The 72,089-nt window shown below is 40.5% G+C and overlaps 1 protein-coding gene across 4 annotated transcripts; it reads right to left on the bottom strand.

Moving 5' to 3' along the window:
- Window positions 1-32,709: 32,709 nt before the first annotated feature.
- LOC114409565 (nuclear pore complex protein NUP1-like) lies at window positions 32,710-61,530 on the bottom strand. Of its 4 annotated transcripts, none has more exons than XM_028373066.1 (8): window positions 61,001-61,530; window positions 56,321-56,376; window positions 51,372-51,538; window positions 49,868-50,081; window positions 35,253-35,558; window positions 35,086-35,163; window positions 33,944-34,591; window positions 32,710-33,429 (listed from the first exon to the last, which is right to left on the bottom strand). In XM_028373066.1, the coding sequence occupies exons 1-8, from the start codon at window positions 61,269-61,271 to the stop codon at window positions 32,983-32,985; spliced, it is 2,187 nt and encodes a 728-aa protein (XP_028228867.1). In that variant the 5' UTR covers window positions 61,272-61,530; the 3' UTR covers window positions 32,710-32,982. The 4 variants fall into 4 exon arrangements, with proteins under 4 accessions (XP_028228867.1, XP_028228868.1, XP_028228869.1 ...); XM_028373067.1 differs by having other exon boundaries at window positions 56,321-56,451; window positions 61,001-61,113; XM_028373068.1 differs by lacking the exons at window positions 56,321-56,376; window positions 61,001-61,530 and adding an exon at window positions 51,850-51,991.
- Window positions 61,531-72,089: the final 10,559 nt, after the last annotated feature.

The following is a 72,089-nucleotide window of genomic DNA, read 5'->3' as shown; positions in this document are numbered from 1 at the left end:
GCCGGGAACTTTCGGGGGCGCCTCTCCTGCTTGGGCCTCGGGCCAATCCCCGGGCCATGCGACCTCTGCCCTAAACTGGTCTGGAGTAGGGCATGAAAAAGAAGCGAAGCCCTGGCTCTGCATGCTGAGGCTCATCTGGTATAGACAATCATGGGTCTGCACATGTGCCCGGTGGTTGGCTGCCTGCTGGCGAACCAAATGCCGTAAATACTGCTCCATGTCAAATGACCCAGCCGGGCCAGCCTGATGAGGTGGTGGTGGCGCGCCCGCGGCCTATGGAGCATCCCCCTGAGCCTGTCTCTGGGTGCAGTACTTCTCAATAAAAGCCCGGGTGATGGGCGGCCGAATCACCTTGGTAGGTGCAACGGGGACTCTGAACGACTGGCAGAGTCCTGTGATTAGTGTGGGAAATTCCAGGGCCCTGTTGGACTTATCTGGGTCCAAAGGGTGCCTAGTAGGCGCCATACCTGCAAAAATATAGATGACATCAGCGATCAACTGAGCCACATGAATGCTCATCCGTGTCAGGATGGCGTACACCAGCTGACACTTCGGCAGGGGGAGGTCGGAATTATGATCAGTGGTTAGGATGTTGCTGAGCAGCAAAGTCATCCATATCTGAGTCAGGGTGGTCATGTTGATGCGCATGATCCGCACCCGTCTTCCGGCAGCAGTCCGGGCAAAATCCTACCCCGGTATACATAGCAACTGGGCGATGGCCTCCTCATCGAACCCATCAGACCGGTTCCTCCTCTGGCCATACTCGCACTCCTGGCCCTCTTCCAGCACTAACGGATATCCCAGGAGCTGGCCGATAGCATCGGCATCAAACGGGATCCACTGACCCCTTACCCAGAACCTCATGTCACGCACGCCCTCCTCTGTTGGCCAAGCATTGGCATAAAATTCGAGGACTATTTCTGGATCGAACTTGGCCATGGGGGTAACTAGTGACGCCCACCGCCGGCGACCTATCTCCTCCTGGAAATCCGTATACTCGTCGTCCCTGAGCTGGACGCGTCGCTCTCGGAGAAACGACCATCCTTTGATGGCCTCGAAGCGCTGCTGGTGTATAGCGCTCCTAAAGCGGTGACTGTCATACTCAGGAGCGGAACTAGTTCCTCCGGCCGCCTTATCCTTCCTGGACCTCTTTGAGGCAAGCTTCCTCGGGGCCATTTCCTGCGAAGGCAAACATTTGGAAAGTTAGTTTTACCAAGAAATGCTACTCTTAAAACAAAAATGGTGTACAACCTCCTCCAATAAACACAAACATCAATGCAAATTTAGAGCAAACTCATGCACATACTTCCTTACGAGCATTCACTCGCACAAGATATTCTTCTAACTAAGAAAATGTACCCATGCACAATCAAGGCACCTTCGTTACCTATATTATTTATATGTACTTCCAAGGTGTATTTGCTACCTACATCACATGCACTTCCTTGGCTAAATTTACATACATGCATACTCAAAGCATCTTGGCTACCAAAAATTGCACATGTGCACATTCTGGTATTTCTAATACCTATGCATATACAAACTTTGTGATGAATCTTGGCTATCTACACAATAAGGTGCTACATTTCATACTTTTTTCAAGTGTTTTTGCCACCTAAAGCCGCATGCAAATTCAAGTATATTTTCTTTTGCTGACTAAAATTGCATTCAAATTAAAAGGTATTTTTGTAATGTATTTTCTTTACATAACATGCAACATATATATACTTTTTTTGTGAGACATTTAGACTACCAAAAATTACATGTACATACATCCAAGTATTTGGCTACCACACCCAAAGTGTAAATTGCCAAAGGTATTTTGCTACCTATTCTAAACCTACACATTTATGATGAGCAAAATTCCTAAACATCTAGGCGTAGGGACATTATTGTAGCGTGGCTCATAGCTGATTGCCGGCCAAAAAGGGTAACTTTACCCAATATGCACCCACTCTTGTGTTCTTTTGCATAAAAACTTTGGTTCCTAGGCCTAGGATATATGTGGGGCAATTACTCTAGCCCTTTCAGAACTGAATGCATGTCCCAAAAAATAAAAAATAGGTGCAAACCAAAATGCCCCATTGGGCTGTTTCCCTACGAAAACCACGCGCTAATGCCATTGAGGCATTTCACCGAACACTTGGTGGGCGCGCGTTTAGGCATTAATAGCAAGAGAACGAGGACAATGTGGCATGTCCCATTGCTTCAAAATGCATTATAGGCCTAGGGCCATCTCATACAAACCCCCAATTCAACCCAATCAAGCAAGAAAACAAACCAAATTTGCCCCACATATTTGGGCACATTCCCACCAAAAGGAGATCAAAATACACCAATGAAAAGCTAGAAAGCTTAAGGATGGAATACTTACTTGTTGGTGATGAATAAAAGCGCAAAACGGAATCGAAGAATGCGAAAAGTAGAGATCCTAGGGCTGTAAACTCGTAAATTCCGTGGGTGTGGCTTTTGAAAGGGGGGAAAAGAAGTTTTTGAATGCAAAAACGTCCCCCCTTTCGTCACTTTTATATTTTGGTGCAGGGGTGGCTCGCCCAGGCGAGCTAACCTGCACTTTTTTTCTTTTTTTTTTTTTTTTTGAGAGGAACATTAACCATGTCCCCTCCTTCCTTATGGGTTAGCGTTTTGCCTAACTTGAACTTACTTAAGTTAGAATTAGGCGTTGATTACTTATTTTTAAAACAAACAAATAGTAAAAGAAAACTGCGAATACAAAGGATACGGGGCTGCCTTGCAGCGACGTTCTCTGCTTGTTTAGCGCAGAGAAGGGGCGACGATCAGTCGGACGTGACCCCATCCCCAGTTGCATCCGTTCCTAAGTACCTGCAAGTAATAAACAACCAGGTATGGCCAATCCTGACCGCGTCGTTGTCTTACCTTGGTTGGTTTCTGCTGTTCATGTTTTGTCCCCACCCCAGAAGGTAGCTCAAGATGATCCTGCCCCTATTTTACCACAACAATATGCATGCGTATGCGTATGCATGAATGTTTTCAAATGCAGCAAATTTTAGTGAAAGTTGGTTTAGGTTCAATTTTAATTAAGCGATTGGGGCATCCCATGAACTGAGCGGAAGGGCTCAGGTGATCACAAATTAACTCAAGGTTTGAAACCAATGCGAGGACTAAAGCCTCGAATCCACGTTCATTTCTTTGAAAGATTGTTACGAGAGATACTGTAGACGGGGAATCCCTAGGGGAAATCCAGAAAACACATAAAGATAAAGAACATGCAACGACATCCTTAATTGCCCCAGATTCTAAGCATAATATCGCTTGACGACATCAGAATTCACGGGTGAAGGTAGCTCTTCGCCATCCATGTTGGTAAGCACCAGGGCTCCTCCGGAAAAAGCCCTCTTCACAACAAAAGGCCCTTCGTAGTTTGGGGCCCATTTTCCTCGATTGTCCTTGACAGCATGGGACATTTTCTTTAGCACTAGGTCTCCCTCATGGAACTTGCGCAAGCGTACCTTCTTGTCGAATGCACTCTTCATTCTTTGCTGGTACAAGCGCCCATGACTCATGGCCGTTAAGCGCTTACCCTCAATGAGGTTGAGCTGGTCATAGCGCGTTTGGGCCCACTCTGATTCCTTTAATCCGGATTCTGCCAAGATCCTTAATGACGGGACTTCTACTTCAAACGGTAACACAGCCTCCATCCCATATACCAATGAGAACGGCGTTGCCCCAGTTGACGTTCGCACTAAAGTTCGGTAACCGTGTAACACGAATGGGAGTATTTCGTGCCAATCTCTATATGACACGGTCATCTTTTGGATAATCTTTTTGATATTCTTATTGGCCGCTTCCACGACTCCATTCATCTTTGGCCGGTAGGGTGTGGAATTGTGATGCTGGATTTTAAACTCCTCGCACATTTCCCCCATCATCTTGTTATTCAGGTTGGTGCCATTGTCCGTGATAATCTTCCTTGGCAAACCATATCGGCAGATGATCTCTTTCTTAATGAACCTGACCACCACACCCCTCGTGACATTGGTATAGGAGGCCGCCTCGACCCACTTGGTAAAATAATCTATTGCTACGAGGATGAAGCGATGACCATTCAAGGCCTTGGGCTCAATGGCCCCGATGACATCTATTCCCCACATGGAAAAAGGCCAAGGGGCGGACATGACATTCAGAGGATGTGGTGGAGCATTGACATTATCTGCGAACGCTTGACATTTGTGGCATTTCCTCACATGGACACAACAATCACTTTCGCCAGTAATAACCTGCTCTTAGGATCTTCCTGGCCATAGCATACCCGTTGGCGTGCGTTCCAAACGAGCCCTCATGGACTTCCTCGATCATGTGATTTGCCTCCTTGGCATCCACACACCGCAGGAGTGTCATGTTGTGATTTCTCTTATACAGTATGCTTCCGCTCATGAAGAAACTGGCTGCCAACCTTCTCAATGTCCTCTTATCATTGTCGGCAATCTCTGGCGGGTATTCTTTGCTTACGACATATCGCTTGATGTCGAAATACCAAGGCTTTCCGTCCCGTTCCTCTTCTACTTGGCAACAATGCGCGGGTTTGCCACGACACCAAAATTCAATGTAGGGTAGATCCCCGTGCGGTGTTAGTTGGAACATAGACGCCAGAGTAGCAAGCGCATCCGCCATTTGATTTTCCTCGCGGGGAACATGATGGAAGGAGATCTCATCAAAGGTCTTAGCCAATTCCTTGATATAGGCTTTGTAGGGTATCAGCTTGGGATCTCTAGTTTCCCATTCCCCTCTCAGCTGATAGATTACCAACGCTGAGTCGCCGTACACCTTGAGTAGTTTGACATTGGAGTCAATTGCTGCCTGGACGGCTAGGGCACATGCTTCATATTCGGCCATGTTGTTGGTGCAGTCGAATCCTAGCCTGGCTGTGAAAGGTACACATTGATTGTCCGGAGAGACCAATACTGCCCCAACGCCATGGCCTAGAATGTTTGACGCTCCGTCAAACCATACGGTCCATTTGTCCCGATCTTCGTCCAACTTTTCCTCAAACAAGGCCATGATGTCCTCATCCGGGAATTCAGGATGCATGGGCTGATAGTCGTTAAGAGGTTGTTGAGCCAAATAATCTGCTAAGGCGCTTCCTTTTATCGCCTTTTGGGTGACGTAGACTATATCAAATTCGGATAGCAGGACTTGCCACCGGGCGATTCGTCCCGTGAGAGCTGGCTTTTCAAAGATGTACTTAACCGGGTTCATCTTGGATATCAACCAGGTAGTATGGCTCAGCATGTACTGCCTTAGGCGATGGGATGCCCATACTAAAGCACAACACGTTCTTTCGAGCAATGAGTAATTCATTTCACAGGTCGTGAACTTCTTACTTAGGTAGTAAACAGCGCGCTCTTTCTTTCCGGATTCGTCATGTTGCCCCAGCATACACCCCATCGACTCGTCTAAGATTGTCATGTACAAGATGAGAGGCCTTCCAGGTACTGGTGGCATAAGCACGGGAGGATTCATAAGGCACTTCTTGATCCTTCCAAAAGCTTCCTGGCAATCCTCATTCCAGCGATCAGTTTGGTTTTTGCGTAAGAGTTTGAACAACGGCTCATAAATGGCGGTGAGCTGCGATATGAATCTGGCAATATAATTCAAGCGTCCTAGGAAGCCCCGGACTTGCCTCTCAGTACGGGGTTCTGGCATCTCAAGGATGGCCTTCACCTTTTCAGGGTCTCCCTCTATTCCTTTCTGGCTCACGATGAAACCAAGCAATTTCCCTGATTTGACCCCAAAGGTACACTTGGCGGGGTTCAACCTTAATTAATATTTCTTAAGCCTTTCGAACAACTTCCGCAGGTTGACAAGGTGTTCTTCCTCGGATTTAGATTTAGCAATTATGTCGTCCACGTAGACCTCGATCTCTTGATGCATCATATCATGGAACAAAGCTACCATGGCCCATTGATAAGTTGCCCCGGCATTCTTGAGTCCAAAGGACATCACCTTGTAACAGAACGTCCCCCACAGGGTGACGAAGGTAGTCTTTTCCATATCCTCCGGCGCCATCTTTATCTGATTGTAACCGGAGAAACCGTCCATGAAGGAAAATAAAGCGAAATTGGTCGTGTTATCCACGAGGATATCGATGTGTGGCAAAGGAAAATTGTCCTTGGGACTGGCCCGATTCAGGTCCCGATAATCCACACACATTCGTACTTTCCCATCTTTCTTAGGGACCGGTACAATGTTGGCAACCCATTCTGGATACCGAGCGATGGCCAGAAAACCAGCGTCAAATTGCTTCTTCACTTCTTCTTTTATCTTCAAGGATGTTTCGGGTTTCATCCTTCTCAGTTTCTGCTTTACCGGGGAACACTCGGGATTTAGAGGTAATCGGTGTTGTACAATGTCAGAACACAAACCGGGCATATCTTGGTATGACCAAGCAAAGATGTCTTGGTAGTCCCTTAGCAGGATTATTAATTTTTCACGGATAGGTGCGGTAATACCTGTGCCTATCTTTACTTCCCTAGTTCTGTTTCTTCTTGATGAGGCCCCATTTCTTGGTCCTCATGGGCGACCATCCTTTCTAATTCTGGGGGAAGTCCCACATCCTCCTTCCCTTCATCTTCCGTTTGATTCGTTTCTTGCTCGAAGTTGATAAGCGGGTCCCAGGTATTAGTACCTTCGGGGGACTCGTCATCGGATCTGCCGTTTCAGAAATAAAGAAGTAAACATGCAAATGAATGAGAATGGGTAGAGACGTAGGAACAGATGAAGAAAGATCCTTGTATTCAAAAACAAAAGACACAAAGCCTTAACAAAAGGAAAAACTCTAAAGCCTAGGCCCAACTATAGAGCTTTTAAAACCGTAAAGGTTTACATTATGCTCGTTGCATAAATGCCGGGGCATTCCTCCACTCGCCAATTTCCCAGCTGGAAATAAGGAGGGCATGGTCGTACCAAATCCAATGTACTCGGAACATCATCTTCGTATATCGCGACCACTTGACCTTCGTCTCCCAGACCCGCGCTTATAAAGCTTCTACTTATGTGGCAGGGCGGGCTTCCTTCACTTTCTTGTCTCAACCGCGAGCTTTGACCACCGCTCTTCCTTCCCGCGATGCTTCTCTTTATGTCTGCCTGAGTGGGCTTATAGCCTAAACCATACTTCCCACGATTTCCTTTGGCATTTATCAGGCTAGTTATGCCGCCGTTGTCTTTGCCTAAACCCATTTCGGGTTCGTAACCGTTCCCCAACATAACTCGGGCCATCATTACTGCTGCATCGGATAGGCAAGGCTGCCCAGAGAAGGTGTCCACGGAGGAAATGCTTACCACCTCAAAAGACTGGAAAGCGGTTTCTAATGACTCCTCTGCGGCTTCCACATAAGGCATAGAGGATGGGCAGCTCACCAAGATATCTTCCTCGCCTGATACGATGACCAGATGCCCTTCCACTACGAATTTCAACTTTTGGTGGAGTGTTGAGGGAACAACTCCTACTGAGTGGATCCACGGGCGCCCCAACAGACAGCTGTAGGGAGGGTTAATATCCATTATTTGGAAAGTAACTTGACAGGTGTGAGGGCCTATCTGTACTGGGAGATCGATCTCTCCCCTAACTTCTCGGCGGGTGTCGTCGAAGGCACGAACCACCATTGAACTCGGTTTTAAGTGGGAGGCATTGAATGGTAATTTCTCCAAAGTGCTCTTAGGCATCACGTTTAAACTGGAACCATTATTGATGAGCACTTTGGCTATGATATGGTCCATACACTTGACTGATACGTGCAAAGCTTTATTATGCCCTCTCCCCTCGGCGGGGATTTCTTCTTCGGCGAAGGCGAGATAGTTGTTGGCAGTGATATTATTGACCAGCCCTCCGAAACCTTCTACCGAGATGTCTTGGGCCACGTGGGCCTCGTTCAGAACTTTTACTAGCAGAGCCCGATGAGGCTCGGAACTCATGAGTAACTCCAACAGCGAGACCCTGGCCGGAGTTTTGTTGAGCTGTTCGATAACCTTGAATTCGCTCTGCTGAATTATACGGAGGAACTCGCTGGCTTCCTCTAGCGACACCTCCTTTTTTCCATCCTTTTTCCCCGGAAGGCCTTTTGCCGGAATATCTTTATTCGTAGCGTGGGGTGCTTCGCCATCTTGTTCCTCCACCACTTTTCCTTTTCCCTTGACGTTCGCGGGTTGGACTGGTAGGTCCGGAGGCGCGAACACACGACTGCTACGGGTCACACCACTCAGTCCCATGATATTTGTTACTTTAGCCGACAACGAGCTGACGTCGGTGGCTTCTTCTTCCTTCTCCCTCGGAGGTGTATATCTCCATGGGACTGCGTGACTATTTTGGTATGGGAAAGGAACAGGTTTAGCTGCTAAGGGGTGTCCGGGATTTTGCGAAGCTGTGCCCTTGGTGAAGTATATCACCAAGGGTTTGGGCCTCGCAACACCGCTCCCATCCGTGGACTGCATGCATATATGCTGCTCTTCTCTTCCTTCACTGCCAACTTCCAGTCGACCTTGATCTATCATTTGCTGTAACAATTCCTCTACTCCCAAACACGTTTCCATGTCATGCAGCTCGCCGGAATGCAGTAAACAGGAATCCTCCTTACGCCCACTATGAGGAATCACACCTCCCTTTTGTAGGGCCTCAAAGATAAACCTCCTAGGGGTTGCCACATCCTTTAAAGGTTTAGATCTGCGCGGCCTATCGGACTCAACGGCGTTAACCGCTCCCCCTCCATGATTGGCGAGTGGGTTGGTTCTCACATTGGGCCGATCCTCTTGGAAAGTCAGCCATCCAGCATCTATCAAATGTTGGACCTTGTATTTAAGGGCCAAGCATTTTTCAATGGAATGCCCCGGAACACCCCCATGGTACTTGCAAGTTGCATTAGGGTCATACCACTTTGGGAAAGGGGGTTGGAGGACCTTTCCGGGAGTTACCATGGCCAAATGGTTGGCGATGAGGGACGGCAAGAGGTCTTCGTATGTCATTGGGAGTGGGGTGAATTCTTGAAATGGCATCGGAGGGAAGTTCCTTGTTGCGTTGGAATTACCGGCCGGGCGAGTTGTGTTCGGAGTTGGAACTTGGGGAGCTTCCCTCTGGGTGGGTGCCTTAGGCTGCACAGGTGCCGAACTAGAGGCGTTCCCGGTATGAGCCGAGAAGCTCGGGTGATGTTGCGCGTACTGATGGGTACCATGAGGTGTCTGCGGGGGTTTGACCCACGCGGGTGTTGAAGAGACGGCATGGGCATCTCCTTCCTTCCTTTTTGCCCCCGTTGTCCCGATTCTTTTGGCATTCGCACTTGTGGAGGAAACTTAATCGAACTTTCCTCTTTTCAACCCTACCTCGATTCTTTCCCCGGCGAACACTAGGTCCACGAAGCTGGACGGCATGTAACCTACTAGCTTCTCATAGTAGAACACTGGCAGAGTGTCTACCATCATGGTGATCATCTCTCTCTCAACCATGGGAGGAGCTACTTGTGCCGCCAGGTCTCTCCACCGCTGTGCGTATTCTTTAAAGGTTTCACCCTCTTTCTTGAACATATTCTGCAGCTGAGTGCGATCGGGAGCCATATCGGAATTATACTGGTATTGCCTTAGGAAGGCAGTAATCAGATCCTTCCAAGTACGGATACGGGAAGCTTCCAAATTAGTGTACCAAACTACCGCGGCTCCGGCCAAGCTATCTTGAAAAAAGTGTATTAATAGCTTTTCATCCTTAGAGTGTGCGCCCATCTTGCGACAGTACATCTTGAGATGGTTTTTGGGACAAGTCGTCCCTTTATACTTGTCGAAGTCCGGCACTTTGAACTTCGGGGGAATAACAACATCGGGTACCAAGCAAAGATCCATCATGTCTGCGAACGAATAGTCCCCAAATCCTTCCACGGCTCTCAATCTATCCTCGAGGAGATCGAGCTTCCTCCTTTCTTCAGTTGCCGGGGGCGGTCCTTCCGTGGACCAAACTATTGGTTGTGTCACGATGTTGGGTTGAGGCAACGTGCTGGGTGCCGGCCCTTTGGGGATCGGGGGATAGAACTCGACATCCCTTCGAGCATAGTCTTGAGGGTCTTTGTAGACCTCGTCGGGCTGTTGAGGAGGCTCTCTTTCAAGGACGGGAGAAGCAATATGACCCGCATCGTCTTGCAAGACGGGTGGTGAGTAGTTGGGCGGCAATCCATAAGGGTAAGCCGCTCGGTTGTATCCCAGGTGAGGGTTGCCATCGTGCCCCAGTGTGTCCCTTCCCCGTCCTACTATGTTTGAGGGAGGATGGTGCGCAGTTGCCAAGAGAGTTGGGTCTGCTTCGGCAGCCGAACTGACAGCGGCGGCGGTGGCCGCGTTTTTCTCCATGAGCTGCCTCATTCCTAACATGGCCTCCATCATGGAGGCCATCTGTTCTTTCAGAGCCGACATGTCGGCTTTCATCTGTTCCTGTGTCTCCTCTTGATCACCCATCGTTCTAGATTTGGATCTGGTGCGATAGGGATGCCTTGTGGCGCGTTTAGTTATGGTGTTTTTCCCTAAAAAACCAAACGTGAGGAGTGGGTAAAGAAAGAAAGAATGCATGCTAGAGATAAAATGCAGGGGTGATTTGATTCGCACAAGCTTTTTGGAGTAGAAACATGGGATCAACCCATTTTATTTCAAAAAGTTGTATCTAGTCAAGGTCTGAGAGACCATACAAGTTTCCTAGCGATTTCTAATTATGTGGGCCATTAAGTCTATCATATGCTGACAATAGCCGAGAAGCCCATGAATTTCTTCGGGGGCGGAGTAGGTGTCCGCCATCGCCTTGGCCTTGGCTAACAATCGGGGAAGTTCCTGACTCTCGTTCAAGGTAAGAGCAAACCGATCCATCCACATGGTTGCCTCTTGGTGTAAAGAGTCGATCACCCTTCCTCTAGCCTCTTTTTCCGCGTATACTTGGGCATACTCGTCCGTGATCCTATGCTCATGGGTCGTGGCTAGACCTAACTCTTCTTGGTACTTGGCGATGATAGCTAGCATGTTGGTCTCCGTCTCGCATAAACGTTGAGACAAGCTTCTTTTGGACCTTGAACAAGCAACTAACTCCTCTTTCAAAACCATGCTACGTGCTCGCGACTGGTTCCTCTCTTCCCTTCGCAGCTTGAGTTCATTGATGCTACCCCACAGAGCTCCGTGAAATTTGTTCCGGCCATACTCTTCCTTGCGAGCCCTCTTGGTCTCTTGTTCAAGGGCTCGTGCGGTAGTTGCATTCTCTTCCCGTAATCCGGCACACTCCTTCCGGATGTGTGTAGCGGCCAACTTGAACTTCTCCTTGGCAAGTTTCGCCTTTCCTAACTCGCTTTTGAGAGCTTGGACTTCTTCGTCCTCTTCCGGTGCTTCAAAACTCTCTTCGCTGACGACTTTTAACTTGGCGAGCCAATCTAAACCTCGTATATGAACTTTCAGCCATTCATGGTAACCACCAATGATGCCATTACGAATGCCCCTAAGTTCTTGATCTTTCCTTAACGGGGTTTCCCATGCCTTATGGATTTTTGTATAGCCTTGAAATTTTGTGCGCCGAAATCCCTCACAAGGAAAGGAGACATGCTTTCTTCCATCGGTGCTCCCCTCATGGGGTACCCTAGTTGTCTTATAGCGAGCGCGGGATTGTAGTTAATACAACCCCTCGTTCCTATCAGCGGAATGTTTGGGTACCCTCCACATGAGAAAAGGACTCCCTCCTTTCCTTCCTTCCATCGGGGGAACCAATTGATTGTTCTACCTCCTATCCCGGCCAAAAGCTGGTCCCAATCTATTCTCCTCTTTTCAGTACACGAGCGATGGCTCTGGAGCGGACATGGATGCCTTGTGTCTTGCTGGAACAAGTGTGAAACCAACCAAACACAGAGGGCGGGCAAGCAACAGATGATCCGTGCGCTACTCTTTTCGCACCTTCGGTTAAATGTGTCAAATAAATCTGCCAAGACAACCACCACCGGACTTTCCTTGCTATGGTGGTATGCAAGGAAAGCGTCGATTGCTGCTAGGTCCACCAAACCATCTACGTTTGGAAAGAGGACAACCCCAAAAATTAGCAAAGCTAACACATCCATAAACGGGACCCAGTCTCCTTGATTGGCCATACCCCTCGCCTTGTCTTCTAGGTACCTCCGTGGTAGGCCCGCTATGCCGTTCCGAGTCTGTTTTATGCGGTCCAAACCTCTTGCTGAATCCTTGACCACAGTTGCAATTCTGCTCAAAGAGGGGAGACACCCGGAGGAAAGGTATGGTTTTCTTCCCCCGAGAGGACATCCTAGAATTTCCTCAAATTCTTCAATGGTTGGTACCAATTGGAAGTCTCCGAACGTGAAGCATCTCAAAGGCTGGTCGTAGTATTGGGTGAGTGATGCAATGGCTTCTATGGATATCTCTGCTATGGTTAACTCTAAGATCTTTCCGTAAATCTTGCGGAAGGCTTGCATTTTGAGAGGTTCCATCAACCGCCCTAATTCCTTGATGCTGGTGGTATCTAGGCCTTTAACCTTGACTTGGTAAAACCTCTTGCCGGTTTGATTTGTCCCCATGCTTACTAAAGTGAGACAAAAAGCTAGTGCGAATCAAAACTCCGATATCTCATGGGTGGAATGGATGAATGCATGAAGGAATGCATATGACACAGCTGTAACTTAAGAATGCGGGTGCCCGGGACATTGTCTCCTTTTTAGACACAACGTCTAGGGGTAGCAAAGTGCCCCAACGTATGTATTTAAAACGGTGACCCGGACCCTCCATTGATTTGTCTATAGAGGGGATCAAGACAGAACCCCTATGCGATGCATATGCAAAAGGCTCAATAGCATGACAATATTCACTGAACATAAGCAAAAGGGTATATGATATTTATGCATGGCAGTGTGAAAAATGGCACGCAGCGTGTTTGCTCCGTGCCCCTATTTAAGGGACCTATAAGGGAGAGAACTAACTAGGCATTTAGCAATAACCCCCAAGGTAGTCATATCTCTCTTGATAGTTTCTAGAGATATTATCCCCTTCGAAGAACATACGGCAGCAGTAGGGACTACTAGCAACAATATGTTTTCAAAGAGGAAAACTCTAGATGAGGGTTCACTGTAATCAAGCAAGTCGGAGACCTAGCATGATCACAGATCCACCTCCACTCCTTATGCTCCCATGAACCCGGGTATAGGGCCCTTTTTCAACTCACAGTGTGTGCAAATAGTGTTGGTGTTTGTGTGCATCAAATGAATAAATATTTACCTCATGCATACATCTTAAAACACACTAAAAGCAACAAAGATTTTATATACACAAGAACATAATGAAGGGAAACCAACAAAGGAGTAAGTCATGGTAAAGTGTTGCACAAGATTAAATGGCCTAACTCTCTAAAAACTGTCCCCGGTGGAGTCGCCAACTGTCGCAACCTACCCTTCGGCGGGAGGGCGACGCGAGACTCGCGGGATGCGTGTTCCACGAAAGGAATACGCGCGGAGTCGCCACCAACGTTTATTTGAGGAAAACGTCGGAAAAACTGGAAAAGACGCGATCTACGAACTTTTAAGTGAAAGGTTCAGGAGTTGTATTTACGCACGGGGAAGGTATTAGCACCCCACACGTCCGTCCCAAGGGACGGCAGCCTTTAATCTAATGTGCAAACATGACTTTGATTTTTTATGTTCCCTTTTTATGTCTTTATATCCTTTATACCTTTTTTATATTTTTTCTCTTTTTGTGGTCGACAAGGGTGTTTCCCTTTGCTCCTACGTATTCCTCAATTGCGATGAGTAAATCAGACCTACGTAGTTCTTTTTTATCAAGTGATTCTTTTTTACTTAAAAGGTGATCATTTTAAGGCGTTGGACCTTGAAAATGATCCATTTTACTTAGTGAGAAATTGAAATGACAAACTTCAAAAACCTATTTTTATGGACGAGCTTGACTAGGCGAGTTGATTTTAGCCTTAGTTTCACTTTAGTTATTAGTCAATTCGATTAAGAATGAGAAATCCCAAAGAGAAAACGTCCAATTGATTTTTCGCTTTATTTTACTAAAAGGTATTTTTTTTATTATTATATTATTATTTTACCTCTTTTTGATTTCCAACGAGGTTACGGCATGACCGAACGGTCGGAATTCATTTTAACCGAAGTTAACGGATAATACAATTCAAACGATCGGTGGAAATTTATTTTATTTTTAGTTTAAGCGAGAAATGACTTAAATAAAATGGCTTAAGCACGTCAAAAGGGGGTATAAAAAGTAAATGAAACGAGGATAAAAATACACGAAACACAATGTGGACCACCACGGGTACATAGAATGAATCGAAAAGCTTGGTTTGAGGTACTTACTCGTTGAAGATCGAAGAACGATGAAGAACGAATGAAGAACGTCGAAGAACGGTCGAAACCTTCGCGAAATTCCTTACGGAAACGTTACGGAAGCGTTTCGGAAGCACCTCGGCTTAGATTTTCTTCACGGAAACAATTTTTCCAAGCAAATTCGAAAGAGAGAGAAGTGCCTAAGGGGCTGAACCCTTTTTCACTTCACTTCTCCCCCTATTTATAGAAAATTGGGGGAGAAGCTTGCCACCCAGCTCGCCCAGGCGAGCAGGGTTGCTTCCTCCAGAAGCAACAGCCTTCTGGAGGAAACTTCTGGAGGGCCCAAGTGGGCCTGGTTGCTATTTGCACCCCCATTTTTACTAAGTACACCCCCCTGCCTTTTTTTTGGTGATTCTTTTTTCGTAAAGTTACGGAAACTTACGAATTTCGTAACGATATTTGTTTTCTTTCCGTAATGTTACGGAACCTTGTGGATTACATAATCATCCCCTTTTTGACTTACGGAATGTTACGGAACCTCACTAATTGTGCAACGATGCTTCCATTTGATTTCCGGTGTGTCACGGAACCTTACGGATTGTGCATCAATATTTTCTTTTGTTTTCCGGCACGTCCCGGAATTTCACAAATTGTCTAATGATGGGTGCCAAGCACCTTACAAGGACCAAACAAAAGTCGCATGTCATCAAGCAAAGGTCCCCGGACGAAATTAAGGTATGACAATGGGCATCGGCTGAAACCATTCCTCACAAATCCCTCCTTAGTGGATGTAGTGGTGGAGGAGACCTCCTTACTTCACCCTACTTCTCTTCCGTCATGACTTAGGGAGTTTTCTTTTTCTATCTCCTTCTTTACTTTTATTGCACTTGTCCAAATTTATTGATTGTTTTGATTGCTCTTGATCTTATGATTGTGCTACATTGAGGACAATGTGTTGTTTAAGTGTGAGGGGGGAGATTGTTCTTTATTTGAGGTTTTCTAGGTTTATTTTGTTATTTTGGTTTTATAAATTTGTTATTTTGGTTTTATGTTTTGTGTACAACATTGCATGTTTCTCTTTGAATTATAGGTTATGTACAGGTAATGGGTAATTGTTTTTGAAATAGGAGTTTCTTGGCATTTTGTGAATTGAAATCCTTGTTTTTCTCTACATGTCAAGTTAGTTTTGAAAGTGATAGATTTACCCTTGGTGAGAATTTGAGCCATCATCATCTATTTTATTCAGTGTGTTTTGCCCCATTTGTTGCTTGCACATTAGCCTTGGCTTGACTCTTGTTGATACTTCTTGCTTCACATGCATGTTGGGAGACGATTTAGGCATTTTGTTCTTATAAGCCTCTAGCCAAATGAGCCTACCTTGAATTAATTCCTTTGGTAAGCTCATTACATGCCTTAAGTGAAAAACCATGATCTCACCCTACCCTTAAGGAATTTTAGAGCTTTGGAATTTTTTTGGGAATAAGTGTGGGGGGGTATGTTTCATTGGATGATATGTTTTTGTTGGCCATGCTTGATGATGTATTTTGGCCATGCTTGATGTATATACATATATTGCCTAATTGTTGCTTTATTTTCAAATGCTTTCAAATGCTACTGTTCACGTTCAAAAAAAATGAAAAAAAAAACAAAAAAAAAGAATGAAGTTGAATAAATGAGGTCTTGGTTTGAAGACTTAGATTGGTTTGAGGACTTGTTTGATTTTGTTTTGGGTTTACTTTTCAAGCTTAATTTTTAATTTTGGTTTTGGGGTTTACTACTCTTTCTTAGTTCCCACTTATTCCCCATTGCTCCTCTATTCCTTTGGGTTTTAGCTACTTATCGCATACTTTCCTCTACCTTATCCTTGGACCCATTACAACCTTAAAAAACCTTTTGATCCTCATGTGCATGTGTTTGTGGTGTGGTTGTCAATTTTAGAGTCTTGCCAAGTCTATGTGGAGTTTGTTTTCATGGGTTCTCTGAGAGTAAACAGTAGCCTAGACACTTGAGAGATAGAGTGCATATCTTATGAGGCTTTATCACTTTTCATTCTTGAGCTGATTGACTATCTTGCCATGTTTGAGATGCTAGGATGATTTTCATGGCTGTCTTGATTCTTTAACCCTCTACGTGTTGGATGTTGCTCGTTCCTTTCATTCCTTGAGATTCATTGAGAAATATGTAATTGTTTTTGTGTTTTTTTGTTTCTCTTTAATGTCTCTGGATTTGTTCCTTGCTTTGCTTTTTAATTTTGCCTAGGAGTGCAAAAGGCTAAGTGTGGGGGGATTTGATGTGTCATTATTTTCTCCTATTTCTTAACCCTTTTTGTCACCATTTCAATTATTGATTAGCCTTAATTGTCAAATTAATTAAGCAGTTTTATCATTTGGGCCTACTTGACTAATTTTGTGTTTTTAATTTAATTTCAGGAGAATTATAAGCAATTGGGCTTGAATCTGGAATTGGGATTGGACTTGAAGAGAGCAAACAATTTTATTTTATCAAATCTTATCTTATCCAGATTTTATTTCATCTAGATTATATTTCGTCCAGATTTTATTACATTCAATCTTATCTTATCGTGTCCAGATTTTATTTTACTTCGTTTATGAGCTTGGACTTAAAACAGATTTGTAAGCTTTGGGGTCAAGGACCTATATAACAACACCAGGGTTTTAGTTTAGGGAGAGTTTTTTAGAGAGGAGAATAATTTTAGGGTTTTGCAATTCCAGTTTTTACTGTTCATGCACACTGTTCACGTAGCAATAAAATTCATTTTCTGCAATTTCGTTTTCTGCTTCAATCTGCAATTTTGTTTTATGCTTCCAATTGAAATTTCATTTTCTACTGATTAATGGAAGGCTAAGTCTCCAACATTGTTTTCTCTTGAGGATCAAGCACAGCTCTCTTTGAGGTTTTTTTATCACTATTGAATTCTGATCAGTTTTTCCTCTTCACCAATTGCTCTGTATTTGTTGCTATTAATCCATGCATGCTTAGTGCTTGATTATTTGTCTCTACACTTAATTTACGTTCATGATTAATTGGTGTATGTGTTGCTTAATCGCATAATGACAGCCTTATGTTAATTTTCGCTTAGTAATTTAATTTAGGGTTGGATTAAGTGGTTGAACTGGTTAGGGATAAATCCTCGTAACCTAGGATAAGAGACTTGCTTGTGAATCAAGGGGAAACAACATGTTTTAATTCTGTTATTTCTTTAATTCGAATTTGCTTGCGGTTTAATTTACAAAACAAACAACCCCCCCCCCCAATTCGTTATTGTTTTATTACTATCTGTTATGAATGTTTGGTTGACCATTGCTCGTTGGGAGATGACTTAGGATCACTTCCTAGATACTACATTTTTAATGTTTATTTGATTCGAGTATAGCCTCGATCACTGTGCATGTTTGATATGCCTGTTTGAGGCCCAGAAAAAGGAAGAAAACGAGCTGCATTTTCTGTGTTTTTTCTGGAAAACGCGATGAACTCGCTAAGCGAGCATGCTACGCTAAGCGAGTTCATCAATATTCATTGAATATATATGCGTTTTTCTGAAGAACTCGTTGAGCACGCCTACCGCGCTAAGCGAGTTTATCTTTTGAGGATGAATATTCATTCTCTTGATGAAGTACCAGTGGCTAAGCGTGGCTAATTCGCTAAGCCCAGGTAACTTAGTCAATAATTTTGTTGATAGACGTGCGGTAAGCCGAGCTTCTATAGGCCAAGCGAAATTTGTTGCGGCATTTTCTAAGCTGAGCGACCCTGTTCGCTAAGCTCCCATAACTTAGTGAAACTTTTGCTCTGTTTAATGCCGCTAAGCAAAGCTTATGAGTAGCTAAGTGCATATCCTTGCGGCTGATTTTAGGCTTAGCGGGCTCTTGCCAGCTAAGCCAATTTTGCAGAAGCTGAATTTCTGCAACTTTCGCTAAGCGGCCCACATGTCTCGCTAAGCGACCAGTGTCTTTTTCAGTTTTGATTTTTAATAAATTGTATCCTGATTAACTGTTTGATACCTTTATCTGCAGATGGCTTCTAGAAAAAGAAAGAGTATTGGTACAAGGCCCACATCACTGTATGATACAAAGAGATTTCACTCCTTTGAGGCCTGGAATTGATACATGGATAACATTTTAGGAAGACACATCTTACCTGAGAGGAAGGTGGAAATATACCACACTGAGCTGGACGAGTTTAAGGCTTAATTGGAGAGGCATAACTTCCATAAACACCTCACCAATTTAGTTGACAGCAACATAGACTTAGCTTTGGTTAAGGAGTTTTATGCCAAACTTTACAGCTCTGAAGACCTTTCACCAAAGCAAGTCATGGGTCAGAGGCCACCTGGTGAGGATTGATGCAGACAGCCTCAACACATTCTTGGAGACACCTGTGATATTAGCTTAGGGAGAGACTTTACCAGCATATTCCAGATACTGCAAGTTGCCCACAGATTATAAAGAGATTGAGGCTGCCTTATGTATACCAGGTCGAGGGTTTATTTTGAACTCTGAGGGCCATCCTGGGAAGATTCTCAGGAAAGATTTGACGAATCTTGCTCAGGTGTGGAGTGTTCTCTCATATTCCAACCTGGCTCCTACTTCACACACCTCAGACCTGACAGTAGATAGAGCTAGGTTGATCTTTGGCCTAGTCTCTCAGATGGACATGAATGTGGGAGCCCTTATCTCTGGCCAGATCACATCTATGGCCCAGTCTAACTCTTCTAGACTTGGGTTCCCTGCTCTAATCATCGCCCTGTGTAAAGCCAGAGGGGTTAATTCTAACAGCTTGGTTTTCGAGCGCCTGAGCTCGATCATCAACTTGGCCTATATCAAGAAAAACTGTTGGAATCCTGATGATCTAACAGTTTCTATCAGAGGGGCTAGGCGGGCAAGGACGAGGCCAGCTGAGCCTCCTTCCACATCTACAGCTCCTATTCCAGCACGTACCTCATCAGCTCCTTCTGTCCCAGCTTCTGCAGATTTTAAGCGTCTTAAAGCCATGCTTCAGAGCATCCATCAGGGGAAAATTATTCTATTAGAGAGCTTACAGGTGGTGGCGCCTCCAGGATCTATTCCTTCAGTGGAGCAGTTCACTGAGTTGGTAGCCTAGCCCTGGACCCAATCTTCTCTTCACAGGGAAGATGAAGGTCCCACAGCCCAGGTACCACAGCATGTGGAGGATGATTCACCTGAGGCCACCATTCCAAAGCCTTTTGTCAGGGGGATGGAGGCAGAGGAGACACAGGAAGCTGCGGCCACACCTGAGAGATCTCTTGAGGCAGCTTCTGAGCCCCTAGCACAAGGGGAGGACCTACCCTCACCTCAGCCTGTAGCAGACCCTTCCACTCCTGTGTTGGACTTATCAGAAGGTCAAACTACTCCAGTCCTGACACTGAACACTTCTCCTCCAACTACTCCAGTGCTTCATCTGACAGATGAGGAGGATGGTCAGACACAGGTTACACAGGACCAGTCACAGGAATTTTAAATTCCTGATGATTTTTTTTGTTGCTTTTTAAATTATTATTATTATTATTATTATTATTATTATTATTATTATTATTATTATTATTATTATTATTATTATTATGGTTTTAGTACAGTATTTCCTTTATGCCTACGTACACTGCTAGTTTTATTTATGATTAGTTGATTTGCTCATCCTGAAGCATTTTGAACAATTTAACTTGGTTTTTAATGATATGGCAGTGAAGCACTTTTATTGATTTGTGAAAATGGTTGTATGCTTTTATTTTGAATTGAATGCATGATTGTGATGGAGTTCGTGTTCCTTTTCGTGAGTTTGAACAAGTGTGTATGTTAGACAAAGAAAGAACAAGAATGTGAACTTGCAATTAGAAATGTTAGTGAGTAGATAGATTGATTGAGAAAGAAAAGATTGAACCAAAAACCGGTGAGAGTGTGATCTTACATTGTGAGTGAACGACTAGCTGTGAGTAATAATATTTGCATGAATCTCTGAATTTTAGAATGAAATGTATAAATGAGGGCATAATGAAGGCCATGATTGTGCATATACAAGCCTTTTGACCAAAAAGCTTACCTTGAATGATAAATTGTATCCTTTACACCCTTTATGAGCTGAATGATATTGTCAAAAATTTGAACCCTGAACTTAAATCATTATCTCTAGATACCTTGCTTAGATTCTAGGAGAGCATATGGTTCAAGGCAAATTTACCCCAAATTTGGGGGAGTGAAGTTAATAAGGATGTCAAGAAAAGGGTAAAGCATCAGCACACACAACAAATAAGTTGTATGTTTAAAAAAAAATTGTGTTGTTATAATAAGGTCAGAAGCAAAGTAATAGGAAAAGATAGTGAGAAAGCTACTTGTATGGAAAAGATCACTTGGATAAGTCTAGGATTTATGCTCTCTTAGAATCTAAATCTTTGAATCCTAGAAAAACCAATGAATTTTTATAGCCAAGCCTCACTACAAGCGTAGGAAAGTCCTTCTGATTCTGTTTATACATTTTTTATTTTATGGCATGAGATGAAATTCAAAGATTGGATCTCTTGTTAGTTGTTATTAATGAATAGCTTAAACACTTGTGCTTGAGTGAAACGGCAGCCGTGAAACTGTGGTTTAAGCTACTTTCCTTAATATTTGTCTTATGATTAACTTCATCTAATGATACAACTTGCATTTTATTCTTCTCTTTGAATAGATGCATATTTTGTGAAAGACAAGTGATGATTACATAATGCTTCATTTTTCTTATCATGCAATCAGTAATTTTTGCTGCATACACCTTTGTACATGATTACTGCATGTTATTGTCACTTGAGGACAAGTGAGTTGTTCTCTTTTTGCTTGAGGACAAGCAAAAATGTAAATTTTGGGGAGTTGTTAGTCGATGAATACGACTAACTTGTGTGTATAATGTAACACCCTAATATATATATATCTATATATATTATTAGTAATTATGTTTGATGTTTGATTATATTTGTTGTGTTATTTTATCCGTAATTATTTTCAAGGAGGTTAATTTAGTTAATAGAGGGGTGTGGGTAGATAAGGATCTAGCTTCTCAAAGAAGTCTCTTGAGAAAGTTTTTCAAAGAAGTCACCAGGAAGCCTCTTAATGAAACTTCTCAAGGAAGCTACATGAAGCTGCCTCGGTAAAAATGCTGCTCAGCCTTCGTTAACCATTGGATCTTCTCGAAATTTGGTTTGCAGCTTCACAAGACACTTCTTATCCACTATCTGACCGTTGGGATCTTTGAGAAGATGTCTGGAGTGTGCGAGACATTTCCGTTCCCGAAAGCATTGCTCACTCATGCGTTTTGAGCCTTGTTAGGAAAAATGTCATTTTCTTCTCTTTCTTTCTTCCAAAACCATTTCCAACTTTCCAAGCTCTTTCTCTATCACCCACAGCCACCATTATCCACCACAAACCGCCGTTGTTCTCCGTTGAAACCCCACACCGAGAGGAACCCTTCAACCGAAGCGGAATCTTCCAACTTGGCTCGCGGTTTCAGTAGAGAATGAAACCCTAATCTAACCTTTCGTTTTCCTTCGAGGTAAACATGGTTCTATGCTTGTTCCTTGTTAGCTTCAGCTTGTCTTTGCATCTTTTCTGACTTTGGAACCGCCATTGCATGTCTTACACTTCCTTTGAAAAACCCTAGAGCAAAGAGACTTTGTAAACGTTATCCTTTCATGAAATGCATGTTATTTTCGTAACCTACACTGAACCCCAGTCACATTAGCATGGTCGGAATTTCCAAATGATGTCCCTTTGTAAAACCCGAAATGCTCTCAGCACTTTTATGTAGTGACGTGGGTGTTTGACCCAGAGCATTGTTATTAGCTTTGTTTTCTGAAATCCATATTAAGTCTCCTTTGTTTTGGTATGGTAAAGGATTGTGTGGAACCGACAAGTGGAGAAGAAAAAAAAATCTCCAAGTGACATGACAAGGAACCCGCGGGTAGCTCACAATAGGTGAGGGGAGTTTATTATAAAAATTTTCATTTTAACACCATAGTTAGGGTCAGGGAACCTAGCTATGAGGATAACTATATGTCCCTGTTGCATGCTGATTTTTCTTTTATAGAAAATGATGTTTTTAACTAATGGGATGCGATATAATTGTTATTGATATGCATGCTGGTTTTTTAGGAAAGACTATGTTTTGACGAATGGGATGTGATATATATATGTGTGTGTGTGTGTGTGTGTGTGTGTGTGTGTGTGTGTGTGTGTGTGTGTGTGTGTGTGTGTGCAGAATGCGATTTATTGTTGATGTTGCTGTTGAGGATTTTAATTGATATGTGGTGATATTGATAATTATGATGATATTGATTTGAGATGACGTTGTTAATAAAGACCATGTCAACATGAATTGATGGTATTGTTGATGATTATGTGAATATGAAATGAGGTTGTTGTTGTTGTTGATAACGTCATTGAGACGAGGTGATGTCTATGTTGAGAATGATGTGAAAATGGAATGTTGATTGGTGTTGGAAATGCATTGGCATGTGCATGTTTTGTATGTTCGTGGGGGGCGAAGTGCACTGACCTTTCAGGATCTTTGGCACTTGCTTTAGGCCACGTTCATATGTTGGATGTTGTGTATGTTCGTGGGGGGTGAAGTGCACTGACCTTCCAGGGTCTTTGGCACTTGCTTTGGGCCACGTTCATATGTCGTATAGAGTGTATGTCATGGGGGGTGAAGTGCACTGACCTTGTCGGACGGCCCAGACATGGGTGACAAGCGTGGTTAAAGAATCTAAGTATTTTGGAGGGGATGCTTAGGCACTTTAATTGGTCCATGGTCTTTGGCAGTTGCTTTTGGCCGTGTTCATAGCTCATACGACACAGGAAATAGAGTAACTGTGGTAGAGTGTACTTTGTACTGAGGGGGCTTGTCACCTGGTAGGGAACTCCTTTGGGCTCCCAAGCTGATCACCTATGGGAGGGGGGCAGTTACATGCACAACCGGGTTGTCTCAACGAACTCTGCATGGTTCCCTAAGTGAGAGTGTCGTGTGGACACGCTTAGGCTATTTCCTGAGATTTGGTTGTTGGTACGTACCACATTGCATCTGAGAGTTGAGTCAGTTGCATGCATCATTCTATGCAATCTTGATTGGATCCACGGATGGATGATGAGAAATTGTTGAATATGGATGATGAGTAATTGTTGGATTTGTGCGTTGAATAATGAATGTTATGTAAGCTCATAATGTTTGCCTATGTTTCTTGCTAATTGTGGTTATTTGGATTTGGTACTGGTTCTTTTTATAATGAACTCACCCTTACAATTTTGTATCGTGTGGTTGATACTGCGATGATCACGAACATTGTTCGTGGGAGCAGAATGACAGTGGCAGGGTGCAGGGAGTAAGATTATGGTGAGGAGCCGACGAGCCGACGTGATGACGTTGGCATTATTTTTGGAGAGAGTTGTGTTTTGTAATCAACTCCTCCGTAGTTGGTTTTCAAGTTTTATTTTATTGAGTCAAAGATGTAAAAGACAAAATTACTTCTATTTTCATAAGCAAAATTAAGGGAGTTCTTTTTATAAAAATTGAAATTAGTGCATATTAGAGTGTTGATATAGTAGCGACGAGGTGGGTCGTTACATATAAAACCTGTGTAAATTATATCAAACTTCCCCAATTTATGGTTATTTTGTAGTGTTATAAGTACTTTCTGTTAAGTATAGGTAATAAATATTTAGTACTTCCATTTTGTTTTTTTAATAATCATTTTCTCTCAATTTTAGGTTAATTAGGCGACTCTGAAAAGTGTTGTTTTTCACCTTCTCGCTAAGCCAATCTGCTGGCTTGGCAAGTGTCCGCTAAGCGCAACACTCATTGGCTAAGCTCGAGGAAGAATTTGGAAGAAGATGAGTTGTATAGGTTTGCTGAGAGCACCGCTTCATCTCACTAAGCGCACCGCTTCAGTCCATCCGCTGACCGAGAAAAGCACGCGCTAAGCTGAAATTCACTAATGTGCGCTAAGCGGTTCAGAACTTCGCTAAGCGCACAAGCACGAACAAGGCCACCTATTTAAGCCTGAAATCAGATTTTGTGAAGGGAGTTTGGGCTGAGAGCTGAAGCTTTGCATGTCTAGTGATTCTAGAAAGAGAAAAGTCCAAGTTCCAGAGAGTTTTGAGAGATTTCGCTGTGTGAAGATCTGCAAAGACCAAAGCTTGAAGCGGAAGCCGTTCTGAGAGCTTGAGATGAGTTTGTGAGTGGTTGTGAGATCCTAGAGGTGAAGGAGACATCCTCACCACTTGTATTTTTGCAATCTTTCATCTTGTTCTTCTCTTTTATGTAAAGGAGGCTTCCTGGTTATGGAAAGCTAAAATCCTCTGTTAGATCTTCCTTGTAGGTACTTGATGTAAATATCTTTCTATCTATTTAATGATGTTTTGTGTGTTCTCTGTGCTATTAGCTTTTCATTCTAGTATGCCTTTACCTTGATCGTGTAGATGCATGCTTTGTTAGGGTCATTCATTAGTGGAAATTGGTCTGATTTTGATGACCTTGATAGGACAGGGCTAAGTTGTCGTACTATCACGAGGAATCGGGGTGCGATAATTTAGTTGTAGTATGTTTGTCTTAATGTGGTCCTGGTTGAGTTTAGTCTAACAAGAAGAATCTGAGGATGATGCTTGATTAGGATTAGGCTAAACTATCATGAGGAATTAGGGTTTAGCATCTCAAGAGACACCATAGGAACACATGAGCATTGTTAGATAGAAAATATCCTTTTAGCATTAGGCACCTATTAGGAAGACCAACGCGTTTTCTACTTGTTTTTACACATCATTTATCTCACGTGATTTTCCTTTTTGCATAGATAGTTTACATACCTGTTCATATTCACACTTAGATTTTCACACCAAACACCTATTCACTGAAATAGCTTACCAAGTAACACAAGTTCCCGAGAGTTTGATACTCGGTTCTTACCGTTTTATACTACTTGTGCGATCCGGTGCACTTGCCGGAAGCGAACATTGGTCTAAATGTGGCTTAGATTGAAGTCCAATGGGGTGGCTAGCAGGTTGTTGAAATATACTGGTTTGTTGGTCCAGTAGTGGCTGGTTATGTTAGTGAAATTGCATCTTGAAGGGTGAGGACTAGACAAAGCCCAAGGTTGGGGTGAACCAGTATAAAAGTCGTGCATCATCTTCCTCCTATCTCTTTTTGCACTAATTTTAATATGTACTCTATTTATTGGTTTTTATTAATCACTAAGATTTAAAACTCTTTTGACAAACACTCTTACAATTGAACCCTTCTTATCAAAGTCCTTTCAACTTAAAAATCTTTAAAAATAGAGCTATGAAATGTGAAAACTCCTTTTTTTCATAATTGCTTGCATCGGTTCTTCATTTTGAACTATCTCTTTCGAAACTTATATTAGAACATTGTTTATTTCCAAAAAGGAATAAAAATTTTTGATAACACAATTCAAACCCCCCCCCCCTTTCTTGTGGTATTTTTGTCACTTCAATTTTGTACAGTTGCATTAATTTTGTATGTGTGTGATAATTTGTATGCTCATGATCCTTCTGCATCACATACTTAAAGGTTGCAAGGATCACCTTCCAGATAATATTCTTTAATTAAAGAACGATAGAAGGAGGGCCTCCACAGAAGAATATTATAGATAAGGAATAAGGCCTTTCTCTTTTTTGTGTCTTTTGTTCTGTTTACATTTTTGAGAATTTTGAGTGAAGAGGACTGTGTCAGAGTCTCTTAGCTGCAGAGATATGTAGAGATCACAATTGGGATGGATTTTTGTCAAGTCTCATTCTTTTTTGGTAAGCCTATGTGCCTATGTTCTTTATTGGGATTTCTAGTTTCGCCATGACCATGAGCGACTAGTCTCCCTAGTCAAGATTGTGACGTAGCCATACTCTTGTTCCCCATTAATGAAACCTTCAATGTTTCCCATCCAACTAAATCTCTTCTTTATTCTTTTTAGTTAATTTGGAATTGATCACTTCGAATCTTAATATATTGCATGACGATGTCCATTTATGGGTAATTGATTGACCTAGGAAGAGATTGCTTTTATGTAACTTGCATGATCTAACTGGTTATGAGAACTTCCAATTGTCAGACTCTAATTTCGTTCGGGGACTATCATCCATTGATGTTTTGATTCTAACTAGCCGAATTGAGTTGTTCGACCCAGTTACCGCATAAAACGAAGGATCATTCAATGTTTTGATCAAGAATGCAAAAGATACCAAAAAGGAGGGGCAAAAAGGGTCTTTTCATTGAGTTCCTAGACCCTAGGTCACCCAGGCTAGCCTCTGGCTCGCCTGGGCCCCCAAAAGACTTCAAGGTGAAGTTACCAGCTTGCCTGGGCGAGCCAGTTACTTCACGGGTAAGTCTTAGCTCGCCTGGGACAGCTGACATTGCCCCAAGTTCCCATTTTCCTATAAATAGGCATGCTAGGGAGGTTGAGGGGGGTTTAAAGGTTCAATACTTGAGGGAATTGAGAGAATTAAGAGAGAAGAAGAAGAAAGAAGAGAAAACAAGGCCAAGGCATTGCCGAATCGCGACCATGATCAATCTCTACATTGTTCCTCGTTCGGTGTTCTTCGCGTGACCGTTGGTTAGTGTTATTATTTTTGAGGATTGAATGTGATCCATGTATCCTTAGGGGTCCCCCTTGTTGTTTTGTGCACGTTCATCTTCTCCATCTATCATTGTCAATCTCTTTTTCTTTGTAAAGTTCAATCTTAGTCAATCACTAAGTGTTGTAAAGTTGTCTTTAAAAAGATAGAAAGTTAATAAACAAAACCATGATAAAACCAACTCGTAACTAACTTTTTTTTTTATCAAATATCACTTGAGATTGTTTCAGGGTCCAATGCCTTAATGATTCTCTCCGCTTTTCAAATTTAAAAGATCGTTTCAAGGTCCAATGCCTTAAAGATTCTCTCCGCTTTTCAAAAGTTAAAACATTGTTTCAAGGTCCAACGCCTTAAACAGCTTTTTTTTTTGCGATTAAAATGAATCTTTCAAAAACCTAAAAACTCTATTTAACACACAAACATTCAAACTTAAAGAACTATGTAGGTCTGAATTCCTCATCGCACCTGAGGATATGTAGGAGCAAAGGCAACACTGATGTAAGCTCCATTGGAGCTTGTCGGCCTAGGATCTTCTTCATCAATGGATTCCTTTGCTTCTTGGAAGATAAATGGCAGCGGAATTGAGAAGGAAGAAAGAGAGGAGACGCCACTTCAAGGAGAAGATGAGTCTAGAAGAAGCTCACCACCATAGGAGGCCATGGATAAGAGCTTGGAGGAAGAAGGAGATGAATGAAGGGAGAGGGAGAGAAGAGCACGAAATTTTGTGCTCTAAAAGAGCTCTGAAATCTGAAGTTAATATTCAAATTATCAAAGTTGAAAAAAATGCACACACATGACCTCTATTTATAGCCTAAGTGCCACACAAAATTGGAGGGAAATTTGAATTTCAATTCAAATTTCACTTGAATTTGAAATTGAATTTGTGGAGCCAAACTTTGGAGCCAAAATTTCACTAATTATGATTAGTGAATTTTAGTTATGGTTCAGCCCACTAATCCAAGATCAATTCCAAGATTCTCCACTAAGTGTGCTTAGGTGTCATGAGGCATGTAAAGCATGAAGGACATGCACAAAGTGTGAGTATATGATGTGACAATGGGGTGTAGTAAGCAAATGCTCACCTCCCCCTCTAAAATTTAATTGGATTGGGCTTCTACCAATTCAATTAAATTTATTTCCAACCACACACATCAAATATTCACTTAGTGCATGTGAAATTACAAAACTACCCCTAATACAAAAACTAGTCTCGGTGCCCTAAAATACAAGGACTGAAAAATCCTATATTTCTAGGGTACCCTACCTACAATATGGAGCCCTAAATACAAGGACCAAATATAATGACATCCTAGTCTAATATGTACAAAGATAAGTGGGCTCATACTTAGCCCATGGGTCCAAAATCTACCCTAAGGCTCATGAGAACCCTATAACCTTCTCTTGCATCTTTGGCCCAATCTTCTTGGAGTTTTCTATCCAATGCCCTTGGAGGGTAGGATTGCATCAAACACCCTTGTTGACCCCAAAAAAATAAAAAAATATAAAAAAGGGAAAATACATAATTTCGAAGTCATGTTTTGCACACTCGATTAAAGGTTGTCGTCCCTTGTGACGGGCACGTGGGGTGCTAATACCTTCCTTATGCGTAAACAACTCCCGAACCCTTATTTTCAATATTCGCATAGATTTCCTTGGTTTTTCAAACGTTTTCCTCAAATAAACGTTGGTGGCGACTCCCACACGTTTTCCTTTTTGGAAGACGCTCCTTTGGCTTTTCGCCCATCAGTGAATTAATTTGATTATTAATCATCCATTGATTTGAGAACTTTATCTCTTGACCTAATTTAATATTTCTATAATCAATTGAATATTGATTTAGGACAAGAAGCATTATTAGACCTAGATCAAAGACTAGTAATTGAATTAGGGAAATACCGGTAATTGACAATATTTGGAGTTTTATTAGAATTGGAATTGGGGGCAATTAGGGTATGTGTGAAATCACAATTCTAGGCAGCAATTATCATAATTGTTTAAATCAAATCTTCTATCTTGATTCTTATTTACTGAATTGAGCAATTAACCACAATTATACTTTATTTAATTTAAACCCTTAAGGTCTTAGTTTTACAAAATTAGTTGTTTAGGAACACAATTGGTCTGTTGGATTCGATATTTAGAACTTTAGTCCATTGTTACTACTGCGTAGGGTACATTTTCCCTTGTGTGAACTTATTTTTATGTGTTATTTCACATTAGAGCTTCTTCAGGACATGTCTTAGATTTCAACTTGTTGCATCTTCAAATTCTATTAACATTAATATTTTGATTAGCCCTCAGTATGTGTAGTTGCCTATGGAAGATGTGATATTGTCAACCTCAGTCTTCGGATGAGCCATCTATGTTTGTGATTGTGTGTTAGTCGTCCTTTATGACTAACTTTTGTATAGAAAAGTTTTCCAAAATGTATATATTTTCCCCAATTTATGGTTCTTTTTGTAGGATTGTAAATATTTCTTGTTTAGCTTTTATTTTTGCTCAGTAGAGACCTTCCTCATGGAATTAATGTAAATTTCACTTCAATTTCAGGAAAAAAGGAGAAATTTTGGAAGGTGTTGAAGTTGTTGTCTCGCTAAGCATGGCCCATGCGCTTAGCGAGATTCATCCACTAAGCGAGACATCAGCCCACTTAGCGAGTAAGAGGAATCTTGGAGAGAATCTGCCTCGTTAGCACGTGCTCAACGCGTCAACAGCTCACCCAGCGATATTTTTGTCTCTTCTTGCGCTAAGCACGCCTAGCTCGCTGAGCCAAAGTTCACTCGAGGATAGAAAGCCCTTTTTAAGCCTGAAGTGAAGAGAAAGAAAGGGGGTCTGAATAGACTGAGAGCTTGGCAAAAGAACACAGGCGAAAAGCAGAGTAAGGAAGCAAAAACCTTAGCTTTTAGGAGGATTTTAGGTTTAGGAGTAATTTCTAGGTTCCTAGAGGTGGAGGAGACATCCCCACTACTTTGTAATCTGGTATTTTTTCTGAAACTGTTCTCCTGCTTGTGAAAGGTGCTCCCTTGTAATGGAGGGATAAAATCCTTTGTTGGGAAATTCTGTTGAGTACTTGATGTAAATACTTATCATATATATTTGAAGTTGTTTTTATGTGTTCGTTGTTTTTATCCGTGCTTAATTATCGCATGCTTATGACTTGATCACCCATTTGTATGTGCTGTTAGGAGCTTTAGCATTGGAAAATGTATTGCATCCTTAGAACTAGATAGAACAGGGCTAGGTTATCATATAATCTGGACACTGAGTGCGGTAATTTAGTTTTTATTATGTTGTAGTCGTAACGTTGTTCGGTTAGGCTAAGTTCAACAAGAGACATCTGAGAACGAGGTTTAATTAGAATTAGTCCAAACTCAAGAGACATCGGTGTTTGGTATTTTAGCTCTCAGCATAGAACACAGAAATAACCTTAAATAGAGAAATACATTTAATTGCATCATGTATTTGAGTAGGAGGACCGAACGCTTTTACATATCTGTTTTCACACCCACTTGCTCACAATTAGTGTTTTGATTAGAATAGAAACCACAATTGTTTTTAATTCATGATAATCAATTCTTTGCACACATGTTTGCTTATTGAATGATGCTTTGCCAAATGAAACAAGTTCCCTGAGTTCGATACTCAGTTCTTACCGTTTTATTATTACTTGCACGACTCGGTATACTTGTCGGTTAGATTTACACATCCATATTAACAAGTAACACCGGGGCGTAAACACTACGTATGGTAGACATGATATTTCATTGTACCGCATTTTGATGTTGCTAATTTTAGTCTTCTGATGAGCTAACTATATTTGTGATTGCATATGGAAGACATGTTGTTCCTTCATTATTCTAATGCACAAATGTCTCTTTGTCCTGATTTTGGTTGGTCATTAGAACATCATTCTAATGTTTTCATTCTCAGAGCCCTTCGACATACAGCATTTTGATGTTGACTTAGGTACAACTTCACTCTGATGTAGTGTCTCATTGTAGCCTTTGATATATTTTTTGAGTAAGTCCTTCTTGATGTCTTTTCACCTTCATGAGATTGAGATCTTTAGAGGGAAGCATTGACTCCATCAACATATGAGTTTCATTCAATTCTTCTTAAGCTTCTAACTCCAATGCATAATTAAGACATCCATTTTGAGCTTATTTTAACTCACTAGAATGTTTGTAGTGAGCTAGCTTGTTCTTAACTCATCAGAACACTTGCATTAATATGTTCTTTATATATATTTTATTGAAACACTTGGCAGATATGTTAGTCATCATAACATTCTCCATCATCCTTATATTTTGTATTGTTAATAATTTGTCATAATTAAAACCCTAGGAAGTAGACTCAACAGAAAGGAGTTGCAACACATAGTAACCAGGAGACATTAGATTTTCCTTTCAATTTTTTGACATAATCGTGAGTGTCGTGTAGGTATGCCAATGTGCCACGTTAAAAAGTTTCTCGTCAAACTAGGATTTAACAGTTGGTTCATTTCTGCATTTTTTTTCTTTTATTACCTACCTAACTACTTTAATTCAAACATTTCAATTCTTTTCAACTCTCTTCTATACCAAACAATCTCACATTTCTCTTTTTTACATCGTTTTTTCATCTCTTTCCATTCTCTAACTTTCATTCCTCTCTACCAAACATGATGTTAGAGAGTATAAGCAACATGTGAGTGAGACGTGCTTGTGAGAAAGGAGTTGCAATGTGAGTGTATCTCAGATAGAGTGCCTTTGGAACATGGCATGCTTTGAACAATGTTTCGCAATTCAAAACGGATTGAACCAAGTGACCAAGAGCTTGTTTGGTTTCGAGTCCAAACTTGCGGTGCATGAATTCCAAGACCAAATCCAATGGTCCACCACAAACTGAAAGCAAAAGAAAGGGTGAAGATGCTTTTCCAAACTTCATTTTGCCATCAACGTTTGTTTGCAACGGATACCAAAACATACACCAAGTATGCTGATTTTCACTTAGTTATAGCTGAATTAATTAATTTTTACTAGTTTATGCGTATTTTCTTTCTTATTTTATGGGCACATCAACGAGTATATTCAAAAAAGGAGCTTGGGACACTTAAGTTGAATACTTATAAAAATGCAAAGGTATTGGACATTTTTCAAAGAGGCGCATTGGATACCTTATATTTAAAAACGAATAGATACGTCTTAATAAAAAAACTTACTCTTTTTTTTTTTTAGGAAGAAAAAACTTATTACACCTTATATATTTGGAAGCTTTCTTCTACACGTACAACACGCTTGTTAACATATTCCAAATCTTCTCAAAAAACAAAAACATTCCAAATCTTAATAATTTTAAATTTTGAATTCTTTGAATACACGTGATTAACACCAGTCAAGATAATATTTACTTTCCTATCCGTTGTATCCAAAAACTCAACCACTTTGGTTCCATCCTTTTTTCAAATTTTGAATCTTATTTTGTTTTTCTATACTATAAACCTAAACATACTTAGGTATTAAACCCAAGCAACTTAACATTTTAGCGTCAAACTCCCATACTAGCTTATTATAGATGCTCGTTTCTAACGGAGCGCAGATGCAAGTACTCACCAGTTCGCATTTCATTTCCAGTTCGACCGAAGTCACTACCCATCTGCGAAGCTAGAGAACTTCTGACTCATGGTTAGGGAACGCCATTGATGGCTTTAGCTTCCTAATGAAACTTCAAGGTTATTGATAAGAATTGCATACAGATCCAGATGTGTGTGTCTAGTGAAAATAATCCTCTACAAATATAAAGAAATCACCATATAACCAAAATTTCCCAGTATTCCAACAAAATCATGAGAACTACGGAAAGGACCCCATAAACCACACAACTTCCAATTCTAAACGGCTTCATTTTACCCATCTTTCCTTTAAGAACAAAAGAAAAGCAAAAGTATAGTACAATCAGAGTTAATTAAAGGCTAAAAATACACTAATCACAAGAAAAAAAAAGTTGGATGACTTTTGGAACATTGTTTTGCCATTTTATTTTTAACAGCAGACAGCATTTTTTCCAAATGAGAACGATAACCTTGGCTTCTTAGTTGAACCAAAGTTAAACTTTATGTCTCCAGCTTCATTCTGAATAGCAGTATTACTTGTAGAAGGGAAGGAAAAAACTACTGCTGGACTGGACTTTTTCAGACCAAAACTATATGACAGTTCAGTAGATCCTTCTTTTACTTGGTGCTGATCCCCAGCAGAAAGTAAAGGCGTGATGGATGGAGTTGGTGGCTCAGAGAATACAGAGGAGGATGCTGAAACAGGAAAGGTAAATCCGGAGCCAGTGTCAGATGCTAACGTCCATCTTGATTCAGGCTTCTTGATTGAAATAGGAGGTAAAGCTGGCTTAATGGTTGCAGGGCCAGTGAGAAGCTTCTGTTCTTGATTTACCCCAAAAGGATGATCACCACTTGGGGGAGTTGTCTTCATAGCATCCTGCACGGATACCACGTCAGTACACTTGGTTCTCATATTAGCATTCCAAAATTAATGTATATTGATAGGTGAATAAAAATTACATATGTTTAAAATAATACAAAAATTGGCTACAAGAAATTAGCTTTACTGCTCGCCTGTGATATGAAATTGTATTATTACCCAGAAAGAAATAACAAAGTCTAGCTACTAAAAATAGGGAAATACTTTATCCCACCGAAAAACAGAAAATATTTTATTCCAGCCTGCCCTCACATCACTACACTAAAAGATCATATACATCATTCTCTCAAATTTCCGACCCCACGCCATCTCAGCAGTTAGTTACATTCCACCACCTTGGTTATGATCCTCTACATTGCACTCCTGCATATACACCTTTATCACATACACTTTAGTTACCCTCGAGTTTCTATCATTTTTTAATCAGATTAACAACACAAATTTAGATAGTCAAACAGGAAAAAATTAGAGAACCACCAAAATAATTACGGCCATTAAATAATTAGAGTACCTTTTTAGAAGAACACAAATTTTGCGTAGTGCTTACATCATTACCAAGTCTAGGGATGCTGCTATAAACATTCACATCAGACAACAAAGTTCCTACTTTTCTGACAGCGATAGATTTATCAGTACTCTCCTTAGGTTGCATATCAACATGGTACTTCCCCTTACTTTCATTCCATAGAGTAGATTCCTTTCCTTCAAGCCCATCATATTTATAAGGGCTAACATCATCTAATTTAAGCAAACCATTATCTTCATTTGACCAGATAGTACTGAAATCAATAGAAGATTCAGGGTTCTTCCATTTCGTTGCCAGCTTGAGCTCAGCAGATTTCTCTTTAGGTGTGGGAGTGTTTCTATCAATATGGTCTAATATCTTCTTAGCCATCAAACTGGTATGCATGTGTACTGTTGGAATACCCACCTCAAGGCCTAGTGGCTTATGAGTGCAGCTTGTCCCAACAGGTTCCGTCCTCTTTGCAACAGAAGTGAAACTTTCAATAACACCAGAACTTTGTCTCTGTGAAGGGCCATACAGAGATGAATAAGCCACTCTTCTTGAAGAAAATTGTGCACCAACCTTATGCCTAGTTCGACGAATAGGTCCAACAGATCCATTTCCACTTTCTGATGCTCCAGCTTTAGATTTATCCTGTGTTCAATTAAGTTAGCAACCAATTACCACCAAAACAAGCTGCTGAGTTAAAAAATAAGAAACCAAAACCCAGTAACAGTAGACAACCATATTCTTAAGTTTTATAAGCAATAACCAAATAATTAAGGAAGCAATCAGAGCCTCTAAAATAATAGAACATCTAAGAGAGCATTACTTCTATTTGCCACACAAAATTAGAAATATAAAAAGTCAAGGCAGCAAACACTTAAATTTTTGGCTTGCACAAAAAGTTTTGTATTGAAGTATGAACAGATGCTAAAATGCAAAATAAAAAAGATTCTTCTAAAACCATTCAGTATATAAATTTAGGCATGCATAATCAAGTGTTAAACAAGAACAGGTGCAAATATACAGCAAGACAGAAAATATCACAGGACAAGAAAGGATAAACACACTGATTTACACTTTCAGTAATTTACAGATTGTTAAAAGAATTGACATATTACAAATTACAAGTTACTGAAAGATACCTGCAGATACATAGTAGTCTGTGAGTGAAGGACAGGAGTTGATGAAATGTGGCTGCTATCTCCTTTCATACGAATCAACTGGTGAAAAAGAAAAGAAAAAACATTATTAGCCACGGATACAACTTGAAGGATTAAAGTACAAGACATGAAACCAAAACAAAATATACCTTGGACTTGGACTTTGTTAAAAGAGTTCTGGAATAAGGAGTACGGGGGAAGTTATGTAGTCCATATCTATTCCTCTGACTTTGTGGTGTTATGTAAGCATCCTGCACCACAGCACCTGGCCAACATGTTGACGATTTCTTTGATGGTGATGGATCATATGGTTTAATTGCAGCTTCATCACCATGCAACATGGTGCTTTCAATAGTATGAATCATGTTCTTAGAACTGGGACCTGCTTCTAATGCACGGGAATCCATATATGCTCTAGCAATCTCTATTGGAGAAGCACCAATTTCATCCCGAACCTGGAGAGTTGTTAATTTGATTATCATAGCAATAAAATTACATCTGACCCAAAAAGAACTTGTTCTAAAATGAAAATGCATCCTAAGATGATTAAATATACACGTACCTGTAAAACTAAACCTTCAATTTATAAGACAAAAATTATAAAACATAATGCATGCAAACCTTAGGAAAAAAATTTAATTGGTCTCAAACAAATATCATATTAGGACTGGATAAGAATTAGAGCAATGAAATAGGAATTGTTTTACTGATACTTCCCCCATCCCCAGGTCTATATCAGAGAGATACAACAGTGATGAAGATGAAGAATATAATGAAAGTGTAATCATCCCAGGTATTCAAGAGAACTGGGAAAAATACAATAAACACTCTAATATTAAAAAGCTAAATATGATATTGTAAGCATACCAAATGTTAAAATGCCACTAGAACCAAAGAAGAAAACAGAGGAAAGGTACAATTGGACAATTCATTAACAAAATTAGCACAATTTTTTATATGGGTGTTAGAATGTCCTAGATAATAGATATATTTTCATCATATGCATATGGTAGCATATTGTGTTTGTATGATAAGACCCAATAGGAACCTGTTATAGAATTTAGGTGGGAAAGAGAAAGAAACAAAAGCGAAAGAGAGAATCATAGAGTTTGAGAGAGAGAAAAAAGAAGAAAGTTGGAAGATGTTATTATTGATTCAGAATGAAAGGTTGATTACAAACTGATTCTGTTTCTCTATTTATAGAGAGAACAGATATGATTACACATAACCTAACTAAGGCAGTTAACTAACCAAAGTTAGTTACTGATCTAACAGAAATAGCAGCTTCTAACAAAATAACAAATAACAGCTTCTAACAAAATAACAGAAATAATAAAACCACAACTGTCCTAACTGAATCATAACTGTTCTAACAGCTGTCCTAACTGAATCACAAAGTAAAACTTACTTAATACACTAATAACCCCCTCAAACTCAATGGGGTTGAGAATCAAAAATGGACTCAACTACATTGAGTTTGGACCTAAGAAAGAGAAATCGAGTTGATGACAGAGGCTTAGTGAGGCCATCAGCTCATTGATCTATAATTTCCAAGCTCATTGAGCTCTTTATTCTCCCTGACAAAAAAGATGTCAATTTCCATGTGCTTAGTCCGAGAATGAAGAACTGGACTATGATTGATAGCTACTGCAGTTTGGTTGTCACAGTAAATCTCTGGGGTCTGAAACGGAACAGATAACTCTGTTAAAAGAGTTTGAATCCATGTAACTTCAGTCGTGGCTTGAGCCAAGCTCCTGTATTTAGCTTCAGTGGAAGATCTAGCCACAATTTGTTGTTTCTTGGACCACCATGAGACCAAATTAGGACCAAAATAAATCACTGCATCAGAGGTAGACCTTCTATCATCTGGATCTGAGGCCCAGTCAGCATCACAGAGGGCTTTGATAGTAAAAGGCTGAGAGGAAGGAGCAGCCTTGAAATGCAGACCAAGATGAATAGAGCCTTTAAGGTACCTTAGAATGCGTTTAACTCAGGTCTTGTAACAGTTGTGTATTGAAGAGCACCAACAACAGACCTATAGAGAGATGGATCACTGAATAAATCCAAGCCAGCTTTAGTTAACTTGCAATTAGCAGTCATAGGGGAAGAAATAGGCTGTGCTTCTGCCATTTTGGTTTTCTAAAGCAAATCTCTAATATATTTTCTTTGAGTCGGTAGAATAGACCCATCAGCCACTGATTTGATTTCAGTACCAAGAAAATAGTCGAGTTTACCCAATTGTTTAAGAGAAAAATTGGAATGCAGCTTAGTGGTGAGTTGCTGAATTACAACATTGGAGGTACCGGTGATAATAATATCATCTACATAAACAAGAATGTAGATAATGTGTCCTTTACTTTTATAAACAAACAATGAAGGATTGCACTTGCTGGCCACAAACCCAAGCTGTAAAAGAGTTCTTTGAGCCTATCAAACCACTGTCTTGGGGCCTGTTTAAGGCCATACAAAGCCTTTTGTAGCTTGCAAACCAAGGTTTTATCTGAACTTTCGAAGCCGTATGACTGCTGCATGTAGATAGTCTCTTCAAGATGGCCATTTAAAAAGGCATTGTTGACATCTAGTTGGAACAAATCCCATTTATTAGTGAGAGCAAGAGTGATAATCAGCCTGATTGTAACAGGTTTTATCACAAGGGAAAAGGTTTCATTAATGTCACAAGCAGCAACCTGATGAAAATCCTTTAGCCACTAACCTAGCCTTGAACCTATTAACAGTCCCATCAGCATTCTCCTTAATTCTGAAGAACCACTTACAACCCACAGCTTGTCTGTCATTGGGAAGAGGAACAAGATCCCATGTTTTATTGTTTCATAGCAGCAAACCATTGAGGGTCAGCAAGAGCCTGTTTAACAGTCTTAGGTTCACAATGTGCCAAAAACAGTGAAGGATGCAGCCTAGATTGATGAATTTCAAACTTGGATCTGGTTTGCATAGGATGGACATTTTGTGAGAGAAGAACAGGATTAGAAGAAGGAGAACTGACAGTGTGAGACTGAGAAGAAGAGGCACTGGACAATTCACTTGGATTTCTGTTTAAGTTAGAAGCAGTGTTAGAGTGTTCATTAGTAACATAATTTGGTTCAGCATTTGAAAGATGAGAAGATGATGTGACATTTTGAGAATTAGGGAATTCAGTATTAAGGGATCTAGAGGGATCAGCACTTACAGAAATAGAATTAGTTTCAGCATGTTGAGAAGAATGAGTGAGTTCATTAGGTGAAGGTGAAACAAGAGGAATATGAGCAGTAGGTAAAAAATCACTCTTAGAAGAAGGGACAGAATTGGATAAAGGTAGAAAAAGATCATTGTAAGGATATTTAAGCTCATTGAAGATAACATCTTTAGAAACATATAATTTGCCATTAGGAGAAAGACACTTGTAGCCTTTGTGAGAGGTGGAATAACCAAGGAACAAACACTCATGTGACCTGAAATCAAGTTTGTGTTTATTATAGGGTCTATGAAAAGGATAGCAAGAACATCCAAAGCTCCTCAAAAAATTGTAATTAGGTGACTTGTTGAACAAAACAGTATAAGGAACTTGAAATTGAAGAGAAGCAGTGGGAAGTCTCTTTATCAAATAAACAACAGTTTGGAAGGCAAAATCCCAAAATTTTAAAGGGAGAGAAGCTTGTTTGAGAAGAGTGAAGCCTAACTCAATGATAAGCCCGTGTTTTCTTTCCACAACATCAAGTCTTGTGATGGTTAGGTAGATGAGACTTCCAACCAACTTTCTATATAAAGTTGGGTCTTGTAAGAGTTCACCTTCATCTCGTCTTAACTTGACATTAACTTTCATGGGAGTGTCAATCATAGTTACAGCGGTGAGACCAGCTAGTTGAATTAGATCTTGAGTATATTTGTATTGAGTGACAAAGATGTCTTTTTGTTGGAATTGTACTTCTAATCCCAAGAAATAAGTGAGTTGTCCAAGATCTTTCATGTGAAAAGTTGTATGCAGCAATTGTTTGATTGTAGTGATAGCCTCTTGGTCTGAGCCAGTGACAATAATGTCATCTACATAAGCAAGGAGGATCACAATTCCTTTTAAGGTCCTTTGTAGAAAGAGAGATGGATCATAGCTACTTTGGATGAAGGAAAAGCCAAATAGTGTTGTGCTAAACTTTTCAAACCACACTCTTGGTGTCTATTTTAATCCATACAAAGAACATTTTAGCTTGCAAACAGTATTAGGTAATGGTGAGGACATACCAGTTAGGAAGTTTGATGTAAACTTCTTCGTTGAGGTCACCATGGAGGAAGGCATTTTGGACATCTAGCTGGTGAATTTGCCAAGATTCAGATGCAGCAATGGCAATAATAGTCCTCACAGTAGTCATCTTAGCCACTGGTGCAAAGGTCTCTTCATAGTCTAGGCCAAATTGTTGCTTATTTCCAAGAACAACCAATCTAGTTTTGTATCGATCTATTGATCCATCTGAACGCAACTTTATAGTGAATACAAATTTACTGCCAAGAGGTTTAATCGATAGAGGACATGGAACAATGTCCCATGTCTGATTTTCCTCTAGTGCAAGAAGTTCAGTTTCTATAGCATCCTGCCAACATTTATATTTCATTACCTGTTTATATGAAGAAGGAATAGGAACAGATGCTAAAGTTTCTGTCAAAGATAAAGGTTAAGAAAAATCATACTTTTCCGTTGGTTTACGAATGCGAGTGCTGCAACGAAAAGGGACTGGTTCTAGTTGAAGCGCTGAATCAACAGCCAGAGAATGATCAGGAGGGGGCCTTGGAGGGATTGAAGGCTTAATTAATGGAACAATCGGACATCTTTGGTAAACCATGAAAGGAGGACGAGCTTGTTCTTCTGCAAAACTGTTAGGAAACAATGGCAAAACAGATTTCGATGTAGAAGAGTGAGTGTCTTGGTTAGTAGTAAAAAAATATGTATCTTCTTGAAAGATGACATTTCTAGAAACCCGAATCCTATGTAAATGAGGATCATAGCATATAACACCTTTTTGATTGGTTGAGTAACCAAGAAAAGCACATTTAACAGATTGAGTTGTGAGTTGGGTGCGTTTTAGTGGCTGAAGATGAACATAACAGACACAACCAAAGGTGCGGAGAGTGGAATAATTGGGGGGCTTCCCAAATAACCTTAAGAAAGGGGAATCATTGTTTAAGACTTGAGAAGGCAGCCGATTAATAAGGTGGACAGCAGTTGAAAGAGCTTCTTCACACCAAAAACAGGAGGGCACAAAGGAGTCCAACATTAAGGTACAAACAACATCAAGAAGATGACGGTTTTTTCTTTCAACTACCCCGTTTTGTTGGGGTGTGGAAGGACAAGACTTTGAGATAATATACCATTTTCCTGCAAGAACTCTCAAAACAAATGAGATGTATATTTCCCTCGTTGTCAGAATGCAGAGTTTTAATTTTTGATGAAAACTAAGTTTGAATATATGCATGAAAGAATTTGAATGCAGAGAATGCTTCAGCTTTAGAACGCAAAAAGTAGACCCATGTAAAACAACTACAGTCATCAATAAAAGTGATAAAATACCTGTAATGTGCATGAGATATTACATATGTAATTCTCCATAAATCACTACGAATTATGGCAAAAGACTGATTTACATTTGATTGATGAACTGGAAATGGCAGAACTTTACTTTTACCAAATTTACAAGAATTGCAATCAAATTGAACAACACTAAAAGATGGGGAATTTTTATTGCCAAGAACTCTGGATTTCATCAGTTCATGAAGTACATTGGAATTTGGGTGACCAAGACGCTTATGCCATAATTGGAAATTAACAATTGCAGAATTACAAGAAATAAAAGGCAGAAAAAACATGGTGACAACGATGAATAAAGAGGAAAAAGACGTTCAACTTTAGGCCCCTTCGCGATCATCTTCCCTAAGTGTTGATCCTTCACAAGACAACCAGATTTTGAGAATTCAACTCTACAATCATTATCAACTAATTGACCAACTGAAATAAGGTTACTGGTGAGATCTGGGGAAACATAAACATTGGTAAGAGATGAGAAAATATCACCAATTGTTGAAATAGGTAAATTGTTTCCATTTGCAATGTGTATTTGCAAATTACCAGAGTAATTTGTGACATTGGTAAGTGCAACAACATTGTTGGTCATATGATTGGATGCGCCAGAATCAAAATACCAAGGAGAGCTGGGTAAAGAAGCATTACCTGAAAGACCAAAAGTAGAAAATGCCGAAATGAACATTTGTTGAACCATTTCAAGGGTTAAAGTTGGCACAAAAGCAGGCGGATTCTGATCCTTGTAAACAGGAGTAGTAGAAGAGTCATCAGTTGCAGTGAAGGCTGTTGCATTTCTCCGTGGTGGTATGATTTGACATTCTTTTATGATATGACCTTTTTCACAGTAATTGCAGAACATTTTAGGACAATGGGAAGCAAAATGTCCATGGCCTTTGCAGCAGAAACTTTGGATAGTACTCATGTCTCGTCCTCGAGGTTTGCCTTGTACAGCATATGCCACAAGAAGGGATGCAGATTTATGTTGTTCCATGTTTATCTGAGTGAGGAGACGTTGTTCTTCACGAAGTAGTCCATTTAAGCATTCATCCAAGAAGGGGAAAATAGCTGCTCTATTCATTAGGTTGGTTTGAATGTCCTCAAAATCAAATCTCAATTTCATAAGAAATTGATCTCGTTTTGTGGTGTCATGAACGTTTTGGACTGCAATTTGTCCTTCAGTTGACAAATCTTTATAGACAATGTCAGTATATTCAGCTCAAAGATTCATGAAATGAGAATAAAAATCAGAAATTGAGAGACTATCCTGTTGAAAAATGGCAATTTCATTTTCAAGCTGGAACCTGCGAACAGTGCTGTTTTAGTTATAAATTTTCTTTAGGTAGTCCCACATCTTTGATGTAGTGGTGAAGGGTCTGAGGTTGAGGACGATATTAGGCTCAACAGAGCCTATGATCCAAGGCATGACCTGTGCATCTTTGACCTCCCATTTGGCATGTGCCTCCTTATGCGTAGTTTTGTCAGGAGCAGAATCAGTTTCGTCAACATGACCCCAAAGCTCCTTGCCTTTGACAAAGATTTGGAACTAGAATGCCCAGGTGGAGTAGTTCTTTCCATTAAGACAAACAAAGAGGACATCATATTTTTCAGTAGACATGATGCTGAGAAAAAATCACGAGGAGAAAAAACAAGAAACTCGAGAAATCAAGAACAAAACCAAGATCAAGGGAACAATACCCCGTGAATAGTACCTCGGCGTGAACAATACCATGTGTGAATAGTAGAACTGGGAACTCGAAGACTGGGAGCGCAACAAAGAAAAAAAAACTAGGTTGGGATCAAAACCTAGACTGATACCATGTTAAACTCTGAGAAATTAGGATGAAAACTGTGTGCTCTCCTCTGGAGAATTCTCATTTAAATGATATGATACAATCTGATTTCTAGCCTTGAAGTTTGCTAAAAAACTATATATGGTAACCTGCAGCTAGGCTAAGTAATTAAGGATATAATTACACAATTACAGCTATACAATCATACAAGATATGCTGGTTTAAAGGGCCAGCAAATCTGCACAAATAATGGAAAATAATCTTGCCTATCAATCTTATAGACAATTATTATTGATTCAAAATGAAAGGTTGGTTACAATCTAATTCTGCTTCTCTATTTATAGAGAAAACAAATATGATTACACATAAATTAACTAAGACAGTCAACTAACCAAAGTTAACTACTCCTCTAACAAAAATAACAGCTTCTAACAAAATAACAGAAATAACAAAACCACAACTGTCCTAACTGAATCATAACTATTCTAACAGCTGCCTTAACTTAATCACAAAGTAAAACTTACTTAATACACTAATAGAGAAGAAACAAAATAAAGAGGATAGAAGGAAAGAGAAGAGAAACAGAGAGGTCAAGGAAATGTGCCCTGCACTCTGCGATTATCATTCAGTCCATCTAAAATACAACAGACCAGCCTTATTTATAGGCAGCTACCTAACAGCCATAAAATAACAGTAGCTGACTAAAACTAACAAACTGACATCATTTTCTTTTTACATATCAATACCCCTCCCCCAAAAGAAGACCCTTGCCCTCAAGGGTCTTGTATTTCAAAAATAGGGAATTGCTGTTGAAACTCGAATTGAGGAACCCATGTAGCCTCCACATCAGGTAAACCACGCTATTGCACCAAAATTTCAGTGATAATACAACCCTTCTTCCTTTCCACACATTTGTTGAGAATCTTTTCAGGAACATAGAACTAGGTATGGTTGGCCAATCAATGGGAGGATGCCTCTACTTAACAGAGGGGTCAGGGCATAACTTGAGTAAAGAGACATGAAATGTTGAGTGGATTCGAGAGTTTTCTGGAAGCTGTAACTTGTAGGCATCTGGACCTACCTTTTCCAGAATCCTATAGGGCCGATAGTACCTAGGAGTAAGTTTTTGAGAGCTTCTTGCTGCTGCAAAAATCTGTCTGTAGGGTTAAAGCTTCAGAAAAACCCATTGACTGATCTGAAATTCCCAATCAGACCTTTTTATATCTGCCTTTTGCTTCATCATGTTTGCAGCACGATGCAAGTGATGTTTAAGAACTCCTATCATAGCTTCCCTTGCTGCAAATGTTCTATCAAATGGATCTACCACTGAATTCCTTGGGAGATAGGGATTGTGCAGTGGTGGTTTTTTCCCATACAAGAGCTCATGAGGAGTTGTTTTTGTTGCTGTATGGAATGTGGTATTATACCACCATTCAGCCAGAGACAGCCACTTCATTCTTTTGGATTCTCCCAACACATGCGCCTCAAGTAGGACTCCAAGCACCTATTAAGGACTTCAGATTGCCCATCTGTTTGAGGATGGTAAGACGAAGATAATTTTTGTTCAATTCCCAAAGTTTTCAAGAACTCCTTCCAAAAATTACTCACAAAAACAGGATCCCTATCAATAATTATCTCAACTGGTGCTCCATGTAGTTTGTAAATCTGATCCATGAAATGCTGAGCAAGTGTTTCAGCTGTATATGGATGTGAAAGAGCAAGAAAATGGGCATACTTGCTCATAAGATTAATAACAACCCAAATAGTATCTTTGCCGTTGGATTTGGGAAGGCCCTCAATAAAATCCATTGTGATACTCTCCCAAATCTGACTAGGAATAGGAAGGGGCTGCAAAAGTCCAGGGGTAGCAACTGTCTCATACTTACACTGTGCACATGTATCAAAATGTTTAATAATCCTGAACATCTTTAATCATCTTTTTCCACCAAAATAGGGATCTCAACCTCTGATATGTTGCTTGCACTACTGAATGACCTCCTTGAGGGCTAGAATGCATCCATTTCAGAAATTTCTACCTCAACTCAGCATCACTGCCCACTACTAACTTTCCTTTCTTCCTCAAAAACCGACCATCCCAAGTGCAGTGTCCCAAATTACCTCCCTTCTACGTTAAATGAGAGATTAAGGCATGCAAATCTGCATCTTGCTCCCAACTCTTCTCAATTTTCTGTAGAAGTTCTGGGGATGAAGTATCATGTGCTATGTGCATTAGCTGCTGATGTGGCAGCCTAGAAAGTGCATCAGCCACAGAATTATCATTACCCTTCTTATACTGAATCTCATAATCATGCCCAACCAGCTTTGCCAACAAAAAATCCTCAAATGGAGTCTTCAACTTTTGACCCAACAAGCTTTGTTGGTCTGTTCGAGTTGTGAGCCACCTCCTTTCAAGATATTGATGTCAATACTCCACTGCTAAGGCCAAAACCATCAACTCTTTCTCATAGATGGAAAGGGATTGATGCCTTAGTGCTAGCGCCTTGCTGAAAAATGCCAAAGGCCACCCCTGCTGCATAAGTACAACACCAATTTCATCTCCACAAGCATTTGTTTCCACCACAAACTCCCTTGAAAAATCTGGAAGTGCTAAAACTGGTGTTGAAACAAGCACATTTTTCAGTATTTGAAAGGCCGGAGATGCTGATTCGAACAAAATAAACCCATTTTTCTTGAATGCTTCACATGATCTTCAATGGAAGGATATATACCAAGATATCATCAAAGAAGACTAGGACAAATCAATGTTGTTAAATTGCGATTAAGGCGGTGCCATGGCGGTATGGCGTCGCGGGTTTATGAAAAAACGCCACCAAATAGCGGTGGCGTTGTGGGTTTCATTTGGCAGGGCCATGGCGGCTGCCATAGCCTTAACGGTGGTGGCGGAATGGCGGTTATGGCGGAAGACAGCTTTTTCTTTTTTGAAATTTTCACAACACAGATTGGGTCGTGTTGGGCTGACCCGACCCAACCCTAACCCGATTTTCGCATGAAAATGGGATGAGAAGCGCAAGCACGAACAGAAACACACAAACTCAGCGCAACCAGCGGCACCACATGAACTCCAACCCGATGACGGCACGAGTGACGACGGTGACGGCGAACTCTAGCGCGACGACAGCACCAGCACCACACACCAGTGACGACGGTATCTCACACCAGGGCACCACGCACGCGAGCACCACGAACCACGCACACAACGAACGGACGGTGAAGGCGGAGGCGGCGGCAACGGCTACAGTCTGCGACAACAACGTGGTTCTATTTTTCTTTTTTTGTTCTTTTCTTTTGTTGTTTTTTTGTTCTGTTTTTTTTTTCTGTTTGACACACTTTTTAGACTCTAACTATAAAGAATTGTAAAATCTTAAATAACTTGTGGTCTCCTTAAATAAGAAAACCGGAACTGAAACCAAATTCTATTTACAAAAACTCATAATTACCATTTTTTATTTGAGTGCATTTTAGACTTTGAGCAATTGTGCGTGTGTTCACACACCAAATAAATATTCTGTTAATGCATTTTCAGACTGATGAAACTAGGAAATATGCACATTTTCATTTTCAGACATGTGAAAAGTTTTTTGAGTTGCTTGATGCTATTGTGGAGGAAGTTGGAGAAGAGAATGTTGTTCAAGTTGTAACTGATAATGGGAGCAACTATGTTTTAGGGGGTAAGTTGTTAGAGGACAAAAGGAAACATATTTATTGGACTCCTTGTGCAGCTCATTGTATTGATTTGATGCTTGAAGATATTGGGAAGCTTCCCTTGATAAGGAAGACAATTAGAAGGGCAATTAATCTAGTTAGGTTTATCTATGCCCATTCTAGTACCTTAAGCTTGTTGAGAAATCGTACAAACAAGATGGAATTAGTGAGATATGCTATTACTAGATTTGCCACTTCTTATCTAACCTTGGAAATGCTCCACAAAAAGAAAGCCAATATTAGAAAGATATTTATTTCTGATGAATGGATCTTAAACAAGTTATCTAAGGAGCCTAAGGGGAAAGAAGTTGCAAAGGTAGTGCTCATGCCTTCTTTTTGGAATAGTGTGGTTTACACTCTTAAAGTCATGGCTCCACTTGTTAAAGTGTTCGTCTTGTGGATGGTGAAAGGAAACCAGCCATGGGCTATATTTATGAAGCAATGGACAAAGCAAAAGAAACAATTATGCAAGTGTCCACTTCTTAAATCCAGAGTTCTTTTATGACAACACTGATTTGGAGTTTGATTTTGAGGTCACCAATGATTTGTTTGATTGCATTAAGAAATTGGTTCCACAATTTGATGGGCAACAGAAACTTTTACCAGATGACAAATACAAATACTATACTATTTTTTTTTACGTATTAATGTTATAATTCAGAATTCTAAGTTATGCTCTTGGTTGGTATTGCAGCATATTGGTGGCGACTGTGAGGGCCACAAACTCCAAATTTGCAGAAGCTAGCTAATAAAATTTTGAGTTTGACTTGCAGTGTTTCAGGATGTGAAAGAAATTGGAGTGTATTTGAGCAAGTAATTGTGACAAAACTCTAACTATGCTTTTTAATATTTATTTAATTTTGATGGTCAAGTTTTATTTGGAGTGTATTTGAGATTGAGATCAACATTTATTTGTTATGTTGTAGATTCATTCCATAAAAAGAAATAGGCTTGAGCACAAGAGGTTGCATGATTTGGTGTTTGTCAAATACAACCAACAATTGAAGCAAAGATATAATGCAAGAGATGAAATTGATCCAATTTCTCTTAATGATATTGATGTGTGCAATGAATGGGTCGTGGGAGAGATGGATGAAGATGATGATAATGATGCTGGAAATGATTTGGTATTTGAAGATGATGATGCGCTAAATTGGACAACTGTGTATGAGGCTTCGGGGGTTGGAGAGTGTAGGATGTATACTAGGTGGAAAAAAAGGGAAAGAAAGCAACCAACAAGTGCTGCTATTAGTCCTACTGCTGCTGTTGCTGCCCACACTTCTAAAAAACAGGCAATGGGTGTTGGATCTTCATCAAGGAAGCAAAATGTAGTCGAAGAAAATGACGAGGATCTAGAGTTTGGGGATATTGAACTTGAATCTGAAGAAGAAGAAATCATGGTTAATTTTGAGGCGTCTAATGGAGAAGAGGGAGAGGGAGATGTTCCACTACCTTATGATAACAACGAAGATGATTATGTTGGGGTTGGAGAAGATGACTAGAGTCTCAACCTTTACTTTGCACTTTGCATTATGCTTTTATCCTTTTGTTATTTTGAACTCTTGAATGAGTTTATTTGGTGTTGGTACTTGGTTATTGTGTGAACTCATGAAACTTTTTTAGTTTATTTGAATGCAATCCATTGTTTTTTTAATTTTTTATTTATATTTATTTCTTTTGTTTTGTTAATATTTATATGTATATATAAATATATATATATATATATATATATATATATATATATATATATTTTGCCATGACGTCCGCCATTTGCCGCTACGCCATCCGCCATATTTTTATGATGGATTTTTGGCTTTCCGCCATGAACCGCCATCCGCCATTAGCAACATTGGGACAAATCTTCTAAGATGAGTTCTGAAAACACTGTTCATGGCTCCTTGAAAAGTTGCTGGAGCATTGGTTAAGCCAAATGGCATAACCAACCATTCATAGTGGCCACTATGAGTCTTGAAAGCTGTCTTGTACACATCCTCCGGCACCATTCTGATTTGATGATAGTCAGCCCTTAAGTCAAGCTTTGTAAACCATCCAGCTGAGCTAAGTTCGTCAAATAAGTCTTCAACAACTGGTATAGGGTACTGGATCTTTACCAGTCTCTTGCTGAGTTCCCTATAATTAATGCACAATCTCCATGTTCCATCCTTCTTCTTAATCAGAACAATGGGTGCTTCAAATGGAGAAGAACTTTCTTGTATCATTCCTATCCTCAACAAATCCCCCACTAAGCCTTCAATCACATCCTTTTGAGCAGCAGGATATTTGTATGACTTCAAGTTGATGGGATCAGCACCCCTTTGAAGGACAATAGGATGATTATGCCCTTCCCTTAGTGAAGGAAAAACTTGGGGCTCATGAAAAATATCTTGGAATTATGTCAACACCTCCAAAACTCCATTAGGGACCTCATCACCCTTGTTGTGAATAGAAAAGCATTGAATTGGATCATCCCTACACTTAACCAATTGCTGCATGAACATTTTCCCTTCCACGATACCTTCAGGATGTATTTTTTTAGATTCCACCGCATTCATTTGGTGGCTTGGGTCGATGTAAGCATTTTTCCATTGTACGAAAAGTACACGACAAGTGCATCATAGTCCCAAAATGCATTCTTGATGCTTTTAAGCCATTTCAATCCCAATACCATATCATATGTATGAAGCTCCATTACCCTCAAATCAGATGTAAAATCTTCATCCTGCATTCTCCATTTAAAATTTTTCCACATACCATACACCTTCGATCTTTTTCCTCCAGCTACCTCTACAGCAGATAATTCATCCCCATTCGCCTTCCATCCCAACCTCTTGGCCAAAGCATAGTCCAAGAAATCATGGGTGCTGCCATTGTCAATGAGGATTTGCAGCATTTTTCGTCCCACTTGCCCTTGTATTCTCATAGTGGTGGTTCCTTCCATGCCTTCAATTGCATGCAAGGAAATGTGAGGACTGCCTTCTTCATCACTCTTGGCTTCCTCTTCAATATTAACTTCTTCCTTATCGAGCTCAATGAGCTGCAGTTGCATCCTTCATGCAAGGAAATGTGAGGACTGCCTTCTTCATCACTCTTGGCTTCCTCTTCAATATTAACTTCTTCCTTATCAAGCTTTTGCTCCATATGAACAAATCTTTCTTCCATTTCACGCATCATCGTCTATGATCTTGTTTTTGTGCCCATGTGTGGAAAGATTCTGGTCTAGTGGCCGTGGACAGCCAGCTCTGAATACCACTGTTATAGAATTTAGGTGGGGAAGAGAAAGAAAAAGAAAGAGAAAGAATAGGGAAAGAGAGAAGAAACAGAATAGAGAGGATAGAAGGAAAGAGAAGAGAAACAGAGAGGTCAAGGAAATGTGCACTGCACTCTGTGATTATCATTCAGTCTGTCTAAAATACCACAGACCTGCCTTATTTATAGGCACCTAACAGCCATAAAATAACAGTAGCTGACCAAAACTAACTAACTGACATCCTTTTCTTTTTATATTTACATATCAGAACTGTCATAGCATTTCTTATATTTCCAATTAATGTTGACTTCAATATGTAGAACCTAGTGTGGATTGTCAAAACACACAATTCATCCCTATACAGATCTCAAGTATGGGCAAAGGGCTTGATCATAATCTACCAGTAAATGTGAAATGGTTCAAACAAGTTGCAATTCTCACCTTTGACAGACCAAGAGGTGTTGAGGTTCCCCATATGGCCCCAGTCGACTCTTCAAGCCTTTGTTCATTTGAAACTTTCGGAAGCTCATGTGGCAATGCAATCCCCTCATCATCTTTCCTAGAACTCAAATTTGTAATTTTCTTTCCTTGTTCAACATTAGAAAGGTCCATCACCCTCAAATTTAATACCGCCACTAAACGATCAAATTCATCTCTACACGAGGAGATTGAAGATTTTTAGACATGGTACATCCATAAATAACAAAAAAATAGTTTTCTTCACTAAGGGTATGCTTGGAAAGGAAAGGATGAGAGGTAAAAAATTTCATTTCTTAAGTAAATATTCTTTTATTAGGAAAAAAAACAAAAATGGAATAAAATGAGACTGTCATGTAACCTCCCAAATGACCCTTATTCCTATTTATAAAATTAACCCTCCTCATACTCTACAGTCTCTACTCAATTTAGAAATGAAAAATTAACCCTCCTCATCCTCTTTCCAACCCCTCCATCCTAACACACCCTAAATAAGAGAGTACATGAACAGATTTTCTAACAGCACGAGCATACAAAGCTAGGATGAAGGTAAGCCAAGTCATCCCTTGATCCTACTACACGGCCCAATTCATTAACTCAATCAGATGAGAATAATCGTTTGATTGTTAAATGAGCCAAACCAAAGCTTTCACAATCACATCATTGACTCATTAACTCATGAGTCAGTTCAAAGGGTATGTTAATGTTTGCATGTGTACATAACAATAATGTTTTAATTTAATATATATTCGCATTTGATATAATTTTTTTAGTCTATATTACCTTGGAAATAAATATATATAAAAAAGATTTTATTTAGTAACAAATTTGAACCTAACTCGTTGGGCCAAAAATCTTAATGATCCCCAGCTTCACCAAATAGGAGACATGTTTGCTAATATCATAACAATGTATGGATGCAATATCTAAATGAGACATGTTTAGATGCTCTAAGACATTATTTAGTAACAAATTTGAACCTAACTCGTTGGGCCAAAAATCTTAATGATCCCTAGCTTCACCAAATAGGAGACATGTTTGCTAATATCATACCAATGTATGGATGCAATATCTAAATGAGACATGTTTTGGTGCTCTAAGGCATTCCCACATCTATTGTATGGATAAAAATAAATTTATTAATCAAAAAAATTTATAACAAAAAAGCTTTTCACTTCAACAGCAAAACAAAAAAGTTATTACTGTGCAAGAATGATGACAATAAAGCTCAAAGATATGGGGGTAAATGATTTGATCTACAACAAGAATAACTTTCACCGTAAAATTAAGAAATGAGTCATTCAATCAAGGGAGGGAAAAAATTAATAAATTCAGGTATGCGGTAGATGAAGGATAGGGTATAGGTGCCAACATAGTTGGGATTTTATACTTTATCCTAATGCTTTGCATGCCTTTTTCAAAGAAAAAAAAAAGGATGAAAAAATTATAACAAATTAAACTAATGTACCTAGAGAATTTCTTCCCTTGCACCAGCTGCTCAATATCAGAAAGCCCATTTTTATCAGATTTATCTACTTGTTTATCTTGTCTGGACATAACCAAGTCTGAACTGCTTTTCAGTTTACCACTGATGTCATCAGTACTAGCCATTTCAGATGACTTGGATGCCAAAAGCTTCAAAAGAATAACCAGTAACAATAAATATGTGGAGGTGAGGAAAAGGAATAAAATGCAGTAACCTCCTACTCCCCTAGATTATACAGAAGAAAAAAAAAGGTTGGACAATGCAGCAAAGCAATATGCAGAAAATAACTTTGTGGCAAGACAAATGCCCCTGCAAGATAGAGATTTTAGATACAAAATTCAACATTAAGAACTGCAAATAGTAAGACAGCAATGATTGATTAATCATTTTAAAGGGAAATATTCATATAAACAAGTCTAAGTTTTAAGATGAATAAAAACATAATGAAAGGATTACCCACATCAATGTTGTTAATGGCAGATGGCGGTTCATGGCGGAAAGCCAAAAATCCGCCATAAAAATATGACGGATGGCGTAGCGGCAAATGGCAGACATCATGGCAGACAAAAAAAAATATATATTCATATATACATATAAATATTAACAAAACAAAAGATAAAAAATAAATATAAATAAAAAATTAAAAAAAAAACAATGGATTGCATTCACATAAACTAAAAAAGTTTCATGAGTTCACACAATAACCAAGTACCAACACCAAATAAACTCATTCAAGAGTTCAAAATAACAAAAGGATAAAAGCATAATGCAAAGTGCAAAGTAAAGGTTGAGGCTCTAATCATCTTCTCCAAACCCAACATAATAATCTTTGTTGTTATCATAATAAGGTAGTGGAGCATCTCCCTCTCCCTCTTCTCCATCAGACGCCTCAAAATTAACCATGATTTCTTCTTCTTCAGATTCAAGTTCAATATCCTCAAACTCTAGATCCTCGTCATTTTCTTCGACTGCATTTTGCTTCCTTGATGAAGATCCAACAACCATTGCCCGTTTTATAGAAGTGTGGGCAGCAGCAGCAGCAGTAGGACTAATAGCAGCACTTGTTGGTTGCTTTCTTTCCCTTTTTATCTGCCTAGTATACATCCTACACTCTCCAACCCCCGAAGTCTCATACACAGTTGCCCAATTTAGTGCATCATCATCTTCAAATACCATCATTTCCAGCATCATTATCATCATCTTCATCCATCTCTCCCACGACCCATTCATTGCACACATCAATATCATTAAGAGAAATTGGATCAATTTCATCTCTTGCATTATATCTTTGCTTCAATTGTTGGTTGTATTTGACAAACACCAAATCATGCAACCTCTTGTGCTCAAGCCTATTTCTTTTTATGGAATGAATCTACAACATAACAAATAAATGTTGATCTCAATCTCAAATACACTCCAAATAAAACTTGACCATCAAAATTAAATAAATATTAAAAAGCATAGTTAGAGTTTTGTCACAATTACTTGCTCAAATACACTCCAATTTCTTTCACATCCTGAAGCATTGCAAGTCAAACTCAAAATTTTAATAGCTAGCTTCTGCAAATTTGGAGTTTGTGACCCACACATTCGCCACCAATATGCTGCAATACCAACCAAGAGCATAGCTTAGAATTCTGAATTATAACATTAATATGTAAAAAAAAATAGTATACTATTTGTATTTGTCATTTGGTAAAAGTTTCTGTTGCCCATCAAATTGTGGAACCAACTTCTTAATGCAATCAAACAAACCATTGGTGACCTCAAAATCAAACTCCAAATTAATGTTGTCATAAAAGAACTCTGGATTTAAGAAGTGGACACCTGCATGATTGCAAACACATCTTTGTACTTGCTTTCATTGTTGTTGAAAGACTTGATAATTGTTTCTTTTGCCTTATCCATTGCTTCATAAATATAGCCCATGGCTGGTTTCCTTTCACCATCCACAAGACGAACACTTTGACAAGTGGAGCAATGACTTTAAAAGAATAAACCACACTATTCCAAAAAGAAGGCATGAGCACTACCTTTGCAGCTTCTTTCCCCTTAGGCTCCTTAGATAACTTGTTTAAGATCTATTCATCAAAAATAAACATCTTTCTAATATTAGCTTTCTCTTTGTGGAGCATTTCCAAGGTTAGATAAGAAGTGGCAAATCTAGCAATAGCATATCTCACCAATTCCCTCTTGTTTGTACAATTTCTCAACAAGCTTAAGGTACTAGAATGGGCATAGATAAACCCAACTAGATTAATTGCCCTTCTAATTGTCTTCCTAATCAAGGGAAGCTTCCCAATATCTTCAAGCATCAAATCAATACAATGAGCTGCACAAGGAGTCCAATAAATATGTTTCCTTTTGTCCTCTAACAACTTACCCCCTAAAACATAATTGCTCCCATTATCAGTTACAACTTGAACAATGTTCTCTTCTTCAACTTCCTCCACAATAGCATCAAGCAACTCAAAAAGCTTTTCACCTGTCTTTACAAAATCAGAGCCATCAACAGATTTCAAAAACATTGTACCAACTTGAAAGTTAATTAAAAAATTAATGATGCATCTTTGTTTCCGATCAGTTCATGCATCAGACATAATAGTACAACATTGCTCCTTGTGGCCTTTCATCAAATTTTCAGTGTATTCAACTTCCTTCTTCAGGAGTGGAACTCTGATGTCATGATAACTTGGAATGGGCAAATGTGGCCCATATTGACCAATGGCTGCAACCATATTCTCAATGCTTTTCAATTTAATGAGGTTGAATGACAAACCAGCTTGGTACCAAAAGCAAGCAATATATTGATGCACATTCAATACTTCATTCTTATCCATTGACTCTCGTATCTTCATTTGCCTCAACATCTCCATTTTTCTCCGATTGATTGCATTTTCTGGATTCTTACAAAATCTGTCCATTGGTCCTTTTTTAGTCCCACACTTTGTCTTTGCGGCTAAAGCAGTAGCATTGCAAGAGTCTGCAAACTCATCTTCACTTCCATCACATCCAATTGGTTGACCAAATTCAAAATCTCTTGTACTTGCCACATTACCACTGCCAAAACTACTGTATGTGGTCCCACTTTTTTTGTTAGCCATATATTCCTTCAGCTCTTCGACTACATTTGGTAGAGTTTTGTTGCAAGATGCAACGTTACCAGACTTCCCAATCAAGTGTTCTTTGGCTCTGGTTATTCCTCAATTTGTGATTTTTCCACAGTAATTACAAACAATGGTGTTTGTATCCCCTTCCACAAGTGGATGACAATACTTCCAACCAAGGCCTGTCTTATTTTTCCTTGTTGCAGGCTGCAGCATTAGATGATGGTTCAGCCATTTAGAAGAGGGCTGAACAGAAAAAAAAAATTAAAAAAAAAGCAGAACCAAAAATAAGAAAAGGGTGTCAAACAAAAAACAAAACAAAACAAAAAAAAAACCATGTTGCCGTCGCAGACTATAGCCATTGCCGCTGTCATCGTCCGTTTTTCGTGTGTGTGGTGTGTGTGCTCGCGTGCGTGGTACGCTGGTTCGGGGTGCTGTCGTCGCGCTGGAGTTCGCCGTCGTCGTCGTCGCACTGGAGTTCGCATGGTGCCGCTGGAGTTTGCGTGTTCCTATTCGTGCTCACGCTGCTCATCCCATTTTCATGCGAAAATCGGGTTAGGGTTGGGTCAGGTCATCCCAACACAACCCAATTTGTGTTGCGAAAATTTCAAAAAAAAAAAGTTGTCTTCCACCATAACCGCCATTCCGCCACCACCGTTAAGGCTATGGCGGCCGCCATGGCATCTCCATATGAAATCCGCAACGCCAATGCTATTTGGTGGCGTTTTTCCAAAAACCTGCGATGCCATACCGCCATGGCGCCGCCATAACCGCAATTTAACAACACTGATCCACATACAAGGTAAGATCCAGAAAATCAACTTTTAGTTAAGCAATGTCATTACAAGGGTGAGAAATGGAGAATAACAGGATGTAGAAAATTGGGAGGATGAGAGGATGAGACCCTTTGTTTGAATGGAGAAAAAACTAGGGGAGAAAATTTGGAAATTTAAAGTCAACTTTTCTCTCCTTTTTCTTTTCAACAAAATAAAAGAAAATGCATCGTTATCCATAATTTCTCTCTTCTTTTCTTTCCCTTCTCTTTCTCTTTAACCAAACATAGTGTAAAAGCAAAAGCAGTATAATAATGAAAGGGCATTGGGTGAGAAATGGAGAATATCAGGATGTAGAAAATAGGGAGGATGAGACCCTTTGTTTGAATGGAGAAAAAATGAGGGGAGAAAATTTGGAAATTTAAAGTCAACTTTTCTCTCCTTTTTCTCTTCAACAAAATAAAAGAAAATGCATCGTTATCCATAATTTCTCTCTTCTTTTCTTTCCCTTCTCTTTCTCTTAAACCAAACATAGTGTAAAAGCAAAAGCAGTATAAAAATGAAAGGGCATCAGGCAAACAAAGCCAATAAATCTTAGCAGAATACTGATGAGGAATAAATAGTAGTAGCCTCAGCGTCAAAAAAGAAAATATGCATATTTCCTAGTTTCATCAGTCTGAAGATGCATTTACAGAATATTTATTTGGTGTGTGTGAACGCACGCACAATTGCTCAAAGTCTAAAATGCACTCAAATAAAAAATGGTAACTATGAGTTTTTATAATTAGAATTTGGTTTCAGTTCCGTTTTTCTTATTTAAAGAGACCACAAGTTATTTAAGATTTTACAATTCTTTATAGTAGTAGCCTCAACTTCTTCAGCTTTCTATAATTTTAGGGTTTAAATTAATATCCTTGCAAGCAAAGCATATAGTTTTAATTGGTAAATTTTGGTTCAACTCCATTAAAAATTCTAGATGGATTGGTAAAGCTCCTAAAAATTAGAAGCAGTATTTTTTTCTAATTTTGTGTGAAGCAAAAACATTCCTTACATGTATATCACTTCTGCGCAAATAATCTTGATGACGGTCAGCAATCTGCCATTTATCTATTGTCAGCAAAAAAGTTGATCAGAAAGTTGAGTGAATCACCATATTCCAGACTAATCAGAAAATTAAATTATCTACAAAACAGATAAGGATAATGAGCAGCAGAATTAACTCAACCATTAAAAGAACTCATCCACAAGTTGAAAGCACAAGGAGCACTAAATAAATATTCAACACTTGTCAAGCATCAGATGTTTTACACTGATCACATAGAAGATAGAATATAAATATAGACATAATGCAGATAATATGCTTGGGAAATTGAAGAATTAGAAGGTTCAGGGGAACTAGAGAATAATCTCTTTCAAGATATTAAATCTAGAAAGTTACTTCATCACAAAAGAAGTCAGTAATGAATGTTACAAATTCCATGCCATAAAATCATTATTTCCATTTTAGCACCAACATCAAATTGTTGTCATGCATACCAAAATTATTAGTTCAATTGGTCAATATGATTGTCATTATGTTTGTCCCATCTATTAACCTCTAATAAGCAAAATGTGAGCCTTCTATGACCATATATCAGGTATTAATGCATCTACATGCCAGAATAAACACAAGTAATGAGAAAAAATAGGTACGCTCAACGAAGTGTATCTTGCTGCATTTTCAGTTATTGAGGAGATTTATAGATGGGTCCTTTACTTCAATCGACTAAAAGCAATAGCACCTTAAAACCATCTGAATTCCATGTCTTCAGTCTTAAAAGCATTCCTTAAACCAGAAATAGTTCTATATCCACAGAGTAAACACCATCCATCTCACCATATAAATTCTCATAATCATGAATACAAAGACATGGTTTTTTTTTTTGATCCGTAAAAATATAATATATGTATATTAATCTGAGTACCAGAGGTACTAATGATACAAATTAGGACAGCAGACATAAGGTTCCAGATCAGACTTGATGTAGTCTTGATCGGAACCAATGTCTGGGTACAAAAGAAGCCTATCGTGTATGTCTGACCAACATTTCTTTCCTCAGCTAATACAGAAAACCTGATCTAAGATTACTGGACCAGTGATTATAGTTTGTGTCAAAGTCCTTCTCAAAGCTTCTAAGCCATGTCCAAAGTAAGAAAGATGCATCATCCATGACTTTATTGCCGTTGAAAGCTTCATTAGAGAATATTATTTTGTTCTTGTGGTGCCATATGGACCATGTCAAAGCTAGCCACCAACACCTCCACCTCTTGACCCGTATTCCATCAGCCAAACCATTCATATGTTGTAGGAAGTGCTGTTTTGGGTTTTGCGGAAAAGCACCCACAAGTTTCGCCCAAGACAAAACTTCCCACCACATATAATTTTTCTACAGTGGAAAAATAAATGCCCTGCGTCTTCCTCCTCAAGGTTGCAGAAAGGGCATCGCCCATCATTTATCACAATTTGGCGTGATTGTAGGTTTCTTCTTGTTGGTAATCTATCCCTGAGTAGTAGTCTCCATGCAAAAACTGTAAATTTGCTTGGTACCTTTAATTTCCACAGTTCAACAAAAGCTACATCCATTGTCCCTTCCAATGTATCCCCCCTCAACAAATTATACACGCTTTTGACCGAGCATTGGCCGCTCGGATCTGCCCCCCACACCCAATCATCACTACCTTGTGGCTGAATTGGCTTGCCTTCTATGTCTTTTAGGAATGAAATTGCTATGTTTATCTCATTATCAAAAAGTGATCTCCTCCATATGAACTCCCATTCCCACCCTGTATCCTTGTGACACCCCATCTACTGGATAGTTTGGTTTTGCTGACAAGAGATAAGGTATAGTCTTAGATATTTTTGTAGCAGTGCTCCCTCCCCATCAATCCACTTGTCTTCCCAGAACTTGATTCTATCCCCACATCCTACCCTCCATATTATACTTTGTTGTACTACTTCACCATGTTGTGGATGATGAGAAACTGTTTTCAGATCCCTCCACCAAATGGATTCATTGTTGGCTCTAGGTGCATCATTCAAGCTCCTCCATCCGCCATATCTAGACTCCAATACCCTGACCCATAGTTGTCCTGAATGTTGAAATAGATTCCACTTCCATTTTGCAAGCAGTGCAAGATTGAAAGTGTCTATGTCTTTGATTCCCAGTGGTAAAGGCAGGTAGGTAAAGTGGTTGGCAATGAGACTTATTTAATGTTAAGCATTTTGATCCAGTTCCACATCAAAAGGAAAGGTCATATCTTCATTAAAAGAAATTTGTATCTCCTCCACAACTGCAATACCAAAACATCCCTAGATAGTGAGTATCACTAGAAGGGGGAAATCACGAACATGAGGACCTCACAAACAGCATACATTTGCCACACATCATCGGCATACAATTCATTAGCTTGTTGTCACACCTTGCTACATGAATTTTAGGATCTGAATATTTGCTTTGAACTTTGAAGAACAATTAATGGTTTGTTTTATCAAACCACAAAGTTTTCAATTTTCATTACGTGCTCTTTCACCATCCAATCAGGGTAACATTTAACCAAGAGGCATAGCTCAATATCCGAGCCCCAAGTAGAATAGTTTGTTCCACCTTGCTTGCTGGTGAAAACAGATAAGGCAATATAAATCATGAAAATAGGAGGATCAATTTTGGGATCCTCCATTTTAAGAGGTAGTGTCTGTCTTTGGGTGAGTCTCTATTTCAGTGGTATATGAAGTATCTCTGTTCCAGCCATGTCCCAAACAGTGAAGCATAACATGTTCAGGTACCTCTTTGGGACAATTGGAAATGAACTTCAAATTTAAAAGGAATAGTTCAAAAAACAACAGAAGAAACCATCTGTCTAAAACAGGTTTAACCGGGCCAGAAAAATCACCAAAATAGGTCAAAAAAACAGCTTTCTAGGAAGTCTGGGATGGCTCCTGTGAATATATAATTGTGTGCTTCTCTTGGGCTGAAATAGTGTCTGCACAGGTAGCACATGAAAAGCACACTCTGCCTAATTAAGTGGCACAAGGACATGCATATGTCCAGCAGGGTTTTAAATAACACACTATGGCGGTGGAGCAGACCCTGCCCGCTACAAGGGCTAGCAGAGGAAAGTGGTTTAGTGTAATTGTTCTAAGTTGTGGTCGCAGTCGTGGCCATTGCACTTGCAGGCATTTTGGCTTCTGTGATGTGGATTGGTATATCTTTTATATGTTTGCACTGGATGTAAAAATAATTTTACAATCATTCTAATTATTGGTATATCTTTTATTTACAAGATTTTCATCCATTTTAAGGCATCCCCCAACATTCCATATGGTCACACCCATTCAAACATTGACACTTAGAAGTTAGAATAGAAGATTAAAATCTGAATCTATCTTTTTTTGACAAAAAAGAAAAGTGGAATAGAATGGTGTTGAGGTTCTTTTGCAGCTCCATTATGGCATTAATTCAACTGTCTTACACCTTGCTTCAAGCATGGTTATCAGCCGCACACCATAGCTCTGTGATCATGCTGGAGTGGACCATAGTGGCACCCATCAGTTTGCAGCAAGTTTTCCAGCCACTCTTCGATGAGTTCAAAGACCCATCTCTCTTTCCTCTCCGTTAGGTTTTTCATAAATGTTTTTTAATCATAGGCATTTTTTTATTTTTCACCATATATACATAGTGTAATTAAATATATTCTATTTAGGGTTCAAACAGCAACCGTCCCGCTATCCATCATACCACTATCCACTATCCAGCAATAGCTTTTTAGGGTGGTCGCTCCACGCAACTATTGACTATTATGACTTTAAGTGATTTAAGTGGGCTTCATACACTTTTGTCACCACGATTAAACAAAACAACTTATATTGTACTTAAGGGTTCAGCACAATGCGAATAACAAATTAACACTTCAAAATTCAAATCGTCCAGTATGAAGCAAAGTCTTTCTGTTCGGGAAAAGATTTGTAGAAATTACAGCTTCTAAGAACGGTAACATACAAGCAACAAATCTTGAGCAAACCAAATCTGTCATTTAATTTTAAGTACAAGCACTCACATTTTAATGTATCTCTAATAACTATACCGTGAATGGCCATGCTCACAAAAATGATTATTCATCTAATCAAGATAGACTATTAGCAAAGAAACATAAAACATATGTTCAAACAAGCCTATTATAAATGTGCAATTAGCATATTGTCACAAAGTAAACGTGAATTTGCTTATGCAGATAACAGAAACAAATCATTCAAGAGTTTAACCAAGCAACAGCAAAATCATAAACACCACAACAGAGTAAAGCATTAAACAAGAGAAATCGAAAACAACAGAGAAAAAAAACAAAAAGGAATATGTTGTCACAAACCATATTACGTATGTTGTCACAAACCAAACGTGAAATTGTTTATACGGATAACAGAAACAAATCATTCAACAATTTAACCAAGCAACAGCAAAATCATAAACAACAAAACAGACTAAAGCATGATAAGCCAGAAATTAAAAAAAAAAATAGAGAGAGAGTGAAGAAACAAAAAAAAACTGTTGTCACAAAGCAAACGTGAATTTGCTTATATGGATAACAGAAACAAATCATTCAACAATTTAAACCAAGCAACAGAAAAATCATAAACAACAAAACAGGGTAAAGCATTAAACGCGAAAAATCGAAAACAAGAAAAAAGGAATGTGACCTTGATCTCCGGCGGCAGAGGTAGGGCAAGGGAGAAGAGAGGGAGGAGGCGCGGCTGCGGTGGCAGAGAAAAATGAGGGGAGAATACGAGTGGCTCCGCCGGTGATGAGGCGGTAGGCAGGATCGACAAGCTTCGAAATCCAACGGCGGCGCGTGGCCTCCGGCGGACGCGCGTAAGGGCTAGGAGGCGGCTTTCTCGGCGGCAGATTGCGGAGTTTGCCTCCGGCGCCTCTCTCCGGGGGCGCCAACGCGGTGATTTGATCGGTGGCCATGAGAGTGGCCGAGTGGGCAACGGCTGAAAAGTTAAAAATAAAAACCAAAAAACGAGGTAAAGGCAAAAATACTGTAAGACGTAAGTCCAAACATTGCGCTCTCTCACTCAGGTACAGTACGAGTAGCCGCGGATGTACATATACTGTAGTTTTGAAGACTAGTCAACGTGTGTCTTTTGTGGTCCACCTCTCATTCTCTCAGAACGTCAATTGTTATAAGATTAAGGAGAATAAAATTGGGGGTGGTGGGTTTTACGTACTGCATCTTCAATCCCAATCCCGACTCTTTATATATTCTCCTTTCCCACCTCAATCCTAGTTAGAAGTAAAAAATACACACTCATCTCCATTCTCATGGGTATTAATTTTTTTGTCTTCACTCTCATCTCCATTCTCATTATTTTTTTAGTCCCTATCATTTACCTTTTAATTTCCAATAGATTCATACCGTTAAAATTGTTTAACATGTTAAATTATTGTTGTCTGTCGTCTTTCCCCGGAGCTCCTTCTCTTCCAGGAGGCCCCCCTTACACAACGGCAAGAACTGCGACTCTTCTCCCTCCGTCACCATTAACGTAGCCATAATCCTCGACACCAACTACCTCCACGGCACCATGGCCGCAGTGCTCTCCATGCTTCAACATTTGATGTGCCCCAAGAACCTGGCCTTCCACTTCCTCTCTGCCCATGACGACGCTTCCGAACTCTTCTCTAGCATCAAGTCCACCATCCCTTACCTCAAGATTCCGCAATGGCGAGGACTGTGGCTCCTCTCCCTCCGCCACCATTAACGTAGTCATGACCCTCGACACCAACTACCTCCACGGCACCATGGCCGCGGTGCTCTCCACGCTTCAACATTCGACGTGCCCTGAGAACCTGGCCTTCCACTTCCTCTCTATCCATGACGACGCTCCCGAACTCTTCTCCAACATCAAGTCCACCTTCCCTTGCCTCAAGATGAAGATTTATCTGTTTGACTCCAACAAGGTCTAAGGCAAGATATCCAAGTTCATTCGACAGGCCTTGGACCAGCCCCTCAATTACGCCAGAATATACCTGGCCAATACCATACCAGAAGACATGAAACGCGTGATATATTTGGACTCTGACCTAGTGGTGGTTGACAACATAGCCAAGCTCTATGGTGTTGATATGAAGAGCCAAGGTGTGGTGCGAGGTGCAGTGCGAAAACACACTGGTCGTCGGTGCGGTCCTGGCAACAATAATATACTATGGTGAAGCATGGTGCTGCAAAGGTAGTTGGTGTCGAGGGTTATGGCTACGTTAATGGTGGTGGAGGGAGAGAAGCTGCAATCCTCGCCGTTGCGGAAGGTGAGGGCCTCCCAGAAGAGAGAGAGCTCCAGGGAAGGACAACTGACAATAATAATTTAACGGTATTAAACAATTTTAACGGTAGGGGACCTATTGGGATTAAATGGATGATGTTTTTGGCTTTGAGATCGTACTGGATTTTTCTCCTATCTTCTTCTGTCCACTGATCTCTAGGTTTTTGGGTTGTAGTGCTTGTGCTTACATCTACTATAGTGGGTATATGTGGTCCTAATTCTATTGCTTCCCAAATATTTAGATCTATGGCTTCAATGAATATCTGCATGCGGGTTTTCCAATAATGGTAACCCTCACCATTGAAAATGGGTGGTATGTGAATGGAATTTCCTTCAGGAAACAAGGGATTTGAGGAGGCCATTTATCTTGAAGTGGTTAGACTTTCTACAAGAAACCTGCTCTGATACCACTTGTTGGATCGAGTGGCCTCAGAATAATTAAGAAGAGGGGTTGAATTAATTATTCCTAAACCTTTACTAATTAAAAAATTTACTCTTCTAAGGCTTTTACTTATGTTGTTAAGAAAATAAGGAGTAGAAGAGAAACTTAACAGAAAGTAAAAGCGGAAATTAAATGCATAGCGGAAATTAAAAGAGTAGGGAAGAAGGAGACAAACACACAAGAGTTTTTATACTGGTTCGGCAACAACCCGTGCCTACATCCAGTCCCCAAGCGACCTGCGGTCCTCGAGATTTCTTTCAACCTTGTAAAAATCCTTTTACAAGCAAAGATCCACTAGGGATGTACCCTCCCTTGTTCTCTTTGAACCTAGTGGATGTACCCTCCACTAGAACTGATCCACAAGAGATGTACCCTCTCTTGTTCTCAGTCAAACCCAAGTAGATGTACCCTCTACTTGTACCACAAAGGATCTATCCTCCAATATGTTAAGACAAAGATCTCAGGCTGTTAAACCTTTGATACTTTGTGAATAGGGATACAAAAGAATTCTCAGGCGGTTAGTCCTTTGAACACTTTTGTATTAGGGAAAGGGAAGAATCAAAAGAATTCTCAGACTGTGTCGTTTTGAATTCTTTGACAAGGGAGAAGGGAGACATAAAAGAATTCAGGCGGTTAATCCTTTGTTCTTTTGGAAAAGGGAGAAGAGAGACACAAAAAGAATTCAGGCGGTTAGTCCTTGGCGAATTCTTTTTGGCAAAGGAAGAAGAGAATGAAAAGATGAATAGCACAAGTTTTCAAGGTTTAGAAAACTAGAAAACTTTAGAAAGCTTATGGTACAAAGAAGAAGAAGAAGTTCAAAGAGATTCAAGGCTTGTAAAAGATTGATTGAATAAGTGTAAAAGTGTATTGAAAAGCAAATTAAAGCCTTGCATTTATAGACTCTTCATGTCTGGCCAAGAGGACCATTTAGAAGAGTTATAACTTTTAGAAAAACTTAAAACCAATTTGAAAAAGTCAAAAACATTTTGAAGAGTTACATCTTTTGATTTATTCAGAAACAGTCAATGGTAATCGATTACCAAATAAGTGTAATCGATTACATAAAGCTTTTATGTGAAAGGATGTGACTCTTCACATTTGAATTTGAATTTCAACGTTCAAAAGCACTGGTAATCAATTACCAAAACATTGTAATCGATTACAGCTTTTTGAAATTAATTGGAACATTGTAAATTCAATTTGAAAAGTGGAGCCTTAGATTAGAATTGTGTGAAATTATGTATCTAAGCTTTTATTTCTTTTTATTTTTTGAGGTCAACAAAAGTGGAGCTCTTGCTCCTACGTATCCTCCATCGAAGAGGAAATCAGACCTACGTAATTCTTTCAAAAGGGGCGAATCAAGTGATTCTTTTTACTTGAAAAGGGGTCGTTTAAGGTGTTGGACCTTAAAATGATCCATTTTACTTGGTGAGAAAGCTAAGGCGTTGGACCTCTAAACGTTTTTTCAGTGATTTTTGCGGACAAAGCTTGATTTTGTGAGTTGATTTTAGCCTTAGTTTCACTTTTGTATTTAGTCAATTCAATTTAAGAAAGAAAAATCCCAAAGAGAAACGTCCGATTGATTTTTTTGTTTTATTTTACTAAAAGATATTTTTTGATTATTATATTATTATTTTACCTCTTTTTTGGTTTCCAACGTGGTTACGGCATGACCGAACGGTCGAATTTCATTTTAACAGAAATTAACGGATATTACAACTCAAATGATCGGTGGAAATTTATTTTATTTTTTGATTAGGCGAGAAAATAACTTAAATAAATGACTAAAACACGTCAAAAGGGGGTACGAAAAGTAAATGAAATGAAAATAAAAGTACGCGAAACAAATGGGGACCACCAAGAGTACATATAATGAATTAAAAAGTTCGATTTCGGGAACTTACCGATTGAAGACTGAAGAACGACGAAGAACGAATGAAAGATGGCGAAAAATCTTCACGGAATCACCCACGGAAACGTTTCAGATGCGTTACGGAAGCGCCTCGGCGTGGATTTTCTTCACGGAAACGATTTTTTTTACTAATTTCAAGTGATCCTCAAATACCAGGAGGGCTGACCGTTTTTCTTCTTCTCTCCTCCCCCTATTTATAGGAAAATGAGGGAGCAGCTTGCCACCCAGCTCGCCCAAGCGAGCTAGGTTGCTTCCTCCAGAAGGCATCGCCTTCTGGTGGAACTTCCTGGAAGGCCCAAGTGGTCCTGATTGCTATTTGCACACCCTTGCTTACTAAATACACCCCCTGCCTTTTTTTGTTGATTCTTTTTCTGTAACGTTACGGAACTTTACGAATTACGTAACGATACTTGTTTTTCTTCCGTAATGTTACGGAACCTTACGGATTACGCAATCATCCCTTTTTTGGCTTTTGGAATGTTACGGAACCTCACGGATTGCGTAACAATGCTTCCTTTTGGTTTTCGGCATGTTACGGAATTTCACGGATCGTGCAACAATGGTTTCTTTTGACTTCTGGCACGTTATGGAACTTTACGTATTGTGCAACAATGGGTGCTAAGTACCTCGAAGCGGTCAAGCAAAGGTTGCATGCCATCAAACAATGGTCCCCGGACGAAATTAGGGTATGACACCTGGCATGTCTGGGTACGACCATGCGAAGATGTCTTGATATTCTTCAAGAAGGGTTACCAAACCTTGGCGGATAGGTGCGGTCATACCGGTTCCTACTTTCACTTCTTTCTTTCCCTCTCCGGCCTCTAAGTCTATCAGCTCGGTTTCCTCTTGGTGAGGCTTCATTTCGCGTTCTTCCTGAGCGATCAATCTCTCCAACTTTGGTGAAAGGACGTTCTCTTCCTCTTCTTCATTTATTGTTTGACTTACTTCTCGGTCAAAATCGATTATCAAACCCTCGTTGTTAGGATCCTCAAAGGATCGATCCTCACATCTATACCATTCAAGACAAAAAACAAAAACATGCAAAATGATATGAGAAAAGGTGGAATCGCAAGAACAGATGAAACAAGATCTCTTTGTTATTTAATAAGGTAGGTTTCACAAAACAAAAGAGAAAGGAATCTATAGCCTCCAATTACATTGAATCAACGGTATAGACTTTCGACTGGCTCATCATGTGCCAGTTCCCCACTTGGAAATTGGGATGGCACGGTCGCACGAAACTCGGCGGATCTTGTGGAGCCTCTTCTCCTATTGTCGCCACCTCTTCCTCGAACATTATCCCGACACTTGTGAAACACTGGCTAACATGACCGGGCCATGCCCTATCTGCCCGGAGTCTTGATGGTGCATTCCTTCTTCCAGGTTTCCCGGGTTCGTACCCCAACCCATATTTGTACGGGTTACCCCTAATGTCAACCACATCGGCATTCCCGTGACTGTCCTTACCCATACCCATTTTGGGCTCATAGCCGTGCTTGAGCATTACCCGCGCCACCATTAGGGCCGCATTAGAGAGACAAGGTAGCAATGGACTTGTTTCCACAGAGGCACAACTTACCACCTCGAAGGATTGGAAAACCATTTCCAATGATTCCTCCGTTGCCTCTACATATGGTGCCATGGAGGGGAAGCTTACCAACATATCCTCTTCGCCTGACACTATCACCAAGAGTCCACCAACCGCGGATTTCAATTTCTGGTGAAGCGTCGAAGGGACCACTCCTAGCGCGTGAATCCATGGCTTCCCCAAAAGGCAGCTGTAGGCGGGATTTATGTCCATCACTTGAAAAACCACATTGCAAGTGTGGGGGCCCATCTGAATGGGGATGTCAATTTCCCCCATCACCTCCCGCCGACTACCGTCGAAAGCTCGTACTACCATTGAACTTGGTTGTAGACGTGACACATTAAAAGGAAGTTTCTCCAAGGTGGTCTTTGGCATCACATTTAAACTTGAACCATTATCGATGAGTACCTTAGCGACGACATGGTCCATGCATCTGACAGACACATGTAGAGCTTTGTTGTGCCCTCTCCCCTCAACTGGAATCTCTTCTTCCACGAACGCGATATAGTTATTGGTAGTTATGTGATTAACAATACCTTCAAAACCCTCGACTAAGATGTCGTGTGCTACGTGGGCTTCGTTGAGGACCTTTACCAATAGTGCACGATGAGGCTCAGAGTTTATGAGCAGTTCGAGCAAAGAGATCCTTGCTGGAGTTTTATTCAACTGCTCAACTACTTTAAACTCACTTTGTTGGATGAGACGAAGGAACTCATGAGCCTCTTCCAAGGTCACCGCCTTTCCTTGGAGACCTTCCTTCTTTTCAGTTCCCTTTACTACCGGGGGATCGATTTCTTTTGAGGGGGTGGCCGCGCCTGTGGACTCTTTGGTCATGGGTGCTTTCCCCTTGGAGGGCGATTCCGCCAAGTGGGGGCAGTGAACACCTGACCACTGCAGGTTATGCTACTAAGGCTGGTAATGTTGGTCACCTTGGCTGACAAGGAGTCAACCTCTGTTGCAGCCCTTTCTCCAAAAGCGGGAGGGGTATATTTCCATGGGACGACCTTATTGCTTAGATAGGAAAATGGTGTCGGCTTGGGCACTGTCGGGGGGTACTCGGACCTGGGGTTGGTCCTATTCCTAGAGAAACATATTACTAGGGCTTTGGGGGTTGGGGGAGCCTTCCTTTCTGTCGACTGCGTGCAAACCTGTGGTTCTTCCCTATCTCTCTCGCACACTTCGAGCTGCCCCCAGTCCATGAGCTGTTGAAGTAGTTCTTCCACCGCGGGGCAGGTTTCCATGTCGTGTAATTCCCCGAGATGAAACAGACATTCGTCGCTTTTGTCTCCGCCACGAGAGACCACGCATGCTGCCTGCAACGACTGGTAGATGAATCTTCTAGATGTAGCCACATCTTCTAATCTTTTTGACCCTGACGGCCTATCCTTTTCGATGGCGCTTATGCTAGCTCCTCCATCACTGGCTAGTGGATTGGTCTTAACGTTGGGGCCCTCTTCTTGAAATGACAGCCAGCTGGCATTTATTAGGTGTTGCACCTTATACTTGAATGGCAGGCAAGAATCAATGTTGTGTCCGGGGGCTCCACTATGGTATGCGCACGTGGCATTTGAGTTATACCACTTGGGGTATGGTGACTGGAAGACCTTCCCGGGTATAGCCACCACCAAATGGTTTTCCAATAATGAGGGCCATAACTCGGAATACGCCATGGGAATAGGAGAGAACTCGTCTCTCGGGGGGCGTCGTGTATTGTTATAGCTTGCGCCACGAGTCGTATTATTGGCTGGCCGGGGTGTGGCTGGAGCCGCGTGTTGTGCAGGCGTTTTTTCTGTTGTGGCAGACCCTTCTACTTAAGTTGGGAGGGAACTTCTGGCTCGGATCAAAAAGTTCGGGTGGTTGTGTTGGTATGAGTTTTGAGCATTTTGGGGCGTTTTCATCCACGTTGGGGCGGTGGTGACCGCGTGGGTATCCCCTTCCTTTTTCCATGTGCCCGCCATTGGGGCTCTTCTATTGCTGTTAGGGCCAGCGTTGGAGGCGTATTCAAACTTGCCTTTCCTCAGTCCGGACTCGATTCTTTCTCCGACGAAGACGAGGTCTGCAAAGTTGGCTGACATATATCCTATCAGCTTCTCGTAGTAGAACGTAGGCAGCGTATCTACCATAATCGTGATCATTTCCCTCTCAGTCATAGGTGGGATGACTTGGGCTGCTAGGTCTCTCCACCTTTGAGCATATTCCTTGATGGACTCAGCGTATCTTTTTAGTGAAAACTGGTTAGGTTCAGTTTTAATTAAGCGCTTGGGGCATCCCATGGACTGAGCGAAAAGGCTCAGGTTATCACAAACTGCACATGGTTTAAAGCACAAAGTGAGGACTGAAGCCTCAATCCCATGTTCTCTTCTTTTAAAAGACTGTGACGAGAAAATTACAACGGACAGGAATCCCTGGGGGAAACCAAGAAGAACACACAAAAATAAAAGAACATGCAGTGACTTCCTCAATTGCCCCAGATCCTAAGCATAGTATCGCTTGACAACATCGGAGTTCACGGGTGAAGGTAGTTCCTCGCCATCCATGTTGGTAAGCACCAGGGCCCCTCCGGAAAAAGCCCTTTTTACAACGAAAGGCCCTTCGTAGTTCGGGGCCCACTTTCCTCGATTATCTTTAACAGCATGGGACATCTTTTTCAGCACAAGGTCCCCCTCATGGAACTTGCGCGAGCGCACTTTCTTGTTGAACGCGTTCTTCATCCTTTGTTGATACAAGCGCCCATGGCTCATGGCTGTCAAGCGCTTACCTTCAATAAGGTTGAGTTGGTCGTAGCGTGTTTGAGCCCACTCTGATTCTCCTATGCCTGATTTCGCTAGTATCCTCTGGGAAGGGACCTCTACCTCAAACGGGAGTACCGCTTCCATCCCATAAACCAAGGAGTACGACGTTGCCCCAGTAGAAGTTCGCATTGAAGTTCAGCATCCATGCAGGGCAAAAGGCAACATCTCATGCCAATCTTTGTACGACACTGCCATCTTCTGAATAATTTTCTTAATATTCTTATTGGCTGCTTCCACGACTCCGTTCATCTTTGGTCGGTAGGGCGTGGAATTGTGATGCTGGATTTTGAAATCCACGCACATTTCCTGCATCATTTTGTTATTCAGATTGGTGCCATTGTCAGTAATGATCTTCCTAGGGAGTCCATAACGACAAATCAGCTGCCTCTTTATGAATCTGACCACCACGCTCCTCGTGACATTGGTGTAGGAAGCCGCTTCGATCCATTTGGTGAAATAATCTATCGCCACGAGAATGAAGCGATGACCATTCGAAGCCTTGGGTTCGATGGCCCCTATGACGTCTATCCCCCACATGGAGAAAGGCCAAGGGGCGGACATGACATTCAGATGATGTGGCGGAGCATTGACATTGTCCACGAACACTTAACATTTATGGCATTTCCTTACATGGGTGCAGCAATCGCTTTCCATGGTGAGCCAGTAATACCCTGCTCTAAGGATCTTCCGGGCCATAGCATGCCCATTGGCGTGCGTTCCAAACGAACCCTTGTGGACTTCGTCGATCATGTGGTTCGCCTTTTTGGCATCCACGCATCGCAGGAGGGTCATGTCATGGTTTCTCTTGTATAGGATGCTTCCGCTCATGAAGAAACCGACCACCAATCTCCTCAATGTCCTTTTGTCATTGTTGGAAGCCTCTGGTGGGTACCCTTTGCTTTCAACGTATCGCTTGATATCGAAATACCAAGGCTTACCGTCCCGCTCCTCTTCCACCTGACAACAATGCGCGGGTCTGCCACGACACCAGAACTCAATGTACGGTAGGTCCCCGTGCGGTGTTAGCTGGAACATGGACGCCAAAGTGGCAAGCGCATCCGCCATCTGGTTTTCCTCTCGGGGAACGTGATGGAAGGAGATCTCATCAAAGGAACCAGCCAACTCCTTGATATAGGCTTGGTAGGGTATCAACTTGGGGTCTCTAGTTTCCCATTCCCCTTTCAGATGGTAGATCACCAGTGCTGAGTCCTCGTACACCTTGAGTAGCTTGACATTGGAGTCAATCGCTGCCTGGACGGCCAGGGCACATGCTTCATACTCAGCCATATTGTTGGTGCAGTCAAACCCCAGCCTGGCTATGAAAGGTATACATTGATTGTCTGGAGAGACCTCACCACCATAGGAGGCCATGGATAAGAGCTTGGAGGAAGAAGGAGATGAATGAAGGGAGGGGGAGAGAAGAGCACGAAATTTTGTGCTCCAAATGAGCTTTGAAATCTGAAGTTTAATATTCAAATGATCAAAGTTGAAAAAAATACACTCACATGACCTCTATTTATAGCCTAAGTGTCACACAAAATTGGAGGGAAATTCAAATTTCACTTGAATTTGAAATTGAATTTGTGGAGCCAAACTTTGGAGCCAAAATTTCACTAATTATGATTAGTGAATTTTAGTTATGGTTCAGCCCACTAATCCAAGATCAATTACAAGATTCTCCACTAAGTGTGCTTAGGTGTCATGAGGCATGAAAAGCATGAAGGACATGCACAAAGTGTGACTATATGATGTGGCAATGGGGTGTAGTAAGCAAATGCTCACCTCCCCCTCTAAAATTTAATTGGATTGGGCTTCTACCAATTCAATTAAATTTATTTCCAACCACACACATCAAATATCCACTTAGTGCATGTGAAATTACAAAACTACCCCTAATACAAAAACTAGTCTAGGTGCCCAAAAAATACAAGGGCTGAAAAATCCTATATTTCTAGGGTACCCTACCTACAATATGGAGCCCTATATACAAGGACCAAATATAATGACATCCTAGTCTAATATGTACAAAGATAATTGGACCCAACCTTGGCCCATGGGCTCAGAAATCTACCCTAAGGTTCATGAGAACCCTAGGGCCTTCTTCAGCAGCTCTAGCCCAATCTTCTTGGAGCCTCTTGCTCATGGTTCTAGTGATTGGTCCCTTCCTAGGGAGGATTGCATCATCCCCTTCCCCTTGAAGAGGATTTGACCTCAAATCTGTTAGTTCCTCCTCCTCAATATCAGCTCCACCTGCAAAAGGAGTTAAATCAGAAATGTTAAAAGTGGTGCTGACTCCATACTCTTCTGGGAGGTCCAACCTATAGGCATTGTTATTGATCCTCTCCAAAACCTGAAAAGGTCCATCCCCTCTAGGGCTAAGCTTGGATTTCCTTTTAGTAGGGAATCTATCCTTCCTAAGATGGAGCCAAACCCAGTCACCCTCATTAAGAACTAACTCTTTTCTTCCTCTATTGCCTTTAGTTGAATACACCTTTGTTTGGTTCTCTATTTGGTTCTTAACCCTCTCATGCATCTTCTTTACAAATTCTGACCTAGATTCCCCTTCTTTATGTATAAAAGAAGTGTCCAGTGGGAGGGGAATGAGGTCTAACGGTGTTAGGGGATTGAACCCATAGACAACCTCAAAAGGGGACTCCTTGGTGGTTCTATGAACCCCCCTGTTGTAGGCAAATTCTACATGAGGAAGATACTCATCCCAAGACTTATGGTTGCCT

This window comes from Glycine soja, chromosome 4 (genome assembly GCF_004193775.1).
Source record: "Glycine soja cultivar W05 chromosome 4, ASM419377v2, whole genome shotgun sequence".
Taxonomy (NCBI): domain Eukaryota; kingdom Viridiplantae; phylum Streptophyta; class Magnoliopsida; order Fabales; family Fabaceae; genus Glycine; species Glycine soja.
The sequence above is the reverse complement of the archived record's forward strand: the minus strand, read 5'-3'. Positions and strand labels throughout refer to the sequence as shown.

What these genes read in the sequence shown, in the direction of transcription:
- LOC114409565 (XM_028373066.1), bottom strand. Translation starts at nt 61,271, where the DNA reads ATGGCCACCGATCAAATCACCGCGTTGGCGCCCCCGGAGAGAGGCGCC. An exon ending in CTCTGCCGCCGGAGATCAAG is followed by an intron (nt 56,377 to 61,000) that starts GTCACATTCCTT and finishes TGCTGACAATAG; the next exon opens with ATAAATGGCAGATTGCTGAC. An exon ending in ATTTGTGTTCTTCTAAAAAG is followed by an intron (nt 33,430 to 33,943) that starts GTACTCTAATTA and finishes GTATCCGTGCAG; the next exon opens with GATGCTATGAAGACAACTCC.